General features: G+C 33.7%; 3 protein-coding genes, 1 long non-coding RNA gene and 1 pseudogene across 5 annotated transcripts in view; 4 read left to right on the forward strand and 1 right to left on the reverse strand.

Moving 5' to 3' along the window:
* Nucleotides 1-18,180: 18,180 nt before the first annotated feature.
* On the reverse strand, nt 18,181-20,710 carry LOC145030416 (uncharacterized). The gene is made up of 2 exons (XM_078978789.1): nt 19,423-20,710; nt 18,181-19,292 (listed from the first exon to the last, which is right to left on the reverse strand). Exons 1-2 carry the CDS (start codon nt 20,708-20,710, stop codon nt 18,181-18,183), a joined length of 2,400 nt encoding a protein of 799 aa, XP_078834915.1.
* Nucleotides 20,711-25,057: 4,347 nt separating this feature from the next.
* Nucleotides 25,058-26,835, forward strand: LOC145032921 (glycerol-3-phosphate acyltransferase 5-like). 2 transcript variants are annotated; one of them, XM_078981883.1, is made up of 2 exons: nt 25,058-25,656; nt 25,864-26,835. In XM_078981883.1, exons 1-2 carry the CDS (start codon nt 25,219-25,221, stop codon nt 26,770-26,772), a joined length of 1,347 nt encoding a protein of 448 aa, XP_078838009.1. In that variant the 5' UTR covers nt 25,058-25,218; the 3' UTR covers nt 26,773-26,835. The 2 variants fall into 2 exon arrangements, with proteins under 2 accessions (XP_078838009.1, XP_078838008.1); XM_078981882.1 differs by having other exon boundaries at nt 25,059-25,773.
* Nucleotides 26,836-35,459: 8,624 nt separating this feature from the next.
* On the forward strand, nt 35,460-37,360 carry LOC145029365 (uncharacterized). Its single transcript, XR_013676494.1, has 3 exons — nt 35,460-36,449; nt 36,547-36,643; nt 37,014-37,360. It is a non-coding gene; the product is annotated as an uncharacterized LOC145029365 (long non-coding RNA).
* Nucleotides 37,361-49,516: 12,156 nt separating this feature from the next.
* LOC145032922 (putative E3 ubiquitin-protein ligase RHC2A pseudogene) lies at nt 49,517-51,307 on the forward strand (annotated as a pseudogene).
* Nucleotides 51,308-70,897: 19,590 nt separating this feature from the next.
* Nucleotides 70,898-72,089, forward strand: part of LOC145030417 (uncharacterized) — a 1,655-nt gene continuing 463 nt past the window's right edge. Inside the window, exons 1-3 of the mRNA XM_078978790.1 lie at nt 70,898-71,080; nt 71,251-71,728; nt 71,927-72,089. The exon at nt 71,927-72,089 is cut by the window's right edge and continues 463 nt beyond it. Coding sequence (XP_078834916.1) covers nt 70,898-71,080; nt 71,251-71,728; nt 71,927-72,089 — 824 coding nt within the window. The remainder of the gene's footprint in view (nt 71,081-71,250; nt 71,729-71,926) is intronic.

The raw sequence follows: 72,089 nt of genomic DNA on the forward strand, positions 1-72,089 counted from the left end.
AGCACAAACCCCGAAATAGGGTCAAGCCTTTCAGATGACCTCTATCTCGTGACTATAAGCTTATCACGTCATGGTGCACAAGGCTAATGCATGCTTATATAACTATTGTCAGGTTGTGGCAACTCATGTCCCACGTTGTGGCACAAATTTTTGTAGTGTTTATGATTATGATGGCTTGCGCGGAATAAGAAAGATCTATTGAATCATCATAGAAATCATGAACACATGGAGTAAATAAATCTTTTTAAGCTCTCATTAGTTTGGTTAAAAAGAGTACAAATGGGTTTGCTAAATTCTCTCTCTAAAACTAATGTTCTCCAAATGTTTCTTACAAGATCTTACATAATGGGAGTCACTTACTTCCTATTTATAAGAAAGACTCAACCCATTTACACATACAAGAGGGTAAGCACTAACACTCCACATCCAAGCGTGACTTTGCACCCTAACATTCTCCCCTAAAAAGTTATGATTGAATGTCTCGACTTCAATATCCAACGAGCTCGCGCGATTAAGACCAAACTCCCCCTTGAAATGATACAGGTCTTCAAATCCGTAAATCAATACTTGAAGCTCTGAATACCCACTTTTCATTCTCCCCTTTTTTATAATAAATAAATGATTATGAAACCCATTAAGGGTGAGAAGCACCCGAGGATTAATCTTCACATAACTCCCACTTGATGTGTGCCAAAAACGAAATACCGAAAAACTTGCATGAAAAAACAATCACGAAAAATCCTTGAAAATTTTCCAATTTGTGAAATTTTTTGACTTTTGGGTGAGAGTTGCAAGATTTTCCAAAATCCGTGTAAAAACTGTCACTTTCTGAATTCTGCAGGGAACGTTGCGCCAAAAACAACTTAAGATGCGAAACACTCCCCTGTTTGCAAAACTGGGCATAAAGTGTAACTTCGGATTAACTGTAGGGATTGAACTTGTAAATTATTCAATTTCTGTTAGCCCAATTTTGAAGTTGGGTGATTTCTGCAAACATTTCGAAACTGCAGGGGCTAAAGAGAAATTCTGCCTTCTTCACAAATTTTTACTCAAAATTCGAAGTTGGACCATTTGTGCCACTTCGTTAAAAGTGTACGGACCAAATTCGAAATTGTGTTTTCTTCCCCAATTCGTTACATAGGCAATGAAATCCAACACGCTTCGCTTTTAGTTTCAAGAATTCGTCAACGAAGTGCATACCACCTTACGACGATCGACAACGAATCCTGACTCCAATCTATCAACAACCCTTTGTTAATGAACCATGGCTTTACACATTGACTTCAAATCACCAGTCGACATCAAATATTCAACTGTAAAACCATGGCTTCGCTTTTTGCAAAAAACTCGTCGATACCAAAATCAACAATCGAAGTCAAGCATACTTCCATTGGTATCGATCCAAAATCAACAATCCTTCGATCCTTGACATCACATAGCAACTCTAAATCAACATACCAATATCGAATTCCATCCAACATACTAGTCAAATGATCAATTTGTGACTTATACAACCTCTTCGCTTGTAATTATCGATATCAAAAACTCTAAATAAAAAATCAACACCACACTTCGTTTATCACATCTTCCCAATCGATTGTAATCCCATTCATTATCAAACACTCAACCTCGACCATCGACTTCCAAAAACATCATCAACCCAAGTCTTCGAACATCGACTCCCAATATTCGTTCGCCATTAACTGATCACTTTTCCAAGTCAATTAACAACATCAAAATCAACCATTCGATTTCAACATATCCTTCGAAATCAATCCATTAACCAAAACCAGTCTTTGATTTCCAAATCAACTCACAAGTGTCGAACATCACAACCTTCGTCATTAAGTACACATCACCTCCAAGTTCGAAATTATACTCAAATTAGACTAGATTTCGACTCTCACAACCCATGTTCAACTCGTATCAAACGATTGCAACCTCCAATTCATCAAATCATTACTTAAAGATCAAGTTTGATTTTTGTTTAGTTTGACTTTTTCGATCTCAAAGTTCAACAAACATCAAATTGAATATTAAAATAACAAATTTCAGATCAAAACCACATTTAGCCAACTGTTTTTCACATGTTCTTCACAAAAAATTCAAAGTTTTTGATCAATTTCATTAAAATCAAAACATTGATCGACAATCACTTGATCATCACCGGCTTGTTAATAGAAGAAATCATACACAATCGATTTACAAGCCGAGATTTAAGAACAAACTCCAATCGAATAACATGATTATTGAATCGAAAACGAAACTCAAGAATTCAGAAACAAAAAATGATTTGCGAACATCAGGAATGTATAATCTTGAACTGTGTATGACGAATCAGTGACGAACCAAATAAGATACCGAGTCAAAAGGTGATTTTAATGAATTTTCGTTTCAACCTTTTAAGACATTGAATCAAATCGACATATGGGATCAATTCATGAACAATAAACAATTCAAAAACTGGGTCAAGAAGAACTATGGGCTTAGATGAACAATATCTGAATTGTTAAAATGGGCTTATTGAACAAATCACATTTCGAATAATTGGACTTAATGTGAAGTGAGGATGAACAAAAAAATTGATTTAAAAAAATTGTTAGAATAATATTTTGATTTTAAGTTTGATCTAAACAAAAAATAATTGGATCAATCAATGTGGTTGAAACAGATTTGATCCAATGAGGCAAATCGATCAAAAATTGAAAAACATAAAGCACAAATCGAAATCATGGACGTTTTGGAATCCATTTGAGAACCCGTGATACCTTTTTGACGATCCGAGTTCCATTTTAAACAAACGAATCAAATTTAGAAGATCTTGGTTTTCTCAAATTTGAATATTATACCACCCACGATGCGTGTTGTATAACTCGTTCTTCGTGTTCTTCAACGATCCAAGAACATCTTCATAAGAACCATCAACACTTTTGGGGTTTGACTTCAAATTCAATGTAACAATTGGAGATTTTTGCTTTGGAACCCAAATTTGCTTCATGGATTTCGAATTCACAACAACTTTTGACGATTTTTGTGAATAAACCCGCTTATTTTTGCGTTTAATCTTCTTCTTTCTCATCTTTTTACATCTTGCAGATTTGATTTCAAGAACCACTTCATTCTTCACAACTTCAACTTTACAAGTTTGAATCAAATCTTTTGGAGTTAGATACCTGTGAATTTCTTGGATTACCGACTTTCGATAAGGGATCATTCCTTCCAGTGAATCACAAGAACACAAAAGATCATCGGTTTGAACTCCAATCGAGCAAAAAACTTTTGCATCTTCATGAGAATCAACTTGAATCTTCTAATCATGAACTTCAAGAACATCAAGAGCATCAAGAACACTTTCAACAAACTTAAGAGCAAGAAGAGCACTTGGGTTTTCAACAGGAGAATTGTATCTTTTTTTAAACAAATCTCTTTCTTCTCCTTCCTTTTGAACAAAGCATTCAATCTTTGAAAGTAGTTGGAAAATCAATCTTCCATGATCATCCTTCAAACCTCCGTAAGAAACCATAATACTCCATGAAATCAACCCGCTTAACAATAACCCATAAAATTGATTTTTGTTGACTATGTATTTCACACCTTCAATGATTACAACCCAAGAATCATAATCCAAAAACACCATCTTTGATCAATCAATAAGATCTTGAGTTTTTGTAGAGAGAGAAAGTGATTTGAAATAGGTTTTCTAGAAAAAGAAAGCAAAAATCACTTGAATTCTAGTGAAGAAAATCGATTCATGAGTATAATCAATGAGGAATTCAATTTCTAGAATCCAATCTCTCTATAAGACGAAGATCAAAGATCGAAAATGAAGAGTCACCAAATCTAGAAAGCCATCATGGATCAATTCTTGATCAAATCAAGATCACCCTCTTTGATACTAATTGTAGTGTTGATGATTATGATGGCATGTGCGGAATAAGAAAGATCTAGTGAATCATCATACAAATCATGAACACATGGAGTAAATAAATATTTTAAGCTCTCATTAGTTTGGTTAGAAAGAGTAAAAATGGGTTTGCTAAATTCTCTCTCTAAAACTAATGCTCTCCAAATGTTCCTTACAAGATTTTACAGAATGGGAGTCACTCACTTCCTATTTATAGGAACGACTCAACCTATTTACACATACAAAAGGGTAAGCACTAACACTCCACATCCAAGCGTGAATTTGCACCCTAACAATTTTTTTCTTCCAAAAACCTCATTTTTGATCCCATTAAGTCTTTAATTTATCCGCACTAAAAAAACAGGTGTTAAAACTCTCCCTCACTTAAATTAGATTTTGTCCTCAATCCCTTATGGGATCTTTCAAGTCCATTTACTTATTACATGAGCCAAAGCTCCTCCGAATGCCTGAAACTATAAGTATAATCACAAGGATTTCCAAAACCAAGAACAATGCCAAAACTGAACGGACACTCCTAAATGCCAAAATGACGTCCGTTGCAGCACCAAGACAATGCTCTAAACAGAAACTTCCTTGAAACCCAAAAACTGATTCGATCATTAGCGAGAAATATACAACATGACGAAGAATGAGCCCTAACAAATCACGAGTAATTGATATCAAGAAGACCTGAATCCCTCGTCCATAACTTGAAAACTCCAAGATCGTATTTGTCTTCCAGCCAGACAAGGTCACTCTCATACCTCAACCATGCTGACCAAGAACTCATAGATCTGACTCAAACAACACCTCCTTGACTTTAATTCATGCTACTGGAAGATGAAAGAATGAAATCCACTACCAATTGTTGAACCTGAAAACCTTGCATACTTATTTAAGGGAGAAATATGAACAAGCAAGCGATTAACTAGCTCAAACATCCAGTCGGATCTAAAATTCATTCTTTTAAACATGAAAATAATTGGCTTCTTGATAAGTCGTAACTAACCAACTGCTCATACGAGTGAAACCATGGTCAATACAAAATCTTGCAGGACCTTCAAGTTTCCTAAAACAGTTCAGGTGCATAACCACGTGCCAAGTCATACAAAGAATTACAACAAATTGCTTCACTGATAACTTAACTCGCATGAGACATTTCTTATAAGACAAGCATGGATCCAAAAGGAAGAAAACCAACTATGAACTACTAATATGTAACCATGACTTTTCCAACAAGTCAACCTCCTACAATTGCCCGACTCAACTTGTTGCTCACTAAGCCACCATTGAGAACACTATACTGATCAGGCACCTGTCTAAGCCACACGACTAACAAACCAACACGCAAGTCTCCACAATACAACTACCGGCCCCACTCCCGTAAGTGAAATCCACGATGGCTCACGATACATCATGATGCTATCCAACCATTGGAATGAGAAGCTCACGGTTTCTCACCATTCTTGCCATCACCCAACCACAAACGTGAAGACACTCGACCAAAACCCAATGGGCCTATAGGCACCTAGTCAACATCCTACTCAACACTTACCAAAACCATAGAAGCTAATATCATTATGCAACACGAAACTCTTCCATAGTCCAACTCTCACCGACACATCATCAGATGAAACATGATTGCATAAAACCAGAAAATAGGATAGACAGTTGAAAGCTTGCTCTAACTTAAAAGCACTAAATTTCACACTTCTCAGGAAAACCTACAATGCTCCTTAGGTTGATCATGTTCCTCCTTTAACATAACTTTACCCAAAGAGTGAAGTATCAGTGAATAGAAGGAAATGACGAATGTAACATCCCAAAATACGACCCAAAAATTTTGTTTAATAATTACTAGAAACATCATGTTAATATCATAAAATAAAACTCGTATGTCAATATCTCAAAACCATAGCAAAGTATCACGAGAAAACTGTATCAAGACTGTATCAATCACATCTATGAAAAACTAAAAGAACTCCCAGGACAAACTGAAGCTGTGGTATGTGCGATGCCATCAACCCGAGCTCTTCCCTTTACTTGCGGAAGTACCTGAAACCAAAACTGAAACTGTAAGCACAAAGCTTAGTGAGCTCCCCCAAGCTACCACATACCATACAATAACATATTAACACATATTGGGCCTTGCCCACTGCATCGAACCGAAATCCAGAAACTGCATCGGACCGAGGTACGGAACTAACTGGGACCTTGTCCCCTGCATTGGACCGAAGTACGGAACTAACTGCATCGGACCGAGGTCCGGAACTAACTGGAACCTTGTCCCTTGCATCAGACCGATGTCCGGAACTAACTGCATCAGACTGAAGTCCAAAAACTAACCGAGCATAACATAGCATAGCATAAACATATCAACTAGCATGAACACATAAACTGCATAATGCATCTGGCTGTAGCCCGGAACACATAACACATAAATCCGCTCTGAGCCACAAAGGCATCAAACATACTAAAAACTGCATCGAAACTGCATCGGACCGAAGTCCGGCAACTACTACTAGCTAAACGGGCCAACATTGTGGCCTTAGACCCGTTCCTACTGGAAGGAAACTCACCTCGTACACTGGCTGCTAAATGAACTGCTCTGGAAACCGTTTGCTGCTGCTCCGGTATCTCCCCGGCTACAATTTCCATAAATACACTCAATCAATCACTGATAACTGTACTGAGGGTAAAATAACTATTTTACCCCTGGTCAAATTCAACCTCCTGGTCAAAGTCAACCTCCAGTTGACCGGACTCGCCGAGTCTGAGGAACTAATCGCCGAGTCTGAGGAATTACTCGCCGAGTTCTTTCATGCAGACTCCATACAACTACATTCGAATCCGCTCTATGGTTCCTAACTCATAGATATGAAATCTTGGAACCATCTGAACACGTCAAGTTGCTAACTTTACGTGTAATTACGAAGGAATGAAGCCATCCTACTCAAACACAACTTTACTCAGGAAAACTCGTCCGACTCACCGAGTTGCTCATACAACTCGTCGATTTCTAAGGCAAACTTCATCCGACTCTCCGAGTTGTTCTTCCAACTCGTCGAGTCGACGACTAACTTCATATAACTCGCCGAGTTCATTAAGCCCTTTTTCCATACAAGACCGATCTGAGCCATGCAACTGCTACAAATGATGGATCTAGACTTCTAGGGCATGTTTTTAACGTAAAGTTGCTAACTTTACGTGCATGCATGGCTTTAAAGGCTTCATATGACCAAAATAAGCTCTTAATGAGGTTCAAGGATCAATGGGGACTTTAATCACAACCACAACCAAAACTTTATACTTCTAGCATGCCATGAGTGTCCAAATCTGAGGTATAACCCGACCACAAGGCCTAATCACAAAGGATTTGGGGTTTTAGGGCTTAGAAACCACAATTTAGGGACAACATAGATCTATATGATTAATAAGAAAAGTATAGAATTTAATACCAGAAAAGATGACCAATAGAGTGTGTATTCTAGATCTACTTCCTCTTCCTTGAACTCTCCAACTTTCTCCTTCTCCTTCTTACTCCAAAGATGCCTTCACAAGCAATAAACACACACACACACACACACACTCACTAAGAAAACGGCTAGGGTTTGTTAGTTGATGCTCTGGAGGTGAAAGAGACGAGTTTGGACGCATAAGAGGGTTTAAATAGGTGCAAAACCCTAAAATTAGGGTTTCCTCCAGACAGGCAAACTCGTCGAGTCCAGCGTGTGGACTTGCCGAGTAACCAGCTAAATACGCGTGCTCATCCCGTCTCTATTCGATGAGTCGGGCAACGGACTAGTCGAGTTCCTCACAAAGGAATAAACTTATTTAAATACATACCATGAATGGGGCGCTACAACGAAACTCAACCGTTGATAGACATATTATTCTATCAACCAAAACGAGATCCTACACCTTAATAAAACTGAAAAGATCCCAATAATGCGAAATAGACCAATAAAACTTCCAATTTCGGAGAGGAATTCCAAAAATTTCTAGAAATGTTTCCAAAACCCTAATCGAATCAATCCGAATAACAACCCAGTTGACGTGATCTACCGAAACCGAACTTTGCATAACAACGATTATACCTAAAAATTTGAACAACGTCGCTCCGATATCCGAACTTCAAATAACCAAGGACTACTGTCAATTGAAACCTACTAGGAACAACAATTCCATAATGAAGAAATTGAGAGAACACCTACATAGAAACCAATATATACACTTTACAGAACTTGACTAAGGGTAGACACATCAATTGCACCTTCAATTGATAAAGCTTGAATCCTTCGAATAAGACCAGTTGATGATGAAGAACGAAATAACCAACGATCTGAATCGGGTCGAAAAATAAACTCGTCAATCCCATACACATTGAACAAAGCCCACATGAAAATACTCTTATTGAACTCTGAGACCGATCAACAATTTCCCCATCTCCAACAAAGATGACTAACTCACATCATGTGCTAACCAATTTTCCTATAACCAATGTACAATTTGAGCGACTCAATGCTCCTCTATCAAGATCCCTGGAGTGTCCAAAAGGATTTACTGAGCACATCAAGTTCCTTACCCATCCTGCTGCAAGGACAACATATGCGTCCTTGAAGACATAAACCTAACGGTAACTTGGTATGCACCCACGATCTAACCAAACGTCAAATTTTCCGTATCCATGGAAGAATCTGACAGATCCTTGTGAAATGTAATGAGAAACTTCCTACCCATGAACACTCTGATGGTAGCTACTTCCTTCCCCTATGCAGCAGTAAACCTGAACCAAAATCTGGATTATCTGAACTACAGATTCCTCTGACCCATTCTACTAAAACCATGAAAATTGGATAGACCGATGATCCCCCAAGCAGAATACCCATTTATCCCCCACTTAGGGTTCAGTCCATCACCAAATAACATCTATAACATCAAAACCTCGGTCCGGCTTAACCAAATACATACCAAACTTGACTCTTGTAATGTAACATAGCATAAGATGATTCCTTCGGATAATGAACCATGAATCATAAAGAAAGTTTGAATCTCAGATGAAGACCTTAGAAAATTTACCCAACATCATTGCCTTAAGCTTAGCAAAGTCAATCAGGACACCATTTTATTGATGAGGCTCCTTACTAACTGAACTTACGCATATAAAACCTTGAATTTGGAGAATTAATCCACAACATCGTCCTCCTATGAGTTTCAAGAATCCCTTGAATATACTCAAATAATAGCTTCGATAAACCCAACATATCTAAAGAATTCTCCTACCCTAAAACAGGAACATCTCAATGCCTCCTCGGATACATCTGATCTTCTCAAATCTGTGTAACCTATCCCACTTATGACATAGAATTCACCTTGAACATCGAAACCAAAAGAACATTTGAGTCATGAAAATTTCCTTGTTGCAAACTAGACACGATTTACAGCGAACTAGACTTTACCTTCTTACAATAGAAACAGATGAGGAGAACACTATCTCTTTCGATTGAAACACATCCGATATCTTCCCCCTCCAGCACAGGAGAATGGAAAACACAACCACATCATAGAAAATAAGATCCCGAGCCATCGGCTGACCACCCAACCTCGGGCTGAAATCCTTAAACCGATCATTACAATTGCTACCTTCTTGAGTCTTGCGACTCAAATTGTCACTAGTTCAAGCAAGGCACATGAGATCTTAGAGTCAACAAGCTTAGACAAGTTTGTACCATTCATACACAAACTGCCACGACCACAAGGGCACGAATAAAGACCCATATTATTAGAATGAACAACCATAACCAAAAGACTGATAACTATGTGAACACACTGCAATGAGTCATGGTGGCTACCATGCTATTTATCCCTGAACTAACTCCTTAAAACATTTTCCACTCCTTATGACCCCCTTAAAGATCATGTGCTTTCAATATTACAGGCCCATACTACCGTGCACACCTATCTATACTTGTTCCAAGAATTGTCTCAAATATCCTAAGTCACTACAAGCGTCTACTACAAACCTAAGATACTCGTGCTCCCACAAGTACATACTACCGATCTCCGTAGAATGTCCCTCTAGGATTCTTCTCACACGTATGCATGCACTAAAACACCTTAAAACTTCTCTTAGGTTACTAGGAACTCCACCACTTTTAGGTGCACCAACACACCTATGTGCTTAGAAAAGTGATATGTGCATATTTAATTATATAATTCATGCATATTTCTAATACTTTTAGCTACAAATATGTTTATTCTGGGATAAAAGGTACTTATTTTGTTTAAAATATGTTTTGTAGTGGCAAAGACTTACTTGAGACAAAAAGGAAGCATATGAGGAACAAGAAGCAGAAAACAGGAGCTAAAACAAAAGAAAAAGAAAAGAAGACTGAAGACCATGTCGTGGTGATCTCCAACACGTCATGGTGATTGGAATACTTGCGACCGGTGAGATGACTCGACATATACATGATTAACTCAAATACCACATCGTGGGGGTGATCAACTACGACGTGGTGTACCAATTTTGACAATTATAGAATCCCGAACATTTGGTTGAATTAAGAGAATCGCAATCGGCTTTCTAAGGTGAATTTCTACCAACAAACAATAGAAACCCAAAAAAAGATCGAAATTCAAGTGAAGCTTAAGGATCGAAGAAGATTTAGAAGATTTCAACATTGATCTAGTTGGTTTGCTTTTCATACCTATGTATAGCTTATTTTACATGGATACATTGTGTTTTTCTGCTACAATGAGGGGTTAAATACCTTTTACATATATTTGGTGAGATGATCTTGATCCTTATATGTTGATTTCGTTTATTGGATGATTATATTTGATTTTACTTGTGTTCGATATGTAAACCCTAACACGTTTAGTTCTGGTTTATATTGCTTATAAATTAAATTTTGTGTAATAATTGATAATATTAATTGCATGAATAATTGGATATATCTCCTACTTGTTTATGATCATTAAATAATTAGAGCTAAGATTAATCACATCTTAGATTAAGTAATTAAAGCTAGTAACTTTAACTATGTTAATGAGTATAATTAATCTTAATTAGTGCTTGGTTACTTAACTTGATCATAGGAAGTAACTACTATCATTCATTAGTCTAATTGAGCTTAATATCAATTTTGTGTTTAAGTTAAGCACGATCATTGCTTGTTAATTCATAAATTAGTATGGCTAGATATTTGATCATAATATCTTGAAAATTGGTAATTAATATAATCCATCAATTAGAAATCAACCATAGGAGAAAGTGAAATCAGATCCAAACAGAAGTATTCTTTCAATTCTTGAAGCTAACTTGTTTTCTTTGCTTAATTGATAGTTGATAATTTAAGTTCTTTTGATCTTGAAAAATCAATCCCCCCCCCCCCCCCCACATAGTTTGTTTGTTGGTTTAATTAGAAGTAATTAATGTAATTAGTTGAATTCCGTTCACTGCGATCGACACCCGACTTACCTGACCTACACTATAATCTGACTAGGTACACTACCTATAGGTGCATAGTTAGTAAGAGTTTGTTAGGTTATTAGTTTAAGACTAGTAGGCACTTTTGTGCACATCAAAGTTTTTGGCGTCATTGCCGGAGATCAAAAACTTGGGTCACTCGCATGACATGCGAAAATACTTACCATTACACTAAAACGACGTTTTGAGGGACAAAAGATACTTATTATTTTTAGAATATGTTTTGAAGCGGCAAAGATTTTCTCGGGACGAAAAGGAAGCATACAAGAAAAGGAAGCACGTTGCGGTGATCTCCAACATGATGTGATGATTGGAATATACATGACCAATCAGATGACTCAGCAGATACGGGGTAAACTCAAAGACCACGTAGTGGTGGTGGCCAACCACGACGTGGTGTACCGATTTTGACAATTATAAAATCTCGAACATTATGTTGAATTGGGAGAAATGCAATTGGTTTTCCAAGGTGAATTTCGACCAACAAACTTTAGAAACCCAAAAGAAGATCGAAAGTCAAGTGAAGCTTAAGTATTAAAGAAGATCTGGAAGATTTCAACATTGATCTAGTTGGTTTGCTTTTCATACCTATGTCTAGCTTATTTTACATAGATCTATTGTGTTTTTCTGCTAGAATGAGAGGCTAAATACCTTTTACTACTATTTAGTGAAGATGAACTTGATCCTTATGTGTTGATTTCATTTATTAGCTTATTATATTTGATTTTACTTGTGTTTGATATATAAACCCTAGCATGTTTAGTTTTAGTTTATATTTATTATAAATTAGATTTTGTGTAATAATTGATCATATTAATTGCATGAATCTATCTCCTAATTACTTGCAATCATTAAACAATTAAAGCTAGGAATAATCACATATTAGATTAAGTAATTAAAGCTAGTAACTTTAACTATGTTAGAGAGCATAATTAATCTTAATTAGTGTATGGTTGCTTGACTTGATCATATGAAAGTAAGTATTATCAGTCGAATTGAGCTTAACATCAATTTGGTGTTTAACTTATGCATCATCATTTGTTGTTAATTCATAAATTGATAGGCCTAGGTATATTATCATAATAGCTAGAAAATTGGTAATCAATATAACCCATCACTTAGAAATCAACCATAGGAGAAAGTGAAATCGGACCCAAACAAAAGTATTCTTTCAATTCTTGAAGTTAACTTGTTTTCTTTGCTTAGTTGTTAGTTGATACTTTAAGTTCTTCTGGGCCTAAAAAATTAGTAAATCCCCCCCCCCCCCCAACCATAGTTTGTTTCTTGGTTAAATTAGAAGTAATTAACTTAATTAACTGAATTCTATTCCATGTGGTCGACACCGACTCACCTGAACTACACTATAATCTGACTAAGTACACTGCCTATAGGTGCATAGTTAGTAAGAGTTTGCTATGTTATAAATTTAAGACTAGCAGATACTTTTGTGCACATCAAAGTTTTTACCGTCGTTGTCGGGGATCGAACCCGGGTCAATACTTTCCACTATACTACAACTACGTTTTGAAGCACAAAAGATACTTATTATGTTTAAAATATGTTTTGTAGCGGCAAAGACGTGCTCGAGACGAAAATAAAGCATACAAGAAGTTGGAAGTAGGAAATGGGAGATAAAACAAAAGAAGACTGAAGACCACGTTGTAGTGATCTCCAACACGACATGGTGATTGGAATATTCATGACCAATCAGATGACTCGGTAGATACGGGGTAAACTCGAAGACCACGTAATGGTGGCGGCCAACCATGGCGTGGTGCACCGATTTTGACAATTATAAAAGCCTGAACATTAGGTTAAATTAAGAGAAATGTAATCGGATTTTTTGAGGTGAATTTGGACCAACAACCTCGACGACGACAACGAAGAAAGGGTCCAAGAAACTCAATCACCACCTAGAAGAAGACAAAAAAATGAAATCGTAAAAAAAAACTCGGGGTTGGAGCAAATAAGTGGAAGAAGCTTTAGCGAAAGCTTGGATTTTCATATCAGAAGACAAGCAAATAGACAACATGCAATCGTCACAAAGTTTTTGGAATCGTTTTTTAGACCACTTTCCTGCGCAATTAAAAAAGCACCCATATCAGACATATGACACGGTCAACAAAAAATGGCATAAACTACAAGCGACTTGCACTGAATTTAATAACATATTTGAACATATTAAAAATATGCAGAAAAGTGGTAGCAACTATTTCAATATTTTATCAACAACATGCTACCAATATAAGCTTGGCAACGACGGTAAACCATTCGGCTACCAAAAAGTGTGACATGTTTGTCGTGAGGATCCAAAATGGGTCCTTAATCTGGATGTGTATTCAAAATCGGCCACCAACTCCAACAAAAGGCTGTGAACTTTCAATTCAGATGTGAGTTTTGGGTTCAACCTCAAAGATGACTTCGATGACACCAATGAAGAGGGTCCACCAGAAATCCACATTCGTCAGCCACCAGGAATGGACAAAGGGAAACATGCAACATCTTCATCCAAAAAAGCGAGTACCTTTAAGAAAAAATAGACAAACATCTACTTTTTTTTTCCGACAAAAGTATGAAAAACCGAGAAATATCTTAACCAAAAAATAGCATTAACGTTCTAAATTTTTTGAACACACAACCCCAACCTAGTATTGTGCCAAACAACATTTTAAAAATTCAACGCAATGTCATGGAGAATTATGGCAATTAGGATTTATATTTTAATATCTATGTGTTTTTTGTTTGTGATGAAGGTTTAAATTTGAAACTTTCAATATTTATGTTTATTCAATTTGTAATGTTTAATGCAATTTTTTATTGGTAAAATGTTTATTTATCTTCAATAATTACATTTTTTATTTAATCTAATGTAAAAAAATTATAAATAATATGAAGTGGTAACCATTTTCATGAGCTAGTGATATGGTAATAAAGATATAATAACAATAATGTGATACTAAGATGACATCATTTTTCTACAAAGAATGTATTGATCATACTCCTTAGCGTTATTTACAAAGATTGTCAAACGGTTTCCTACATATTGTCTGTGGCTTTTCATAGTCTAGCATATGTGACTCACTTGAGGTCGTTTATGGTGTGTTGTTGAATATTTGTAGTGTGTGTATATATATATCCGGTAAGAAATTTTTTTAGTAAGAATATAAGAAGTTTTTTTTTTCGGCATAGCTTTTAGGCGAATAAAATAAAATAAATCACTAAGTGAATCATAAATAATATTATTCACTAAAAAAATTCTCAAAGAAACCTTTCGATGATTCATTTTACGATGATATTGTTGATATTTACTAAAAGTGTTATAAAAATGAATTCTTTTCTTGATTTATTTAAAAATCAATATTGAAAGTGTTTTTTTTTTGAGATTTTTTTTCTTATGAATCATCTAATGATTCATATCATTTGTTTGCTAAAAAAGTACGTATATAAAAATTTTACTGCTTATTTGATTTTGGTTATATATATATATATACATATACATATACACACACACGACGTTCATTTAATGGAGATGGTGTGCATGCATTGTGGGGTTTTTTTTGGTAGATTTTTGGGTCTTGATAATATTAATATATTTGGATAATTTATCGGATCGTGATTGTAATCACTTTTCAAATTTGTGATTTCGATCTTGTTTGGGTGTCAAACCAACAAATGATGGGATAAAATAATATTAATATAACTTAAATCACTGCTTTTTCTAATACTAAAGATAGTATAAAGTAAGCAGGGTTGGTCCACAGAGATACGAGACTTTTTATCTTGCCATATTTTCACACATAATACAAGTAATATTGAAATGGGGGTTTGTATTTAAACTTGAATTAAACTTCATAAATAAGAAAGATTGAAAATAAACGCAGTAGAATAAGTACATTTCCGATTCTGACTCTTATATATGTATTATGTTGAAAGATGTAATATGATTATAACTCATGTTCAATCTAGGTTGGTAAGTTGGATATTAATAAACTCTAATATCCAAATTGGCAAATGTATTTTATTCAAAATAAGCTCTTTAAATAAAATTTTCATTTAATTGATTTAACCCAAATAAGCTCTTGCATTAAATCATTAAATGACATTATGTTCTTGCATTAATTACCAACAATGTTTAACATTCCTCTTAAGCTTGGGAATATAAACATTTAATCTTTGATTGCACTAATTTTGATCTAATTACAACCAAGTAAGTGAGTGTTACTAACATCAAATCATAAAACATATACGAATTTCATGATTTGATTAACTGGATTGAATGGAACCCTAGTTCATTGATCAAGTGAAAAAGAGAACTAACCAAACACATGATTAAGATCAAATCAAAGATTACTAGATGTTAAACATAAGTTGAATTCAAGTTACAGCCTAACAACACATACTTAAGAATTCAGATTCAGTAATGATAATAAAATCAACCACACATATCTAGGTTGGACTACAAATCAAACAGGTTTAAACTTCAAATTGACTTACAAAAAGAAATTAAAGTGTTTTCCAAGTGTTAATCTACTTGCAAAAGCTCTGAAAATCGTCTCTTCTCCTCCCAAAATCCGACCTAACCCCCCATCCAAACTGATTGTCTCAATTATAAGAAGACAAAAACCACTTTAAAACTGTCGAGACGTTTACACGGCCCGTGTAAATCAAAGGTGAGGGTTTACACGGCCGTGTAAACAAGAAAAGTAGAATGCTTAATTCTTCCAGGTCTTCGAAGTAGAATGTCCTTGCATATACGTTTACACGACCCGTGTAAATCAAAGGCATAAATTTACACGGCCGTGTAAACTCCTGTGAAACCAAATTCTTCATTTCTTCATTCTCTCTCTTCAAAGCTCCAAAACTTCTACAACTTTGTCTCCAACTCTTGATAACTTCCTCCAACAAGATCCAACCTTCATAAGTCCCTGAAATATCCTAAAAGCGTGTGAATGGAATTGCATCATGAAAAATCCCGAAATTATACAAAATGCATGAGTCTAAACCTAAATGTAATGCACTTTTATGAACTAAAACTATAAAAAATGAATGCATGAAATGCACCTAACAGACCTTGTAGCCTAGGGTATCATGAAATTAAATTTGAGATAATTTAAGAATACCAATTAGAAGTCATGTCACTTCTAAATTTGAAAAACAAAAAGTATCTTATTATTTTGTGTTTGATGGGATAGATAATTGTTTATGAACAATTTTGACTATAACCTAGGGAATAAAGAAATCAAATTTGGGATAATCCAAGAATAATAATTTAGAAGTCAGATCCCTTCTAAATCTGAAACACAAATAATGTCTGATTGTTTTGAGTTTGATGGGATATATAATTGTTTTTGAACAATTTCGTGTCTACATGAGAGTTCAACCATTTTCTTGGAACATTTACATTCTATTTATACAAGGAAGAAAGTGGTTGAAAACCAGTAACATCAAAATCTACGCCAAAGATGATAATTTTTGGACATAACTTACGCCTACATCATCATGATGTCATCTGTATGTTTTGATGGGAAAAATGCATGATGTCATCCGTATGTTTTGGCGGGAATAATGCATGGTTGGAATCATTTCTGATATAGATATTCGTTTAGGTTTCGGAGTGTTGCCCCTTGACCCCGTTCGTTGACCGGTCAATGAAACCATAACCAGGGGCTCTACCCCTTGGAACCCCGTACCTAGGGGCAACGCTCCTGGACCTCCATATTCCCGAGTTCACATTTATCACTCCGAATATACACAACACACCTCCAGTCTTGTTGAATAAATAAAACTGAGTCTATCTTGATATTTATAGTAAGTACATATATATGGGAAAGTGAATATACCCTTAAGGGTATATAAGCTTAGGTACCTAAACTCACCATACTACATTGTTTTGTATCATATAATACATTCTAATTGTCCAATGTTCTTATAATTTAACTACTAACTTGATTTACTTCTAATATTTCTATAATTTACACATTTCTCTTTAAATCTAGCACACTAAGGTCATTTGATTTGGATGTGTTGGTTGAAAGCCTGTTACACGGATTTCAAAGAAAGTCATGAGCTTTATTTATCCAATGCTTCCCCAAGCTATCCCCAAGCTTATCCTACAAGAAATTTGAAACATTAGGTTGAGATTTGAAGTGCAAAAATTCTAGGGTTTTGTTAAAAAAAACCCAAAATCGGCCATGGGAGAAGGATATAGATGTGGAAGATAAAGAAGATGAAGAAAAGGGAAGAATTTCATACCTTAGAGCTTGATTTTTGATGCAAAATTGAGGAAGATTGAATATTTGGAAGGGTTTTTTCGAAAGGGGGCAGTAGGGAGAGAGGGAATCGCAGGTATTGAGTGAAGAATGAGTTAGAAAAATCGAGATTTGACCTTAAAATCGTTCAGCCCTGTTTTTGCGTTTACATGGCCCGTGTAAATCAAAGGGGAGGGTTTACACGGCCGTGTAAATCCCTGAATCATAAAAACCGTGTTCAATCGTTTACACGGCCCGTGTAAATGCAAGGCATAAGTTTACACGGCCGTGAAAACTTCTGAGAAAGCCAAAAAACTTGATTTTTTTTCACTTTTTGAAATTGCAACCCGCTAAACCTCTACTGCCCGAAAAATGATTTTTAACCCTTTTTTAGCATGAAAAACAACTTGGAAGTTTGAAAACAAAGAAAATACAATGAAAATATACTAAATGACAAAAATACCCCCGGGTTGCCTCCCTGTTAGCCGCCCCTTTTTAATGTCGTTGGCTCGACTTAGACCCCAACTATTTGTGCTTCAGTCTCGATACGTGGGCCTCTCTAACATATCATCACTCCTCACATGCTTCTTGTCATCAATAAACTCTAAAATCTCCAACACTTCATTATCCATATCAAACTTCTTTGCAAGCTCTTTGGCTTTGTCCCTGTCTAGTTTTCGTGACAAAACTAACTCCAGAAATTCATTGTTAGACAAGTTCAAACCCTTTTTTGTTGAAGGATGGATGAAATTGACAAAATTAACAGATTGAACATCAAAAGGAGTCTTTTGTGCTTCATGCACATTGAAGTTGATAACTTCACCATCAAATTCCATACTCAAGGTTCCATTGTAGACATCGATTTTTGTTTTAGAAGTTTTAAGAAAAGGTCTACCCAAAAGAATGGAACTTGAACTTGGAGAGTCATCGTCTCCCATATCTAAGACATAAAAATCAGCCGGGAAGACAAATTCATCGACTTGCACTAACACGTCCTCTAATACTCCCTTTGGGTGTACCAAAGACCGATCAGCAAGTTGGATGATCACACCGGTTTTGCTCAATGTTCCTACACCAATTGATTTGAAAAGAGAATATGGTAGGACATTTACAGATGCACCTAGATCAAGCATAGCTCGAGGTACATAAAGATTTCCCAACTTGCAAGGTACGGTAAAGACACCGGGATCCTTGCACTTTGGGGGCATCCTCTTTTGCAAAACCGTGGATACATGCTCCCCAACCGCTACGACTTGATTTCCTTTTAATTTCTTTTTAGATACACAAAGATCCTTAAGGAACCTTGCGTATCTAGGTACTTGCTTGATGACCTCGAGGAGTGGAATGTTGATTTGAACTCTCTTGAACATTTGCATGATGTCATTCTCCTCCCGTTCTTTCTTCGTGCTCTTTAATCTTTCGGGAAATGGAGCAAGTGTGACTTTGGACTCGGCGATGAAGGGCTTCCTTTCGCTTGTTTTCTCTTCCTCCTTCTCTTCTTTGGTTGCCTCTTCAACCACTATTTCATCTTCTTTTTGATCAACCGAAAATTTTGGACCATCATAGCTTTTCCCGCCTCTCAATGTGATGGCACACACATTGTGCCTTGGGTTTGCTTCAGTTTGGGCAGACAACTTTCCTTGAGATTCTAGTTTGCTTACGGAAATAGCAAGCTGTGAAACTTGTTTCTCTAAGTTCTTTTATGCTTGCTCTTGTCTCTTGTTGGAAAGCTTGTGTACTAGTTGCCAAACTTTTTACTATGTCCTCTAAATACATACTTGATGAACCCGCTTGTTGAGGAGGGTGTTGTGGTTGCCTTGGCTGAAAGTTTTGTGGTGGAAAAGGCGGTCTTTGTTGGTATTGATGTGGTTGACTTGGTTGATAGTTCCCTTGTTGATTTCCTCCCCAACCTTGATTGTTGTTCCATCTTTGATCACCTCGTGGCTGCTCATATCCCCTTTGACTAGACCCAAGAAAACCTCCCATGGCTTTTGCTTCTTCATAATCTTCCTCTTGAAGTTGAGGACACATGTCGGTTGGATGCCCCACTTGAGTACAAATACCGCATGGACGGGGTGTGGGTTGCACACCTTTGTCTTTGGCTAGCATCATAACCACTTTTGTAAGTTCGGACAATTGAGCTTCAATTTGAGGAGTCTGGACCTCCTTTACACCTCGGGGTGCATCTATGTACCATTCTTCTTCTTGAACTGTATGCTTGGACTCTTCTGCCATATTTTTGATAAGAACTCTAATTTCTGTTGGAGTCTTATCAGCTATAGATCCACCACTTGATGCATTGAGTAATCTCCTATCCCAAGATGACATTCCTTCACAAAAATACTGCAGCAACTGATATTCTGTAATCCCATGTTGTGGACATCTTGAGCACAATTTCTTGAACCATTCCCAATAAGTATGCAAGGCTTCTCTCTTTTGTTGCTTAATGCCAATTATCTCTCTACGTAAAGCTGAAGCTCTCATTTCGGGAAAATATTTATCCAGAAACATCCTTGCAAGTTCATTCCATGTTGTGACTGACCCCGGTGGTAAGTCATACAACCACTCCTTGGCTGAATCTTGTAAAGCAAAGGGGAATGCCCTTAACTTGATTTGATCTTCTGTGACTTCATGTGGCTTCATACCCACACAAACAACATGAAATTCCTTAAGGAATTTATGTGGGTCTTCATTCTCGAGACCACGGAATGAGGGTAACAAATGGATGAGTCCAGACTTGAGTTCAAAGTTGATTGCTGCAGGGTAATTTATGCATAAAGGTTGTTGGGTGACATCTTGAGTAGCCCATTGTCTAAAGGTTTGTTCAGGTAGTGGATGTGGAGGATTTTGATGTCCTCCATGGTTGTCTGCCATGGTAGGAGTAGGTGAAGATGGTGGGGTGATACTTTTGGATGTTGGAGAGGATGTGGTTGATGGATTTGATGAAGAAGCTCTGGATTGTTGTTGTTTCTTTAAAAGTCTGGCTTGCTTCCTTCTCTGTTTAGCAGATTTCTCTATTTCCAAATCAACTGGTAAAGGTGTACCTGTGCGAAAAGATCTTGGCATAAACAATTAGTACTACCATATCCCCGGCAACGGCGCCAATTTGTTTGGGTGTCAAACCAACAAATGATGGGATAAAATAATATTAATATAACTTAAATCACTGCTTTTTCTAATACTAAAGATAGTATAAAGTAAGCAGGGTCGGTCCACAGAGATACGGGACTTTTTATCTTGCCATATTTTCACACATAATACAAGTAATATTGAAATGGGGGTTTGTATTTAAACTTGAATTAAACTTCATAAATAAGAAAGATTGAAAATAAACGCAGTAGAAGAAGTACATTTCCGATTCTGACTCTTATATATGTATTATGTTGAAAGATGTAATATGATTATAACTCATGTTCAATCTAGGTTGGTAAGTTGGATATTAATAAACTCTAATATCCAAATTGGCAAATGTATTTTATTCAAAATAAGCTCTTTAAATAAAATTTTCATTTAATTGATTTAACCCAAATAAGCTCTTGCATTAAATCATTAAATGACATTATGTTCTTGCATTAATTACCAACAATGTTTAACATTCCTCTTAAGCTTGGGAATATAAACATTTAATCTTTGATTGCACTAATTTTGATCTAATTACAACCAAGTAAGTGAGTGTTACTAACATCAAATCATAAAACATATACGAATTTCATGATTTGATTAACTAGATTGAATGGAACCCTAGTTCATTGATCAAGTGAAAAAGAGAACTAACCAAACACATGATTAAGATCAAATCAAAGATTACTAGATGTTAAACATAAGTTGAATTCAAGTTACAGCCTAACAACACATACTTAAGAATTCAGATTCAGTAATGATAATAAAATCAACCACACATATCTAGGTTGGACTACAAATCAAACAGGTTTAAACTTCAAATTGACTTACAAAAAGAAATTAAAGTGTTTTCCAAGTGTTAATCTACTTGCAAAAGCTCTGAAAATCGTCTCTTCTCCTCCCAAAATCCGACCTAACCCCCCATCCAAACTGATTGTCTCAATTATAAGAAGACAAAAACCACTTTAAAACTGTCGAGAGGTTTACACAGCCCGTGTAAATCAAAGGTGAGGGTTTACACGGCCGTGTAAACAAGAAAAGTAGAATGCTTAGTTCTTCCAGGTCTTCGAAGTAGAATGTCCTTGCATATACGTTTACACGGCCCGTGTAAATCAAAGGCATAAATTTACACGGCCGTGTAAACTCCTGTGAAACCAAATTCTTCATTTCTTCATTCTCTCTCTTCAAAGCTCCAAAACTTCTACAACTTTGTCTCCAACTCTTGATAACTTCCTCCAACAAGATCCAGTCATAAGTCCCTGAAATATCCTAAAAGCGTGTGAATGGAATTGCATCATGAAAAATCCCGAAATTATACAAAATGCATGAGTCTAAACCTAAATGTAATGCACTTTTATGAACTAAAACTATAAAAAAATGAATGCATGAAATGCACCTAACAGACCTTGTAGCCTAGGGTATCATGAAATTAAATTTGAGATAATTTAAGAATACCAATTAGAAGTCATGTCACTTCTAAATTTGAAAAACAAAAAGTATCTTATTATTTTGTGTTTGATGGGATAGATAATTGTTTATGAACAATTTTGACTATAACCTAGGGAATAAAGAAATCAAATTTGGGATAATCCAAGAATAATAATTTAGAAGTCAGATCCCTTCTAAATCTGAAACACAAATAATGTCTGATTGTTTTGAGTTTGATGGGATATATAATTGTTTTTGAACAATTTCGTGTCTACATGAGAGTTCAACCATTTTCTTGGAACATTTACATTCTATTTATACAAGGAAGAAAGTGGTTGAAAACCAGTAACATCAAAATCTACGCCAAAGATGATAATTTTTGGACATAACTTACGCCTACATCATCATGATGTCATCTGTATGTTTTGATGGGAAAAATGCATGATGTCATCCGTATGTTTTGGCGGGAATAATGCATGGTTGGAATCATTTCTGATATAGATATTTGTTTAGGTTTCGGAGTGTTGCCCCTTGACCCCGTTCGTTGACCGGTCAATGAAACCATAACCAGGGGCTCTACCCCTTGGAACCCCGTACCTAGGGGCAACGCTCCTGGACCTCCATATTCCCGAGTTCACATTTATCACTCCGAATATACACAACACACCTCCAGTCTCGTTGAATAAATAAAACTGAGTCTATCTTGATATTTATAGTAAGTACATATATATATGGGAAAAGTGAATATACCCTTAAGGGTATATAAGCTTAGGTACCTAAACTCACCATACTACATTGTTTTGTATCATATAATACATTCTAATTGTCCAATGTTCTTATAATTTAACTACTAACTTGATTTACTTCTAATATTTCTATAATTTACACATTTATCTTCCTCTTATATAATTTTCATTTACAACTACAATATATATAGCCTAGTAGGTGTTCGACAAAAACATGTGATGTAAGAGAATGATAATAGTGAAATTTCGAATATCTTGAAAGAAAATGAAGTTAGGGTTGAAGTTTAACAATATTATAATGAATATATCAAACAAAACGATATATTATGGTGTGTTTGGGTACGTAAGTTTATATACCCTTAAGAGTATATTCACTTTTCCATATATATATATATATATATATATATATATATATATATATATATATATATATATATATATATCATTAAAATCACAACCATTTTTAATGCTTTTCGATTAATTTGTTGTTTCTCAAAGGAGTACTTGAGATTTGCGGGTTTTTTATTTCAGTTTTCAAGGGTTATATAGAGTATAGACCAGCCGTGGTATTTTATTGATAATCATAGCATTCATTAATATTGTACAATTGTTACTGTTGATATTTTTATGATGCATGTACCAGAACTTGAGCTCCAACACAGATCAAGAGATGCTCTTTAAGTGATTGACAATTTGAAAGGATGGACCACCTCAACATTTTCTACCCCGCAGTGGACACGGAGTCTATCACATGTGGCATGGTGACTTGCCATTGCATGGGTATTCAATACCATGGTGGTTTAACATTTTGTAGTCCCCACTTTATGAAAAAAACAAAGGGATTGTACTTGTTTTCTGTTTTTTTAATCTACAATTTAAAAGCATGACATAAGTTATATCATCAGATAAACTATTGTCGATATGTTTAAAATGAGAATACATGTTATTAAATATGATATGGTGTTTAACAATTTGATTTACATTAGACAAATAAATAAAGTGATGAAATCATTTATAGAGGTTTATGCTTATAAAATTTACAAGGTTATTAGGTTATATTTATGGTGTTGATGTGACATACGTGAGTTGTATAGACTAGACTTTAAATGAGAGTGAGGCTTCTCACAATCAATCAATAAATATAATACAATATAATAAAGATAATAAAAAGGGTAGGTATCTAGGTACTACAAAATTACAATGAGAAATTTCCATTTATATGGGTTATTTAACAATGATAATCGAAGTTAATAACCATAAGATCAGTAGATGATGTTCTGCAGATTGACTAAAACCTCTGAGGAGTCTTGCACACCTCTACAGAAATGAGGTGACAACACAAAAAAACAAAAAAATTCGGATTTTTAACAGTTCAGCAGAGGTGTCTCTCTGGACTCCATGTTAAGCTCTGCAGATTGATGTTCAGGAATATTTTTTTTATTTTGATTTTATATGCAAAAATGATTATTAAGTAATAAAAATTATTAGAGATGATCATTAAACAAAAATGATTAACAAGTCTATTTTAATAATTTTTGTTTAATGATCATTTTTACTAATTTTTGTTGCTTAATAATCCTTTTTTGCTTATAAAATCAAAATCAAAATAAAAAAAATAAAAAATACTAATTCCTCATAATATTCATGCGATCCATAGAGCCCAACATAGGATCCGCAGAGACACCTCTGCGGAACCGTTAAAACCCCAAAAAAATTTATCTTTTTGTGTTGTCGCATCATTTTTCGTAGAGGTGTGCAAGGCTCCTCAAAGACTTTAGTTGATCCGCAGAGCACCCTCTGCGGATCTTATGATCATTCTACAAAACTTTGATTTTTATGGTTAAATAGTTAAAACAACCCCTATAAAATGGTTATATGAAGAAATTTGTCAATTACAATAGATCAAAGAACATGAGTAAAATATGGCAACGATTTCTAGCTCTGGGATGAGGTCATGAGTGTTTTACCACACACTCACCTGCCCCGAGTTCGAGTCGTCGGGTTTCACTTTCTGCTGGTGTTTAACAAGGTGAGGTGGATTTGGGCTTGAGTCAATGGAACGTCAAATATGTGGTGGCCAACAGGCCCACGGTGGAAACCTTATTAATTTGCTTCCATTAACGGTGGGTGTAGACTTATGATAAGCCTAATTAGCCATCAACCAATCTACCTTTCACCTCCATCTACGAAATGCGATAAAATCCATTCTCATCTCCACCGCTATATCATCGTCACTATTTCTTTTTCAAACATTCGTCAAGAACTCCAAATTAAATATTCATGGAGTCTGTGGTATCTGGTCTAGAAGGATCACTCTTGAAGAACAACGATCCTTTCTCCTACTTCATGCTACTAGCTTTCGAAGCCTCCGGTTTAACCCGCTTCACATTTCTACTACTAATTTGGCCGGTAATCCGACTACTAGATATTTGTGGGAAGGGCGACACCGGTGTAAAGCTGGCCATTTTTGTTGCCACCGCCGGCGTTTCCATGTCGGAGATTGAATCTGTGGCGAGAGCAGTTCTGCCCAAGTTTTATTTTGATGACCTTGACAAAGATGCTTGGAGGGTGTTTAGCTCCGGTGAAAGAAGGGTGGTCGTGACCAAGATGCCGAGGGTTATGGTGGAGCGGTTTGCCAGGGAGCATCTCGGAGCAGATGATGTTGTTGGGAGTGAACTTGGGGTTAGCCGGTTTGGGTTAGCTACAGGGTTAGTCCAGGTGGGTGATTTTGGTGGCTCAATTTGTGATCGTATTGCAGCCATGTTTGAAGATAAACAACCTAGCTTAGGGATAGGAAGATGTCATTCTGATTCTTCATTTTTATCTCTATGCAAGGCAATAAATTAATTAAATCCTTTTTAATTCATATATATATAATCTTGTGTGCATGAAATAAAAGCTTACTAATTCATATATATGCAACAGGAACAAGTTAATACACATTACCCGATGACCAAAAACCAGAAGCATATCGCCGATCAAGAAATCCAGCCGGTGCCGGTGATCTTCCATGATGGGCGCCTCGTAAAGAGGCCGACTCCCTTCACAGCTCTTTTGATCCTCCTTTGGATCCCGTTCGGAATCATACTCTCAATCACTCGTATAATTATCGCCCACATTTTGCCAATGTGTATGGTTCCTTACGTGATGGCATTCTTCGGCGGGAGGGTCATTGTGAGAGGAATTCCACCATCGCCGCCTTCCCGCCGGTCAAACTCCGGCGTGCTATTCGTCTGTACCCACCGAAGCCTAATGGACCCCCTTGCGTTATCGGCAGTTCTCCAACGCAAGATCCCGGCGGTCACCTACTCACTATCAAGATTATCCGAGCTCCTGTCTCCGATCCAAACCGTCCGTTTGACCCGAAACCGACACGTGGATGCGGAACGGATAAAAAAAGGATTATCCGAAGGTGATTTGGTGATTTGCCCGGAAGGTACAACTTGCAGAGAACCCTTTCTGCTCCGATTTAGTGCGCTTTTTGCAGAACTAACCGATCGAATTGTACCCGTTGCAATGAATTATCGACTCGAGTTTTTCCATGCAACCACTGCTAGGGGTTGGAAAGGTTTAGACCCTATTTTTTTCTTGATGAACCCGACACCCATGTACGAGGTGATATTCTTGAACCAGTTGCCGGCAGAGGCAACATGTTCGTCGGGAAAGAGCCCTCAAGACGTCGCGAATTATGTTCAGAGAATCTTGGCGGCAAGTTTAGGGTTTGAGTGCACTAATTTTACGAGGAAGGACAAGTATAGAGTTCTTGCAGGGAATGACGGAACAATGGAGCAGCCTAAGAAAAATGGTCGGACCGTGAACAAAGTGGTGATGTAATTATTTACATATTTCACTCAAATAAATATTTTATTTATTATAATATTTTCATTTTGATCGGTTTTTCTTAGTTTTTTAGCTGTTATATTTTTCTTGGCCAATTCAATTGTCTATGAAAAATTATGGGCCTATATTATTATGTGTATATATAAGATACGAAAGTGTAAGACTATTATACACTTTAATTTAAATAAAAAAATTAAACATTAAAACGTAAGTATTAAATATTCTTTAATATAAAACTTTAAAATAAGAAAGAAAGACATTATTGCAATTTAATTTCATATATATTATATTTAATACTTTACATATATAATTATGATTTTAATTTTAAAATCGAAATAAACCAGAAATTAACACATGAATAATATTTATTTCAAAAATACCACAAAATAACAACTCTTAAAACTCATAAGAGATTTATAAGTGGTAAAATTATTTTTATTTACCAGGAAGATATATATGTATAGTTTAATGTATAAATAAAATGGAGTTAAAAGTCTAAGTTTTGATTGACGATAAATTTAACTAAAGTTAGATATTAGGTTGTCAACTCTTCTATATTTTAGAAAAAAAGAGGGTGGATTTGTATGAAAAGTAATATGATTATGCCGAAAATCATTAAAATTTAGTGTTCAATTAATTATGGATTGTTTAATTATATAAATACCAGACGAATTCTCATTCATTGTATAATAATATAATTATATAGTTAAAATTAGACCCACTTATGAGAATGGGCAAGTGAAGCAAGCATGTTTACAAGGCTTAGGCCCCATTTGATACACATATTTCTAGATCCAAACAGATCTTTCAGGCTGAATGGATCGGAAAAACTATTTGACTTGTATAAAAGACTGAGTCTTTCCCGGTAAGATATGTCTTTCCTAGAAAGCCCTAAAATCATATCTTTCTGGCTGAATGGGCTGGAAAGACAATTATACACAAAACCCCGCCTTTTTCTTTTCTTTATTGGATTATTAATTTTTTAAAATAACTTTTTTTAAATAACTTTTTTTATTGAGTTATTATTTTTTTTTTCATCATTCAGCACAGTCAATCAGATCAATTAAACAACATGATTTCTTTCCCAGTCAGAAAACTTTCCCATACAACACTTTACCAGACAACACTTTCCCAGACAAAACCTATCAAACGGGACCTTACTTTTTTAGAGGGACGGAATTTTTTTTATACTATATTCAATCATCAACAATTGGGCACAAATGCAAATGAATGAAAGATAGCTTAGTCGTCTAGAATATAGTCCAACTCTTCGATCAGTTGTAGACTCGTAGTCCACACACGAATGCAAATGCAAAAGGCAGATTGGCAGAAGCAAATATTAGCGATCATTCAAGATCAAACAAGGGGTAGAAGGGGATTAATCGATTACGAAAAATCACTCCTGACTCATGCAGTCATGTTATTGCTAATCAGGTAAATAGGTAATCATCGATATTAAGTAAAGGATTGTATTAGTTCCTTTAGAAACAATTGAAATTGACGACCACAAAAGATAGAGATATTTTTTGTTGGTTTCATTCCTTAATTTGGTGATTTTAAAGAGACCTTCCAAATGTTTGATATAATGTTAAAAGGAAATTGTTATGGTGCAAAATGTGTGTGTATCATGTGTTTGGTCAGATGACTGAGTGAATATCTTCTTTTGACTTGTTATTAAAACACCAGTTGAATGATCAAAAGCATTTCATGCCTTTTAAGTTGTCATTCCTGAACCAAATCGAAAAATTATTCTTGTCTACCAAGCATATGGGAAACGAGCCCATTATTACTATTTATATGGGCTTTGATTCTTGTTGAACATGTAATAGTGCTATTTAAATTATGTTTTTTTTTCTTTTCAGTTTTTTAGGTTTATTATATTTATAATTTTTTTATTGCTTAAAAGCATGGTTGTAGAACTCGTTACTCGGTACCTGCTCGGCCGACTACCAAGTAGCGAGTACTCAGGAGTACTCGGGGAGTACTCGGATTCGATAATTCATGTAGAAATATTTTTAGGTAACTTATATATGTCAAAATCATAAGTTAAAATCTTAAGTTGATTGAAATATATAACAAAGTTAGATACATATGAATACACAAAAACTGAAAAACACATAATCGTCTCACTTCGTGAATAATTACAGAAAATTTAAGATATATATATATATATACATATATATATATATATATATATATATATATATATATATATATATATATGTAGTAATAATCACATATGTCTGTTAAATAATAACTCATTAAGTATATTATACATATTAATCACTGAGTTGACCGGGTTTAACAACGCTGCTTAGTTCGGTAAGGAGCCAATCAGGGAGTACTCGAGATTCTGTAACTCGCCTCGATAAGGGGCCGAGTAGTGAGTACTCGGAGGAGTAATCGGCCAACTCAGTGAGTTTTACAACACTACTTAAAAGTCATTATTACATGAGTTGATTATAGAAATAACTTGTAATCTCATGTTTTTAATGAGTATCATTACATCATGGCCATATTCTGGTTCTCTATTTACAAGCATGTGAGGATTTCATCGTTGTTAGTCATGAAATCAACATACCATATATATATATATATATATATATATATATATATATATATATATATATATATATATATATATATATATATATAATAACCCAACTACTCTATATTATATTCAAATATGATTTGAATGACAATTGGTTCATAACTAAAACATACTGAAAATAGTTGTTATTTATGCTTTAAGATTCCATCTTGACGACTTTTAACCTCCTTTTGCTTTTTTTTTTCAAAATTTGCATGGATGGGACCCGTCAATCTTTACACCGGGCAATACTGGATTGGAAAGTTGCTTAGGTATGACCTATAATTGAAATTTAGTATGATTCCATTACGGTGTTTGGTATGCACCTGAATCCAATTTACATAAGCCAAGGAGATAGAACTCAAGCTTAACTAGGACATACTTGGAATGAAAGAGTATATATAAAGATAAACTGAATACAAGAAATAGCAACATACATTTCATTTCTTTGAATTCAATATTATACCTTTGATATAGTTGTTCTTAATAGCAATGTACTTTCATTTTATTACTCAAAGTACCAACGCACTTTTATTTCTTTATTTAAATTACTCTTTGTGGGCCATGCATAAGGGAATTTTTCTTCTGGTTTGTCATGGACATTTGAATCCTCAAGACCGGCCTTGGTTAAAATAAATCATTTTTTTAACGAATTATGGTTTCATATTTATAAATGAAAAACAAATGTTGTAACACTCGTTTCCTGGCATTTCCATTTTCAACCCTTAAATTCCAAATTTCTGCATAATAAGCCCTTACACTCAACGTACATGAACTGTATGTCAAGCATAAGTCTTTAAAAAGGATCGAGGCGAAGGTTGAGTATGTTGGGCGTACTCGTGCTACTCCTAAACCCTAAATTTTTAGGGTTGTGTCCCATATTTAAACATCTCATTCCCATTTGAACCTTCTTAAGACCAACCTTCATCCCTTTTAGCCCAAATATCAAAACCCTAGCTCTTGAGTGAGTGTTTTAAAGCCTTTGTGTGATTCTTGAGTGTTTTTGGTGGTGAAGGAAGATCATTGAAGAAGTTGTAGTGCACTCATGTCCTTGGATCCAGAATCTACACCTTGTTGTTCATCTTAAGAAGGTATAAAGTTCATACCTTGAGGTTTGCTTTGCTAGATCTTGTTTAAGCTTGAGTTTATGTCCATTTTATTCCAAAATCTTGGTCTTTGTGAGTACGGACTACTCCAGACCATTTGAGTTGTCCTTTCAAAAGTTTTAGAGTGCATAGTGTCATAAAAATGCAAGCTTGGTCCTTTCCTTTCATCCATGCTTGAGTTATGGAGTTTTTGGTGATGTTAGAAGTTAGGGTTTTGGGATTAAGATTTCTTTAGCCATGCAAAGGCATAAAATTTAGAGACTTTATGGATTAGAATGCCATATAGGGTCAGATCTAAAGTTGGGGTAAAGTGTCTTAATGATTAAGAGCTTAAAAGATAAGTTTGGTTTTGGGTCGTGTATGTTGGGCATAAATCTAAATACGCCCAACATAGTTGGTTGAGAACCCGTTTTCTACCTTTGTGCTCTACGCCCAGTGTAGAGCTTGAGTATCCGCGCGTAAGGTCAAATGTGTTGGTTTTGGTTTTGGAAGGGGCAAAATGGTGTTTTGCCTAAATTGTGGATTAGACATGGCTTGGGACTAGTTATGTATGGAAAATTACCTTAATTGTTAATTAGGGTTATTTGGTGTAATTAATAGGTGAAGTCTATTTCCTACAGTTTGGGTGTGAGTACTATCAGGCATATGTGCGAGATGAGTCTCCTCACTATACTCACCTATGTGGTAAACCATATGTGTTAACTGTGACATCCCTAATTTCACGGACAGACTAGACCGATTTGTTTATGCTTTGTTTTATAAAATCAGAGTAATCCTTTGATTAGAAGAGTTGCGGAATTTGTTCCCAAAATAAAATATGATAAAATAAAATTTATCAAAGCATTTTTTAAAGAAATGTATTTTCATTAAATAACAAAATCTTGGGATATCATGTTCCGATATAGACCAAAAGCATAAACAATATAAAATAGACCTTACAACAGTTATTTATAACTACTGATCTATAATCCAAAATCTCTCTTCAAGTCCATCAACTTATAGTCTTGTGCCATTACCTGTAATGCAAAGAAAACTGAGTGGGTCAGGCTTGGGAGCCTGGTGAGCATATAGGTTTTCAACCCACAATAATATAATTATTATATTTAATCATCAAACAATCAACCCAATTACCCATCCCCATTATCTTCTTTATTTCTTAAGGTTTCACCCTAAGAATTAGCTATCCTTTATTCATTCGTTCCTAAGGGTTTACCTAAGGAATTGGCACGATGTGCATGTGTACGAATCATGCCGGCGCCTTCCCGCGATCATCACTGGTATCTGAAACACATAACACATAACACATAACACTGTAAGCATAAATGCTTAGTGAGTTCCCCAAAATACCAATCTAACACATAATAGCCACTCAAGGATGTAACTCTGTTGACCCTTAGGTCTATGTGTCTCAGTGGGGCCCTCCAGCCCCAACTCTCTATGGGCCCTCTGGCCCTAACTCTGTGGACCCAAAAGTCCTAACTCTGTGGATCCGAAGGTCCTAACTCTGTAACTCTGAATCATACATAGCACATATCACAATAAATCATAGCACATAAATAACATGCAATTACACTGGCATATAACTCTAAAATACTCTATCACATAACTCTGTTACCACACTAGGTAAAGTATAGTGAGAAGACTCACCTCGGGTATCTCGGTAATCTCTGACTCGGTAACGCTGGTCTAACCTCCGCTTAATCAAAATAAATACCCTAATTATTATAACTCTCAAAGGTTAGACTATGTCCTCTTATGACACTCTCAGAAGGGTAAAAGACCATTTTACCCCTCTCATATCTCAAAGGCCCCACAATAGACCATACACTAAAAGTCAACTCAAAAGTCAACTTTTTGGGTTACGCTGCGCGTACCAGATGTGTACGATAGGCGTACCCGGCTGCCTCTTAGGATCGGGGGATGCTACCCAGTACGCGACGCGTACTGGGATTACGCCCGGCGTACTGCCAGCTTCAGCACCTTAACTCTTTTAGGTCTTAAACGGTTAAGACCCACGTCTAACTTTTAGATCTGACCATTTCTAAGTCTCTTAAACCATAAAGTCGATAACTTTAAGCCTTTGCATGGCTGAATAAGTCACTAGCACCCAAAACATTTCATTCTCTAACCCTAGAAAGCATAGAGCTCAAGCATGACCTCCTATCAACGACCAAGATGGGAACTTTATGGATCTAGACCTCAAATACCACTGAAAAGGGACAGATCTCGGACCATGGAGCACCTTACACTCATAAAGTCTCCACCTTTAGGGTTTTTAACCCTAGGAATGGCACATGCAACATCAAACCAAAATGAAGAGGAAAGTTTTGAACTTTATACCTCTAGATGCAGCTCCTTTCTCTGTAGATCTCAGATCTAAACTTGCACTTCAAGCTTTTAGTCTCCACAAGCTCATTTCTTCCTTCTTCACTAACACACCAAGGAACTATTAGCTCCAAGAACACACACACTCATTAAGGACGATGGAAGGCTCTCTCTTAGGGTTTTACTCACTGATATGGAGGCTGAGAAATGAGCCTTATCATCCTTTAAATAGTGCACAACACAAAATTAGGGTTTTGCTCCTGGGCCGGGTACGCCCGACGTAACTCTTGGTACGCCCAACGTACCTTGGCGATAACGCGTTATTTTTAAGCGCTTGAGTACGCGCAGCGTACCCCTATGGTACGCCCAGCGTACTCACTTGCTAAACAAAAGTTCATCCAAGGGCTAAAAATGGCCAAACACAAAGAGCAAGGATGAAAGAAGAATACCTGAATTTCGGGGTGTTACAATAGTAAATTAAACAATTTTTTTTTAGATAAGTAACAACCTATATCGCCAGATTCAATGCACAAACGTAATGAAGAAATGTAGCTTTTGATTAATTAACCGTCGAAGATGATGACAGAAAATGTAAACCATATTTCTAAGAGGAAATTACACAAATGGTCCCTATAGTTTAGGGTAATTTGTGTGTTTAATCTCTAACTTATTTTTTTAACTCTGAAGGTCCCTACTGTTTGTTTTTGTTACGTGTTTGCTCCCTATCTTTCCCAAAAAGACTATTTTTCCCTTGATTTTTTTTAATTTATTTAAACAAACACTCCCCCAACCCCACCCCTCTAATCTTATCTTGTCTACTCCACCATTTTTCTATATTTAAATAATAGTTTTTTTAGGTAAGACAATGACCAAGAGTGTAACAAAAATAAACAGTGGTAACCAAACGCGTAACAAAAACAACGGTATGGACCTTTCAAGTTAAAAAAAAAAATAAGTTAAGGACCAAACATACAAATTAACCCAAACCATAGGGACCATTCGTGTAATTTACTCTTTTTAATAAGTTAACTTACTCTAATATGGAGGCTTGTGTGTAGGTTAGAGGGAAAGAATTTGCGAAAATTTTTGGAGCTCCACTAATGAAAAATTCAAACTGTATAAATTTACGCTAAATATTTAGTAATTCAAAGTAGTTCAGTGATATAGAAATGGTAACGTCAAGAAAGAACAATCGGTAATGAGGTGTTCATACCGTATTTTTAATTTAAAATTATAAACCAGAATTCAACAATAATAAAATATATATCTTGATGTTGTTATGTTTGAAATAAAATTTATATACAAAAAACGTATGGGTCAAATCTTAGCAAAAATAATCAGCTTTTTTACCCTTAGTCATCCTCATCATTTCTAGTTGTGTTCATTTTTCTTTGGAGAAACACACAACCATGTATTTCTTTCCGTCGTGATAATCATTTTTCTGGGAAGAACCACACATAAATACACAAACATATACCTAGCTATTCAGTTGTGTTTATCATAAAATTAAATGAATTTAAATTGATTTCAATTTAAAAAAAACATAGATTTGAATAGTTCAAACTAAATTTATATCCGAACCACTTAAAATTTCGTTTTTTAAGAGTCATAATATTAGGCTATCCGTTATACCTACTAAATATCATATATATGGTGGATGTCACATCAACATCACATTCCTCTATCACTAACATGAGATACCTACCACTAAACATAACACTCCACCTCATTTTTTTAATTAAATTTAATTCAAAAATACATAAAAATTCATATAATTGTTTTTTTAAATACTAATTTTCATTAATTTAAAATACTAAATTACATTAATTAAAAACTACATTAAGTAAAACGAAAAAAAATAAAATAACTTTAAAACTAAAAATTACATTAACTACAATAAAAATAACATTAAGAATTAAAAGGCTAAAAATACCAAACTTCTAATTTGTGTTTTTTTAAGTAAGGTTATTCCATTTTGGAGAATTCTTCAATTTTTGTCAAGCTTTGACATGTCTAAAATGTTGATGATTTGTGTTTTCATATTGCTCCATAGCCACATTAACCGGATCGATACCAGCTTCGTGTATGTTGTTTACAACAAAATTGTAAATTCCATTGAACTCAGAACATTTAGGCCTCATATCGCACCACCTCAAGCATATTTCATCAACATTTCAAATTGCACAACTCATTAAACCATGAAAAACACTTTCAACATTTATCCAAAAAGAACCGGAAGTTTTATCAGCATTGTCTTCCAAAACTGTCACCCATGCTTGTGCTAATTTCTCTTCTTCCTCTTCCGATCATTTTTTTTTTTGGGAGGCATAGTTTTTGAAGGATCAAACAACAAAAAATGTATCTAAAGCGGAGAAGAATTGTATGAAAATAAGAAGATTGAGTAGTGGTATTTATAAATGAATGTTGAAGAAATAGAAAATATGCAGTTAGGGAGGAGAAGAAAGTGGTCAATCGAGATTTAATGCAAGAAATCAAACTATTGGCCGTTTGGGTTTGTTGTCCGGAGCACGGAGGGCTACGACCACGAACCAACGGGGTGGTGTGTACGGTCGTGACCTAGACCACGAACACTCTCGTGTTATGCATATACCAAAAGGTCTTATACTATTAACATTTGTCAAAATGTTGTGCATTGTTCGTAAGGTGCCATCGAAAACCAATGTTTGCGGTATGGGTTGAAGAGTTATTGGTGAAAACACAACACTTGGTGGTATGGGTGATAAGGCCGTACTCGGTGGTATGAGGGTGAAGAGCACACCTCAATGAATCCTTGAACTCTTATCCCTTTATGGAGCATTTCGAATTCCATCCACAAATTTAAATTTCTCTCCCTAAAGGCTAAATCTCTTCCCTTCCTTCTTCTTAAAAACCCTAACCTATGATCATTTTGGAAGCATTATTAAATGTTTTCTGGGAGCAAAACAAACATACACACTCATGTTGTCTGGTGGGTGTGTGCGATCAAGGCAGCAAGAAAAACCGATAGAGATTGAAGGATCGATTGAGGAGAGGAATAAGAGAATTGCGAGAGAGACATGGTGGATAGAAGAAACGGTCAAGATGGAGGACAACAATAAAGTGGTTGTTGTCGGTGGCGACTATAATGGCCAACGATGGCAGAAATCACATGCTATTGGTAATATCAGATTTGCAATGTTTCTGGGTATTTATTTCCCTTCTTTTCCTCGTTATATATTCATATAATATTATAGAAAAGTACATTTGAGGTAAAAACAACTTACATGTTCTCATGTTTCATTTGATCAGTACTTGGAAAGAAATGAAAACCCAAATTGGTAAAAGTACATTTCCTATTAATCATTTGCCGTTTCCAAAAAAAAAATCTAGGTTTATTTGGTTTGTAGATCTGGACAAAAGTATCACATTCTTCATTCTTATCCAGGTTTAAATACGAAAATCCATCAACATATATTGTTTTAATAGAAAGGTAACAGATTTTACCATATTTACCTTTTGATTCGTAATGCTTCAATGAAGAGTGTATGAGGGAAGATTGTTTTTTATTTGCTGATTCATGAGTTTAATGACATGTTCACTCTTTTGTCTACCTGACATTTTTGGATCACCAAATGAGGAGGATATTTTAGTTTAATCGACAAATTATTTAGGTAACAGTTCTTACTATTCTGATTATTTTCATTTTGTTTCATTTTCATTAATTTTCACAGTTTTGTTCATATAATTTTACCTATTATCTTGCCCTAGGATGTTTTTAACTGGAGACAATGATTTCCATGAAGCTGTTGTGAAAAATATACAAGATCAAGTAAAATCATTATTAGTGTACGATGTTGGAATGATGGTAATATAATCACTTACACATGGACATGGTTGACTCTTATCTATGTTTTGGTTGTGTTATAATAGAAATAAATATTTGGTTTTCATTTTTTTTGCTATTTTAGTTAGAATTGCACATGATAAATCATGTTATATTAATGATATGATCCATACCTCCACTGAATACTGATAGAAGCATTACCATCACCACGAGACCTCATTATCGAGTTACATAATCTTAGAAGTAAACATCTATATTACAATTAATATGAAATACGAGTATCTTTTTTCCTTTTATTTTTCTCTTATTCCAAATGCATGACCACTTTTCTAGAACATAGCTTTTCTGGACATTGAGATTTTCCAATTTCATGATGAAATTGTTGTTGTAGGGGTTTTGATGATGGAATATTGCGAGAATATGAGGTAAAATTGAATCAGGAAGGAGCAAAACATGGTCGAGGTTGCTCACTTGTTCATCCCAAATTTCAACGTGAATTTACACACCAAGTTTCGATCAAAGTTTAAAGCTCGGTTTATAAATGATGGATTTAATCATATATTTTTTGGAATGGATAAGTGAAGATAAGTATTGCAATATGTATAAAACTATTAACGGTAAATTAGAAGCAAAAATAGAAGCTTGAAAAAAATAAAAACAAAACAATGCGTGTTGTGAGTTGTAACTGGTTTAGTTCTTGCATTTGGGGTTCTTTAATTTAGTCCAAGTCAAAGCATATTTAGTGGAATTTACATATTTAGTCCTTGCACTTGGGTTTCTTTATTTTTGTCTATTTTAAATTATATAAGAGAATTAAGAAGTTTTATGAATTAACTTATGGCCCTTGAGGTTTATATGGTTTTACCATAAAAAAAATTCATTTGTTGTTGGAAAGCTCTGTTATAATCCTTACTTGGATAGACTATTATATCATATCATTAAGTTGCGATTTTCTTTTTGAGCTACTGTTTTTATCAAATTGGGGGATTTTGATGGAATTTACATGCTTAGAATCTTTAAGTTCTCTACAGTCACAAGTCTTTTATTGTTAATAAAAAAAAACATTCCAAAAAGTTAAAAGTTATTATAATTAGTAAATTAAAGTACATGGCTATTACTTGCATTTAGCCTATTGTACTTCAATTTATTTGTTTGTAATTACTTTTTTTTTTCTATTAAACCTTTATATTTTCATTTTTTTTCTTATTAAGGCAGTCTTTTTAAAACAATATTGCCTTAGTTGGTAATAGGAAGCTATTGTGTTTGGCTAAGTATGATGTTGCAAAAAAAGAGTCTATTTCTTAACCTTTTTCCATTACAACTAGCATTAAAAGTTTTAAGGCTTCAATGTAGACATATAGAAGCTCTTTGATGCAATAAAATATAATTTATGAATAAAAGTTTGAAGGGTTGAAGGTTGACTTACTATATTAGTGATATGTATTTCATATAATAAAACGTTGATGGCTTAAAGATAGAATTAATGTAATATTGATATGCATGTTATATAGTAAAAAAAGGTTATATATTGAATGTTTCAAAATTGTAATGTGTTAGGGTCTTCGCTAATTTATTTATTTATTTATTTATTTATTTATTTATTTATTTATTTATTTATTTATTTATTTATTATTATTATTATTATTATTATTATTATTATTATTATTATTATTATTATTTTGCAATAAGATTAAGTTGATTTTGGAATTGTGTACTTGGCTTAGCAAATCTATGTATTATAAGTTCAACTCTATATTAGAAAATTAATTGCTTAAACTTGGCTTAGCAAACTTTATAAATGAATAAAAGCAATTTGTTTTATGTTGTGAATTAAAATATACAAACAACTATTAAGTAAAATATATTATTGTTTAGAATTCTACATATATATATATATATATATATATATATATATATATATATATATATATATATATATATATATATATATATATATATAACTTTTAAGAAGTATATAATAATGTTTTTATTAGATGAGATTTAGTAATTTATTGTAAGAAAACAATATAGGAAAATAATAATATTAAAAACATAATAGAAATAAATAAATAATAAATTTTATTTGTTTTTTTTTAATATTTTATAATCCAAAATCAATTCGAAATCCAAATTATTAATTTGGTTTTACTCAAAATCAATCCAAATATCAAAATCCAAATAATCTTTGTAAGAGATGTGCATACATTTCATATCATCCGACCATAATAATACCTTAATCTTTAACACAAAAGAGAACAATGCACACTTGTTTTAAGTTTACAACAACATTAGTAGGTTTGCGATTTCCTCAACCAAACAAACAAGAAGAAAAAAACTTATATATTCAGATCAACTGGATGAGAAAATGAATTTCACCCTTCAACTCATCCCTCACAGACTTATCTACAATTTACATTTGTCTAGTTGGATGAAACACACCCACGTGGTAATGAAACAACTTATGTTAAGTAAAATGACCAATTCAATCGGTAAAATTGGACTTTAAACTCTTATACTACCAAAAAATTATAAATAATTTTTTAAAAAAATACCAAAAGTTTGAAGCGGATGTTATCCTTTAAAAAAGAAAACATCAAAGTTTCAATGCTCAAATAACTGAACAGTAAAATATATAGAAGCAAATGAAATAGTAAATATCATTTATTTAATATGAAAATCGATTTGGTTTAATCGAAATTGTTTTATTGGTTGTAATATAGGCTATATGGTGAACCAATTTTTGACTTCAATCGTTCATTTAAAGTTTTTGGTTGTTTGACCAACATAGAAAAAGCAGGGTATCGCAACTTGTTTAATTCTATAAAGAAATTTATATTTATATGTTTTTGCAGTCAAAATTACATTAACTACTTTATAATATTATATATTAAGTTACAAAACCCCTGTTAAGTTATGGATTAAGTCTAATAGTTTGTATACTTGCTGCATCGATGGACACTAAATCACAAAATATTACACTTTTAGTAACATGACAATTTAAAATATTTCACTTACGTTGTAACCATCGACATGAAAAAACACTTAAACGCGCATTTAAAGCCTACTTGTCGTAATAACTCATTTTTCTAGATATATGGGTATAAATAATTATGATAATAAGATCGTAAAATAAAGAGTTGTTCATTGATATATGAAGAAACGTTTGACTTTCCATTTTCCCTATAAATAACTCCATGTAGGGATTGCAACGGCCGGGTTTAGGACAAGTTTTTTGGTAATCCCTCCCCCATTCTCGAATTTGAAAATCGATCTCATTACCGATCTGATTCCCAACGGGTACTTATTTACCAAACACTATCGGGTCTGCGAGTATCCCAAAATTTTAACAGGGATCACCACTTAACATTTAGATTAAGAATACTTTTGATGCAATGAGAATACAAAACCATTACACTTAGTGATGCAAACATAAATTCATATCCAAAATAATTTTGATAATTTACAAAACCATTAAGAGCAAACATATTTGTTTTGATACATAAGTGGTTACTAGTGGCAAAAAAAAAAAAAAAAAAAAAAAAAAAAAAAAAAAAAAAAAAAACACACTAGCATTTATAAACCATAATATCACTATTACTCTAAGTATTATGAATAAAAAAAATATATATCAAAACATTACCACTACATATAAACAGGAAGCTATCTCAAGAAATTATCTTTAAATCGTTCACAACAAAGAATATAACTCAAGGAAATATATATATATATATATATATATATATATATATATATATATATATATATATATATATATAGGGTAAATGTCACAAAAAAAACTCTTTTTACACAGAAATTCGATTTTGACGCTGTGTTTTTTTTGGGTCAATTTTGACACTGTGTTTTCCAATTTATTATAATTCTGATCACTTGACCGGTTAACTGTGTTACATGCTGACGTGTCAGTTTTGATGACGTGGCATGCTGACATGATATGCTGACGTGTCAAAATTGATTTTTTTTTTCCATAAAAAACATTAAGTTTTCACTTTTTTTTCGATTTTGACACTAAGTTTAACTTTTTATTTCAATTTTGACATTATGTTTTTTTTGTTCCAATCGAACATCTTTTATCAAATTTTGTTCAATTTTATCTATTTTCTATTTGAAACCGTATAAATATATTTTTTATTACATTTTAAAGCATATAAACATATTTTTTCGTTTAAAAACCACATTTTTATTTAAATACAATGTGTTTTCTTTTCATACATTCAAAGCATTAGTTATATCATGAGAATCACACTAACCATAAGCTTCTAATAAGATATAAAAATTTGATACATTGCAAACTTGATATCTGAGTTTTGATCGACTAGACGCTTCCAAACTTCCAAACACATTTGAAAGTTGCATATTTAATATAAAATATAATTTTTATATAACCAACACATATTTATATATAAAAATATGGTTTGAGTGTAAAAAAAATGTATTTATACAAAACTATGGTTTTTAAATGAAAAAAAACATATTTATACGGTTTTAATGTATTAAAAAAATATTTATACGGTTTTAAATAGAAAATTATTAACATTGAACAAAATTGAAAAAAATGATGTTCGATTTGGAACAAAAAAAACAAAGTATCAAAGTTGAAAGAAAAAATTAAACTTAGTATCAAAATAAAAAAAAAATTAAAAACTTAGTGTTTTTTGTGAGAAAAAAAAATTCAATTTTGACACGTCAGCATATAATGTTAGCATGCCACATCATCAAAACTGACACGTCATCATGCCACGTCAGCATGTAACCTGGTTAACCGGTCAAGTGGTCAGAATTGTAACAAATTGAAAAACACAGTGTCAAAATCGAATTTCTGTGTAAAAAGAGTTTTTTGTGTCATATATATATATATATATATATATATATATATATATATATATATATATATATATATATATATATATATATATATATATATATATATATATATATATATATATATATATATATATGAATGGTTTCAAGTAACGGGTTTCGGTTTTGGTTTTGGGTAATCGGGACGATTATTTTGTTTACCATCCCCGTAATCAAACCCGCGAAATTTTTTTAAAAGCATATCAAACCCGATCCTAGCCCCGATTAATCGATCCTAATATGTCGGTTTTCGGTTTTCACCATTGTGTTCGGTTTCTTTTGTCATCCCTAACTTTAAGTTTCCAACATAAACCCATCAAAACTAATATATATATATATATATATATATATATATATATATATATATATACACACACACACACTACGTTATAACCCTTGGAAATCACGGTCAGTATATTTAAAAATTTTATATAGATAAAAAAATAATAAATGTCAAAAAGAACCCAAGATATCGTCGATTTTAACTAATTATGAATTAATTTGTTTAGTAAAATAAACATAATAATGTTATTAGGATATGATTTTGTATTTTCAAATTTTAAATTTAATTTGATTTGTTAACAAAAAAAAAAAAAAGAGGAAATAATAAAAATCATAGAAAAACGCCACGTGTCAAATAAAGCTGTGTGTGTGTGTGTGTGTGTATATATATATATATATATATATATATATATATATATATATATATATATATATATATATATATATATGAGTAAAGTGAATATATCTAACAACCTTATATAAGCTTAGGTACCTAACCACATTATATTACATTGTTTTGCATTATATTTCATTGCAATCGTCTAATGTTCTTAAACTTCAATCCTTAACTTGATTTACTTCCAAGATTTTCAGACATTCACCATTATACTCCTCCTACACCATTTGATTTGTAACGGTGGTATTTGAAGCCCACCAGTCGGTTTCCGATAGAAAGACGTCATTTGAAGGAAGATAATGGTGAAAATCCAAAGATTTTGGAAGCAATCAAGTTATGAGGTTGAATTTTAAGAACTTTGTGTGATTACAATGCAAATATGATTGTGGTTAGGTATTTAAGCTTATATAAGGTTGTTAGGTATATTCACTTTACCATATATATATATATATATATATATATATATATATATATATATATATATATATATATATATATATATATATATATATATATATATATATATATATATATATATATATACACACACACTGCTTTTCCACCAATTATTGGAAATTATAGTATATTGAAAACTATAACCTGCGAAAAATTCCAACACGTCTTAAATAAGTATTTTGTAAACAAAGAGTAATACTAATAAGTTTGGTTGGTAGTGTTTATTTAAATTAAATCAGTAACATCACTTTATGAGGTTATATCGACCACATGTTCACCCACTAATCCCACCAATTATGCCGATTGTTATCTCAAATAATTTATAAGTACTTATTGAAAGTTCCAACTTTTATTTGATCATAGTACTTTATTTGCTGGAAAAAAAACATGCCCTAAAATAAATAATATTGAGAGAGATATGGTATTGCAGGTAGTTCCATACTTGGTGAAAACGTCAATGACCAATATTAGGGGACCCGTACATAAGATTGGACTACATTTTTGGTATTAAGGGACTAAGCCCGTTAAGATTGACATTTTAGCACAAACAAACACAAGTTCCAACGGAAAACCACTCACATAGGCAAAAACTGGCAATGGTGATGTTGCTAGCGATGGGGGGCTCCTCACGATGTGAATTTATTGAAGTTTTAACCATAGTTAAGGCATCTTTGATCCAATACCCAAATCCGTTTTTTATATTTATATTAGAAAACTAGTTGTAAGGTGATGCATTACACCCGTAAATTGAAAAATGTTTAATAGAAATGTGTAAATATTAAACATTTTTAAAGTAAAAGTGTGAAATAAATATAATCGAAATGATAAATAAATAAGTACTTCAATTTATACTAATATAACTCGTGCATTACACGGTTGTGCAATTTAAAATAACATACATATTGTTAACGTATCCTTCCAAGAATATGTTAAAGATAACGGACTGGTTATCTAAAGGACGGCCTAGCTAATGGTCGTTGCCCAACATAAGTGCTAAACTCGAGCTCTCATGGCCTCACGCTTAGTCCCCGACACTCAAGGTCAATACCTAAACTGAAACGATCAAAATACGACCCAAAATTTTTTATTTTAATAATACTAAAAATCACATCATATATAATAAAACCACGGAATGAGCAACTCAAATGTCATAGTACTGTGTCAAACAAATCTGTATCAATCATAGTAACATCCAAAATAAACTCACATGATAAATAGAAGTTGTGGTGTGTGCAATGTCATCAACCAGAACTCTTCCCTTTGCTTGCGGAAGTACCTGAAACCAAAACTGAAACTGTAAGCACAAAGTTTAGTGAGCTCCCCCAAACTACCACATACCATACAATAACACATAACAACTATTGGGTCTAGCCCACTGCATCGGACTGGAGTCCGAAAACTGCATCGGACCGAAGTCTGGAACTAACCAGGGCCTTGCCCTCTGCATCGGACCGAAGTCTGGAACTAACTACATCAGACCGAAGTCCGGAACTGACTGGGCATAACATAACATAACATAGACATATCAACTGGCATAAACACATATACTGCATGCTGCATCGGACCGAAGTTCGGAACACATAACATAAAGATATGCTTTAATCACAGTGACATCAAGCACACTGAACTACTGCATCAGACCGAAGTCCATAACTACTGCTAACTAAATAGGCCAGCATTGTGGCCGTAGACCCGTTCCTACTGGAAGGAAAACTCACCTCGTAACGCTGGCTGCTGAGATGCTAACTCTAACAATGGTTGGTTGCTGCTTCGGAACTGTCCGGCTACAATTTTCAAAAACACTAGATCAGTTACTGATAAATGCTCTCGGGGTCAAATGACTATTTTACCCCTAGTCAAAGTCAACTCCCTGGTCAAAGTCAACTTCCAGTTGACTGGACTCGCCGAGTTGGGCCGTCAACTCGCCAAGTCCGTATCATCCATTCTAGACCTCTACCCTCTTCTACTCGTCGAGTTTGGCAAAGACTCGACGGGTTCTTCTTCGATGTAAACATCATGTCTAACTTCATCCGACTCGCCGAGTTGAATGAACAACTCGTCGAGTTCTCCTTCAACATATGAACACGTCCAGACTGTGACTCGCCGAGTTGAAGAACAACTCGTAGAGTTCCAAGCATGCTATTACTACACAGTCAATTCTAATCGGTTCCAGCGCTTCCAAAACATAGATCTGAGCTTCTAAGACTGGTTTTGCACGTAAAGTTTCCAACTTTACGTGCATGCACAAGAGTATGAGGCTAAAATACCCAAAATCAACAAATAATAAGCACTTAGGGTTTAGAACAAGGCCAAGATCGCATAAAGATGTTTCCAATGAGTTCTTGGGGTTCAATAACGTTTAGATCTAAGGTTTCCATTCCAAAAGAGAGTCTGTATCTTAAGTTTTGAATCATAAAAGGTTCCAAAGAAGACATGACAAGCATAAAAGGGGTTTTAAATGGAGGAATACACAAGGTCATAACTTCATTACTTGAATGAGAAACTGATGGAAGCTAACTCATAGATCTCCTTTCTCTTCTATGCACCTTCTCTCCTTCCTTCTTTTCCAAAACTTCCAAGCTAACATAATCACACTCAAACTCAACAATGGGGCTAAGGTTTATAGGGGAAATGCTTTAAAGGTGTTGGAGGTTGGGATGGGAGGCTATAAGGACATTTAAATAGGGTACAAACCCTTGAAATTAGGGCTTTATTCAGACAAGCGAACTGGCCGAGTCCAAGCGTATGGACTCGTTGAGTAATCAACCCCAAATGCGTGATTATCCTATCTCAACTTGATGAGTCGGGCTACAGACTCGTCGAGTACCCCCTTAAAAATTGAAAGATACTTTATTTAAATTACATACCAGAAATGGGACGTTACAAAAACCTGCATGCCACTCAAGCTTCCAAGACAACTCAGGTGTACATTCATCTGCTGAAACACCCAGTAGACTTATAACCACCCACATCACCGTTAACTTAACTCACACGAAACCTTGTCATAAAAACGAATTCATTAAGAATGATCTCAATAATGAGATGCTAATATACCACTATAACTATTTCAGCAAGCCAACACCCTACAACTACCTAACTCAACCTGTCGGTCATTGAACCACTAGTGTCTAGTGTTAACACTATATTGCTCAAACACCCAACTATGCCACATGATAAGCAAACAACACACATGTCTGTACTACATAACTATCGTCCCCACTCATAAAAGTGAAATCCAAGATGGCTCACGACACGCCGTGACGCCATCTAACCAGTGGGATAAGAAGCTCACAATTCCTCACCGTTCTTGATATCACCTAATCATAAATACGCATACTCCAAAACAACATTTAATTGGCCTAAAGGCACACTGCCATCATCCTACTGACTGGTAGGAACGCAGATAACATCTTACTCAATACTTTTACCAAAACACAGGAGCCATACCATTTTGTAACACATAACACTTCTACAAATCCACTATCACTCGTGCATCATCAAACGAAACATAATCGTGCACAACCAGAAACAAGTTAGACAATTGAACACTCGTTCCAACTTGAAAGCACGTCATTTCACACTCCCTAAGAGGAAACACAACACTCCTCAGCCATTTGTGTTCCTTCTTAATCACGACCTTACCCAAAAGGTGACATATTAGCGAATCGAATGGAACAACAAACCTCAACCGCTATTAGCCACATTCTTCTAACAACCACAACAAGATCCCATTGTATGAAAAAAGACCAATAAAACTTTCGATTTTGAAAGGGATTTCAAAATTAACCAGAAAGGTTGCCAAAACACTCATAAACTCAATCCCATTACCAACCCAGTCAACACGATTTGCAAAAAACTGAACTTTGCGTAACCACGATTCTACCTGGAAAAAATTAAACATCGCTCCAATATCCGAACTTCAAATAACCAAGGACAACTGCTAACTCAACTTTCTAGGAACAACAATACCACAACCAAGCAATCGAGAGAACACCTACATAGAGACCAATATATAAACTTCAAAATTTTTGAAGAATGGTTGATGTATCACCTGCACCTTCAACTAATACAACTTGAGGCCTTTAAATATCCTTGGTTGATGATAAAGAACGAAATAACCAACGACCAAAATGATAAAGAACGAAATAACCAACGACCAAAATTGGATCGACAAGTAAGCCCATCGATTCCACACATATCGAATAAAGCCCACACGAAAATACTCTTACCAAACTTTGAGGTCGATCAACAATTTCCCCATCTCAACAAAAGATAACTATCTCATATCATAGGCTAACCATGATCCCTAAATCTGATGCACAGATCGAACTCAATGCTCTTCTATCAAGATCCATGACACTTCTGAAAGAAACTACTAAGCACAACAAGTTCCTTACCCATCAGCTTCCTGTTGCATGGACAACACATGCGTCCTTAAAAGTATAAACCTAACGACAACTTTCTCTTTACCCATAATCTGACCAATCCTTAAATTCTCAGCAACCATGGAGGATTCTGACAGATCTTTTAAAACACTAGTCTAAGTAGTTTTTTAAAACACTAGCTTATAAGTTACATTTTGACTTATCAAACATGACAACTTAAAAAAGACCGATAAATAAAGTACATTATTAGCTAGCTGTGACACGACAAATATAACCTTAACCATTATATTTTTTTTTTATTTTTTTTTTGTAAAAATGACAAAAATTTGTTATGTAACATTTCAATTGAAACTGTGATTGTAGTGAATGAGCGATTAAAATGAGAAGATGAAATGATGAAACCATATAAATTGTAAAAGAGTTCGATAGAATAATAAAAATATTAAAAATAAGGACCTAATATGGAAAAAATTAAAACATTATTACCTCTCTTTAGACGGTTATAACTTATAACAACTATATTCGTGTAATATGTACAAAAAAAAGATATTGGAGACCTAACGTAGACAAAAATTAAAACCTTATTATATTTTTTAATCGGTTATAACAACTATATTGATATAATACGTACAAAAAAAACCCTTAGAAACCTAATATAAACAAAGTTCAAATTTTATTATCTAGATCATTAACCCCATGGAATACCCTTCCTTATACGTGTAATAAAATCTTAACATAAGGTTTATATATAAATCTTATTAAACTTGTATAACCATGCACTTTGATATAAACTGCTATTCAATTTAAATAGATAAATATAAAAAGTATGCATTGTGCTTCCGACTTCCGAGCATAAGTAGGAACGGGAGTTTGGAACAGAAAAGAACTGAAAGGAAGAAATGAATACAAACAATGCTCGACCGTTCAAAAGTTAGATTAGGAGAATAATACTCGGCTATAGACGCGAAGAGGGAATTACAAAAACGATCCCCTTATTATTGTTTGATACACATGTTTTGCCATTGTTATTTACCAGTTGTTAAAAGTTTCTAATTTAATAATTTTTTAACAATAGTAATCCTAAAAGAATGTTGATGAAGGAAAAAAAACAAATAAATAATATATTATGTTATTATTTGGGTCCTACAATCTTTTAGTTAAATGTAGAACTAACTCCGAGCTAAAATAATCACCCTTTTTAATACTATTATTTAACATATAACTGAAATTTTCTTTTAAGTATTAAAATATCACAAGTTATAATTCATTCTAAATAATTGATATAATATTCAATATTTAGTTTAATTTATCCCGTTTTATAAAAAATATACCTTTAGATTTTTTTTCACCATATAAGTAGGAGAACATCAAATAATAAAGCTTGTATTCGCTGAAATAATATGGATTTATACCTTTGATATTAGGCAAATAAGTTAGTTAGGATAATATAAAAAACCATCAAATTAAAAAGTATCTATTAGTAGGAGGGATATTTTAAGTATTTTATAGTATCTAGCTGTTTTGTCAGATAGTATAAGAAGATGATAGTGGGCAGAAAGTGAGATATCTATCTTTTGTATGAAAATTGAAAATCATTCCTATTAGGAGATTGACTATCTCGAATCGGCTAAACTATCTTCATTCTTGTAATCATTTGGTATTATTGAGTGCTTTCAATTAATATTAGAATCGTTGATTATTTATGTGTTATTGAATCGGTTCTTAAAATCCAGTTCATAACATTTGCCTTCGATATGAAGATAACACTTGAGATACAAGATTACATAAAAAAAAAAAAAGATTTAATGTTCAAATTGTGTAGTTATAGTGCTCCGTGTTCACTTGACATGAGAACTTTATAATGGACTCAACATGTCCCATCTTAAAGATATGATTACCTTGTCATATTTGGTTTTAAACGATGCCAACATTATGATAACCAAAATCATTAATTGACAAATTTGACACTATTGTGTTTAGATTGGAAATTAACTACAAATTCGTTAACCTAAAACATACAAAAATAGTTAAAAGCCTTCGACATTATTGATACCATTATATTTTTATTTATGAACATAATGAAATGATTATAGTAAACTGAGTTAGGTTTTGTACAAGAGGTGATGCTTTAAAATATATTTAAAACTTAATTAAAAGTTTGATTTTTAATTCAAATGAAAAGTTATAAAAAGACAAACCAAAAAAATAACGTAACTTATTGAACTATACTTATTTAAAACGAGAATGGCAACAACAATCACATTAATAAATAAAGTGTGTTTTTCAATTCCATTAAGTTTGCAATATCTTAAAGTTGGAGGGGAGAACTTAAAACTCACATAATAAATGAAGGCAGCAAAATGTAAATAAAAATTTGAAATCATAGCTTTGACTGATTCCACTAAAAGTCGTCTGACGTGTCTGGTCATTGCAAGCGTTAATGTCACGCCAATCTCTCTCACGCGTTCCCTTCTCCTTCATATAATTTTTAGTTTTTTACGAATCGCTTATTCTTCTTCTCTTTCATCACACCCACTCTCTCTATCATCTCTCTCCCTGCCGGAGAGATTCCCCTTTTCCACCGATTATACTCCTGTTTCGTCGTTAACCCATTTTTAAATTTCCATTTCAAGCTTCATGTCTATGGTTTATTCCATCAATTTCTTGATTGAAGATTCTTTTTCTCAGTTTATACAGTTTGGGGGTTTTGTTATGTGTATTTAGGGCTCATTTCTTATAAAGATTCATTATTTGAAGAAGAGGATTCGATCTTTGTGGTGTTCTTGAAGAAAAGTAAAGGCGAGTTATCGAATTCCTGGTAAAATCGATTTGGGGTTTGTAATTTTTCGTCATATCAGATTTTTAGACTCATAGATGTCAACGGCTGGGTCTTCATCATCATCGTACTGGTGCTACAGATGCAACCGATCTATTAGGGCTCGAATAGATTCATCTTTATCTTGTCCTGATTGCAACGGAGGTTTCATAGAGGAGATTGATAGCCCGAATAGATTAAATGGGTCTGTGATTTCGGAGTATCACCGGAGTCGGTTTCCTGCTGCGGCCATGTACATGGTTGGAAACGGGCAACACAGCCCGGCGCCGAGTCCTAGCCCGCCTTTACTCCGACGAGCTAGAAGAAATGCTGGTGAACGTTCACCATTTAACCCGGTTATTGTTCTCCGTGGAGCAACAAGCACACCGGAAGAACCGGGTAGCGGTACGGAGGAATCCGGCACCGGCGGTGGGTTTGAGCTGTATTACGACGATGGAGCCGGATCGGGTCTAAGACCATTGCCGGCAAGTATGTCAGAGTTTCTATTGGGTTCTGGTTTTGATCGGTTATTGGACCAATTGGCACAAATAGAAGGGAATGGATTGGGGAGAATCGACAACAATCCACCTGCATCAAAAGCGGCCATTGAAGCAATGCCAACTATTGAAATTCAAGAAAATCACGTGTCAATCGAATCATATTGTGCAGTTTGTAAGGAACCATTCGATTTAGGATCAGAAGCTAAAGAAATGCCATGTCAACATCTATACCATTCCGATTGCATTCTCCCCTGGCTCGCTTTACGCAACTCCTGCCCTGTATGCCGCCATGAATTACCAACAGAAAACACAGATTCAGGGGATCAACCCAGAGAAGCAAATAACCAATCCGGGAACGAAGAAGAAGCCGTGGGCTTAACCATATGGCGGCTTCCCGGAGGCGGATTTGCCGTGGGGAGATTTTCCGGTGGAAGAAGAGGCGGCGAGAGAGAATTGCCAGTCGTTTTCACTGAAATGGATGGTGGGTTCAACCAGAATGGAGCTCCGAGGAGGATTTCATGGGCTTCAAGGGGTAGTGTCACTAGAGAACGCCATGGATTAAGAAGTGTTTTCCGCAATTTGTTCTCCTGTTTAGGAGGTGGATGTGTAAGAACAGGAAGAAGAGCTCTGGCTTCGAGTTCTAGTTCAAGTTCTGATGATCGAGCAAGCCATCGAAGTAGATCTTTGTCGTCTACATTGAGCGGGTCGTCACGTAGACGCAGGGGGGCTGTCACGTTCGACGGACATACCGAGCCTCCGAGGAGATGAAGCTTCAGGCTGAATGTAAATACCAAAACACTGAGATTACAGCATATGAATCCTTCATGAATGAGAGAGTAACTGCAGTTTTTTTGTTCTTTTTTTCTTTTTTTAGTTTAGCTTAATCTGCTTGTGTTATATCAATGTCAAGATATTGTTTCGTTTTTTGGGAAATTTTATTGAATTCAACAGATGAAAGCTTTGTTAGTGTCTTGATTTGCGTGCACAAAAGATGAGAATCACAAATCTTTTTAGGCACAGTTAGCGTTGTTCGTCGGATAAAGAAGTATTCGCCTGGGTTTGAACTTTGAATATCTGATCACATGTCGGCAATTTAAGATTGTGTGGTGGTATGGTTGCCGGCGGCGGCGGCGGCGGCATAAAAGAACAAAAAGAGGATATGCTTGCTGGCCGTTGCTGGGACTGAGGCATAATTTTTCGGACTTTTTAATTCCTGGATACAGCCTGTCACCTTGATATAAAACGTGGACTGCTCTGTTCACCTTAAAGCAAATTGAAGTTAAAAGATCATATTATCATAACCAATTATTTTGTGAAGTAGACTTTGGGAAATTGTTTTATTAATTTACGAAATGATTATCATAACCAATTATTTTGTGAAGTAGACTTTGGGAAATTGTTTTATTGATTTACGAAATGATTATCATAACCAATTATTTTGTGAAGTAGACTTTGGGAAATTGTTTTATTGATTTACGAAATGATTATCATAACCAATTATTTTGTGAAGTAGACTTTGGGAAATTGTTTTATTAATTTACGAAATGATTTTGTTGATTATTCCAACTAACTTTTTAATCTTGAGAATTGGTTTTATTTTGAAAATCTTTTTCTTAATTTGCGAGTCAGTTACACTGCAAATGAGGAAAAAAAAAATATATTAAATTAATAGAGCAGGGACCATGTATTTTGCAAATCGAAATGTATATTGTGAAAATCAAATGATTATTTTTTGATCATTTACATTGAAAGAATCATACCATCATTTTGACTCAAAATAAATCTTTCGTTTTGTAATCTAAAAAAGGTTATCAGCGTAACTTGTTCTTTTGTCTCCCATCCATACGCATGAATTATTTTATGTTTATCATCACATATATGATAAAAATAATTAAAAAAAAAGTTTAGTAACTTGATGTGATAGTTTTAGGGACTGTTTGGCAGGATCTGAATTCTTAAGATATAAATTTTTAAGAGGTCTGAATTTCTAAGAGGGTCTGAATTTTTAAGATCTGAACTGTTAATATGTTGTTTGGTTGGAACCTCTGAATTGTTATGCTGAATGATGAAAATAACTATTTTACCCTTCTATTTAAAAATAATAATAAATACCAAATAAAACTATCCAAATTTTGAGAAATCCACATTTACATATAATCATTTTACCAACGTTTAGTACATATAATCATTTTATCAACATTTAAACCACTTTATATTATCACAACTTTAAAATACAAATTCAACAAACATGTCAACAATAAAAACATCATATTACAACAAGAAACAAAAAAGCAAATTCATATTATTAAAATTAATTCCCAAGTTATACAAATGGAGTTATTTCAGCCACATCTTCACCATTAACACTCAACCACCATCCTTGCCTCACACATTCGTTATCATACACCATCACCGAGCACATGCTCCATACCTTCATCATTAATAAATGAAAAAATATTATATGGATATTAATCTGGGATACATGTAGACAATACAAAATATTAGTAGGTTTAAATAATAAAAATAGTTAATATATCATTTGAGAGTTAACCAATTTGCATTCAATATTATACAATGTTATGCCATTGTTGGATTTTTTGGAAACATTTGCCAATTTTCATAATTCATATGCATAACTCATGAAAAAATTCCTTTCAAATATTACTCACAGTGATAAAGTCTGATAAGCTCAAACCTGTGTAATCTTATCTAAACTGAAATATGAATTCAAAGAACATAAGTTTTTGCTATTTCTTCATTCCAACAGCTAACAAAAACATAATGGCAAATTTATCCCAATTGATAGCTACAACCAAATTAACTCAAACTGAAGTAGTCCTAGGTTATCCGAACAAAACAAATGAAGAGATCAAAGAAAAGAGTTTTTGAAAAAGAATTGTGGGTATTTCTCAGCAAGACCAAAGAAACATTGTAAAATATTAAGCATGTCTATAACAGGTTTCAATAAATAGAAAAATTAACAAACATCATTCACGTCTTCACATAAAAAATTACAGTTGCTCACAATCAAAGAATTAGGGTTCTAATTTGATAACAATTCCGAATAACCGGTTTTTAGGGCAAGAATGAAAAACAAACGTTACCTAGAACCATTTCAAAATGATCGGATTTCATAACCCTATCGATGCCTGCGGATGCGCACTGAGGTCGTAACTTGGCAAGGTGACAATGAGGGTGGCAGTGTTGTTGTGCGAGGTCGACGATAGGAGGAAACAGGAGGCGCTGAAGTTGGTCAGGGGTGGGAGGAGACCGGAAAGGTGGGTGTGGTTTGAAGGAAGCGAGCATACAAGGGAAAAATAGGGAACCCGTGTCTCTTATTTTTATTCAGATACTAGTTCAGGTCTGAAAGTTTAAGAGGCTTTTACAATATTAAGAGACTTTTATTCATAGGTAACCAAACACACTGAATCTGAAAAATTAAGAGGTTGCCTCTTAATTGTACAATTAAGAGGCTACCAAACAGCCCCTTAGTTACTTGAAGTTAGTTAGAAACTATAATTTTTATTTGTCATGAATGTGTGAGAAATATAATTAAAAGTTTTAAAATACATACGTAAATCTAAAATAAGGATCATGTTTGAAACAATTCTAAAAATTGATTAAAAAATATCAATAACTTATATTAAAAGTTAGAGTAAATTACACGGATGGTCCCTATGGTTTAGGTAATTTACGTGTTTGGTCCCTAATTTATTTTTTTAACTCGGAAGGTCCCTACTGTTTGTTTTTGTTACACGCTTGGTCCCTGTCTCACCTAAAAATACTATTTTTCCCTTAATACTTTAATTTATTTAAGTAAACACACCCCCAACCCCACCCCACTCACCTTACCTTACCTACCCCACCATTTTTTCTTATTTAAATAATAGTCATTTTAGGTAAGACAGGGACCAAGTGCGTAACAAAAACAAACTGTAGGGACCAAGCACGTAACAAAAACAAACCGTAAGGACCTTTCGAGTTAAAAAAAATATGTTAGGGATCAAACGTGCAAATTACCCCAAACCATAGGAACCATTCGTGTAATTTACTCTAAAAGTTATATGAAACTAGCTTTTAGATTTATTTATTTATTTTAAACTAAAAGCTTAAAGTTTAACACTCTAAAATGAAAATTTTTGGTTAAATCCAACTTTTTGTTAAAGCTAAAAACTAAAACTTTTAAATGCTTGTTGCCGTACAAGTTTATAACATATTGTTTAGAGAACATTAAAGAAAAAGAAGACATGTATGTGAAAATACAAAAGATTAAAGAAAAAGAAGACATGTATGTGAAAATACAAAAGAGAAGCAAATGTATAAAAAATAACAAGAAAACAAAATGACTAAATAAAGGTACTCTTAAAAAATTGTATGAAGATATAGGAATGGATAATGACTTAAAAGGGTAATATATTTTTTGATTTGTACACATTTAGTCATTGAATTTTTTTCGTTCATATTTACCCCTTAAACAAGTTAAACTGTACATATTCAGTATTTATGATGGGTTACTTCAGGTTAGCCGAAAAAAATTAGTTAATAATGTAATATATTTCTCATTTTGTACACATTTCGTCCTTATTATTTTTATACATATTTAGTCCTTAATATATATATTTTTTTGTTTCAAAATAAGTCATTTTTTGTATTTATTTGGTACTTATGAATGATTTTTTTAGGTTTTTCTCACGACATCTTATGTGGCACAATTATTAATGAGGTGTTTGGAGCTGTTGATGTATATGTTCATCGCAATCTCGACTGCTTGATTGTGTAGGTCTTGTGTTCTGAACATTGTAACTTGTTCATATGATATTTGATTTTAAGGATCTATATATCCACGTGTTCGTTTTTTTAGTCTACTACAACTTTCGTTAAGATTAATCCCGTCAAAATGTAATATATTTTTACTTATGATTGTATAAAAAAAAACATCTATACATGCATTCATAAAAAATGCATGAATATAAAGATCGTAAGTAAAAATACATTACCTTTTAATGGGAATCATCTAAATGAAAGTTGTAGTAGACTAAAATACGAATGCATGGATATAAAGATCGTTAAAATCCGAGATCATATGAATAAGTTATGACATTAAGAACACATGACCTAAATAATCAAGTAGTCGAGATCACGATGAACATATGAATCAAAAGCCGAAACACCTCATTAATGATTATCCAATGTAAGATGTCGTAAGAAAAAACCTTAAGAAATCATTCATAAATACTGAATGAGTACGAAAACAAAAATGACTTATTTTGAAAAAAAAATTAATGACTAAATGTATATAAAGTGAGAAATATGTTGTCTTATTAAGTTATTTTACCGGTTAATCTGGAGTAACCGGTCATAATGACTGAATGTGTACAGTTTAACAAGTTGAAGGGGTAAATATAGATGAAAAAAACTCAATGAACAAATATGTAAAAATCAAAATATATATTACCTTTTTAAGTCATTATACTAAGTAGGAATCACATTTTAAGAAAAAAAAAAAAAAAAAAATATATATATATATATATATATATATATATATATATATATATATATATATATATATATATATATATATATATATATATATATATATATATATATATATATATATATATATATATATATATATATATATATACTGTGAATCGAGGTGAAGGGTAGACGTGGAAGTAGGGAAACTTGTTATGGTGTTTTAAAAATTTTAATCATTTACAATAGAGAGTCAATGTTTGGCCCAAAGTTGAGTCGATGGTCCATATTTTTGGCCCGAACAATAATTAATAATTTAAGATTTCGGCCTTTGTAAACTTAAAATATATTAATATTATATCAAATTTAGTCAAACAATAATAATAATAATAATAATAATAATAATAATAATAATAATAATAATAAGAAAGTACATCCGTTATATTCACCATTAAATTATAGTGGTGGTGCGACATCATAATCAGAATACCTACTACTAATCTTAATGTTAGTAAGATACCTACAATCAAACACACAATTACACTTTAATTTTTAATTAAGTTTAATTCGAAATTACATTGAAAATACAATAAATACATATTTTTCAAACTAGTTTTTTATTCAATAAAAAACATTGCATTAATTTAAAAAACAACTTAAAATAAAATAGAAAAACAAAACCATAAAAATACAAACACAAACAACTTAAACTAGTTTTTTAAATCCCATTTTCTAAGCAATATATTTTTAAATATTATTCAATCTTTGAGGTGTGTAAATGGTCTGCAATTTATGTCCTCATATTGATGCATGACCACAACAAGTGGATCGATATTGCCTTCATGTCAATTGTTTGTAATAGAATTATAGATTCAACGAACTCGTGACATTTTACACTCATATTGTGATACTTGGAACATATTTCATCAAGATTACGACTTTCACAACCTTTTAAATCATGGAAAACATTTCAAACTCATCCTAAAAAATCTCTAGACACACCACTACTTACGTCTTTCGAAACCGACACCCATGCTATTGCTAACTTCTCTTCTTCCTCTTCCGACAAATTCCCTATTTTGGGAGCCATGATTTTTGAAAGATCTAAGAAACATAAATGTGTGATTGTGAGAGAAGAATGTGTCAGATAGAAGAAGGTGTATTGCGGTATTTATATAATAGGTCTATAATGATTTTTTATTTTAAAATAAAAACACTAAACCAACTGTTAGAAGCAGTATATTGCAAATCAAATTCAATTGGCCGTTGCTCTTCGATGTATACACCACGAATGACCACAAACACGGAGGACTACGAATCCTCAAGGTAGTGTGCATGGTGGTTTTCCATGGCCACGTGTATCACGGAGTCATTCGTGCTTGATATACCGTTTGGTCTAAAAAAAACAAGTATTTGTTACCCCTCTTGCCTTGTTTTCTTTTGTTTTCAGTTTGAAACATATAAATCTAGAGTAAACTACTGAAACCTTCCTTATGATTTGATCAAAGTTGCAATTTTGGTCCCTAACTTTTTTTTTTTTTTTTTTTACTTTTTGATCGTCCCTGTGGTTTGATTTTGTTGCATTTTTTGTCCCTTATATACATAAAGTTAGGAACCAAACGTGCAATTTTGACCAAACCGTAGGGACAAAAAACGCAACAAAATCAAACCATAAGGACCCGAGTGCTAAAAAAAAGTTAGGGACCAAACATATAATTTTGACCAAACCATAAGGACGATTTCAGTAATTTACTCATAAATCTATTTGAATAAGCATGTAAAGGTACTTTACTACTCATAAAATCAATTCTTTACCGAATGATATGGTAATATCCATATATATATATATATATATATATATATATATATATATATATATATATATATATATATATATATATATATATATATATATATATAAAAGGAAGGGTTATATGAAAAAACTAAAAAATTTGAAAAATCGTAAAAATGCTTAAAAAATACTTAGACATCACAAATCTTTTTTTAGAATTTATATACCAAAAAATCGTAGGTTTTTCTATAAATTCACTAAAAAATCAACTTTTAAAAAAAAAAAAAAAAATTCAGTCAAAATACTTAAAAAGCTGTGAAAATTCATAATATAAAATAAAATAAAAAGATTTATGATGTCTAAATATGTTTTTTATATATTTGTATGATTTTTAGGGTTTTTTAGGGTTTCTTATTTTTCATAAAACCTATATATATATATATATATATATATATATATATATATATATATATATATATATATATATATATATAGAGAGAGAGAGAGAGAGAGAGAGGTGGGTTCAATTGAGAAAATAAAAAAGGTTGACAATGGGGGAATCATTCTCAGCCACTCATTTAATCTAAGCATAAAAGACACGGTGACAAACTTGTAAATATCGTAATAACCTTCAATCTCATATACGTAACTATAGAGAATTCGATAAATATTCGTTCATCATAAAATTTTTCCTCCAACCTTCAATAATCATCCAGATTTCTTCAACTAAACCGGAATTTCTTCGATGTTCATGAAATTGGAATCGGAGTTCTGGACTCGCAATCACAGTCAACATTGAGGGACTTAGAATCGGTACTCACAAGTTCCCAATCGGATTTTCGGAAATCAAAATCAAATTGAGAAATCGATCAGAGATAGGATGTCGTATCTGAAGTCGAAATCAGAAGTATATGATGATTTGGAATTGATAACTTTATGTTTTTAACATTTTTAAAATAGTTAACTTGTTTGCACTCCAACTGTTTGATGAAATGCATAAACTAAATTACCACGTTATATTCACATATGAATATGTTTTTCACATGAATCAGTATATGATTATTAAAAACACAAAACAAATATGCAAGTCTGTATGTTATTCATATGTGAATAACATATAATAGTTATATATATTTGTCAAAATACCTTCAATATTCATAAGTGAATATACATTGTAATATTCATATGTGAATATACTGTGTAGTATTCATAAGTGAATATATTATCTAATATTTACAAGTGAATATACTCTGTAATATTCAAATATGATATACCATGTAATACTATGTAATATTCACATATGAAATATCATTTAATACTCATAAGTGAATATACCATCTAAAATCACAAGTGAATATACTATGTTAATATTCACAAGTGAATTCATCGTCCAATATTAAAATATGAATATACTATGTTTATTATATGTTATATTCATATATGAATGATACTTAAATTGTAAAAAAAAAAATCATACTTTTTATTCATAAGTGAATAACGAATGTACTGTAATAAAACATGATGAATTGTTATTCATTTATGAATAACGATAGCTGAAAATATATATATTTTTTATTTTATCTTAAACCTATATCAATATAGATGTCTATTTGTAGAGAATAAAAAATCATGAATTTTGGTATATTTAAAATCATTTTTTTTGATAAAAATAGCTTATAAAAATAAAAAATAAAAAAACGAAAAAAACTATGTTTTTGTATATATATTAAGGTAATGATTAGCGTAGTTTAAGGAAATATGTTATGTTGGAAAACACATGTGCATTCGTTTCCCATTTCCGTCGGTACGTTGGAGCCTTTTGAGGTAGGTTCAATTGAGAAAATAAAAAAGATTGACAATGGGGGAATCATTCTCAGCCACTCATTTAATTTAAGCATAAAAGACACGATGACAAACTTGTAAATATCGTAATAACCTTCAATCTCAAATACGTAACTATGGAGAATTCGATAACTATTCGTTCATCATCAAAAAAATTTCCTCCAACCTTCAATAATCATCCAGATTTCTTCAACTAAACCGGAATTTCTTCGATGTTTATGAAATTGGAATCGGAGTTTTGGACTCGCAATCACAGTCAACATTGAGGGACTTAGAATCGGTACTCACAGGTTCCCAATCGGATTTTCGGAAATCAAAATCAAATTGAGAAATCGATCAGAGATAGGATGTCGCATCTGAAGTCGAAATCGGACTAACAAACAATTTTGCAAATAATTCTTATGATCTACCAAAACTCATAAGTGTATGAACAGTCCTATCAACAATTTCAAGAATTACATAAACACACATAAAACTTGAAATTTTGATAATAACTTTGAAATTGGTTTACCATAATCATTACCACATCAAAATTAGGTTTTATAAGTCCAAAACAGTTTAAGGTAATGATTTTAGACCAATTCCATCCTTAAAACTCGAAGATATGCTATTTGGGGGTCCAACTCATCAAGTGCATGAAACAACTCGACGATTTGGATGAATTTAGGCAATATCTATGATTTGATTTGATTTTTATATATCCGAGTGGCAAAAGATGTTTGGTAAATATATTTTAAAAGTGACTTTTGGATTTGAGATAGAAGGAAAAATGACTTTTTGGAAAAGTTAGGAAAACCCGACTTTTTGTAACTTTTCCAAAAAGTTCTTTTGCCTCTCAAAAAGACAAGCCAAACACCCCCTGAGTATTAAGATTTGTAAAACATATAATACCCGTCGACAAAGGATCACCCTAAGATGACTCATGTGTATAAATACTTTTATGATTTTGGGGAAGATTTTGGTTGTATAATAATTTTTTTAATTTGTATAAATATAGAAAATTGTTAACAATTTCCTTATTACATAATATTAATATGCCTTTATTTTTATAATAATAGTAAATCTTTTTTTATTAATTTTCATCCAATTTAAGTTTTTATCTTCCATTATAACATTGGACTCATCGAGTCCCTTACTGGACTCGTCGATTCAGCTGTGCAGACAGCATACAAACTTCGATTTTCAACCATTTTCATCAAGTATAAATGAAAACAAGCCTAGGCTTCGATACCACTAAAGGGTTTTGAGCATTCTAACACTCTTATGGTGTACATGCAACCCTATAAACCTTGGATCTATGTTTTCTCTATTACACATGCAAATATATGATATTCCCAGGTATTGTTCTAACTAGCATAATATAAAGTACATATAATATAAATTCTAGTAGAATTACATACCTCTTTGTCGTAGCTTGACTCCATGGAGCTTAAAGCCTAGTGCCTCAAACTTGACACCTCAAATGGTTCACACAACATCACCAACATCTTGGAATAACTTGAGAGAAAAGGTTCCTATGCTCAAATCGGCTAGCCCTCATGTGTACACACACTAGTTTCAATTTCTTGAGCCATGGGGACCTTATATATTGTGGCTATTAGGGTTACACCATGTAAGTCATGTCTTTCCATATCTTCATGCTCCATGGGTTAAAACGTCCATGGAGTATCCATGGGTTTAGCCTAACATGAAGAACTATGGATCATAAGCCCACATATATAAGAATGAATGATTTACACAATCAATCCCCATATATTTAATTAGTCTCCTTTTGATCACAAAGTTAATTCCAAATTAATTCTTGATCAATACTAATTAAATAATATGATTCATATTAATATATTAGTACTTATAATATATTAACAAATCATTAATATCCTTTTTCTCACAAAAGTCTATCCAAATTGTTCTGATGCCATGCAACCCAAATGGACCATGCCAAGTCGGGTCGAATATATACCAATAATAATTTAGGCTTAGACATCTAATCCAACAATTAGGTCTAGGTATAAAGAGTGTTATTTATTCTGTGTATAGTGAGTTGGACGTTCTAGGGAGCTGCTATATGCTTGGGATGAGATCTTGAGAGAAAACAGTGTGTAATCGGAATCTTATGTACCGGACGATTGATGAATACATCGTGTGCATTGAAGATCAAGTATCTTGTTCTTATTCATCTTATATCTTTCATTATTCACTTGATTGGGATTCCGCACCATCAAGTGAATTCGATTGATACATCAAAGTATTTTTGGGACTTACAAGTGGTATCAGAGCTAGGATTTGTAGCAACCGGGTCATTGCAAGATATTTTTAAGAGTTTTACTTGGAAATTCTTGGTGTTTTAATTTATTTTTGACGATTTTTTGGCCATTGTTCTTCGTATTCTTCATATTTTTTGGAGTTTAGATCGATTTTGGCTTTCAAGATTTGAAAATCTCGTGTTTTTGGCAAGTTTTGGGCATTTTAGGTCAACATTTGTGAGATCTAGGCGGAAACCCTCACATCCGGTCAAACCCTAGGTGGCCAGTAGCGTTCTTGGAGCCAACAGTGTTTGCGGTCGGATTCGCGAGATCTCGTTACGAAGTCCTCGACCTTGCTGGTTTACGGCCCGCTGTTTCCGATCTACATGGTTCACGATGCAAAGAGAGGTTCATGGTGCGAAGAACTCAGAACGAAGGATTACAGTCAGCGTCTTCATTCTCAGATCGCATGATTTCGGTCAAACTATTCTCGACTTCGGATTTCAGCACTGTTCTCGGACTTGGATCTTCAGCCTTCACATTCTCGGCTGAAATTTCGGATTTTTCATTTTTGACTAATTTTTGGTCCAAAAGCCATATTTTCGATCCAATAACTTCGTTTTCGGTCATAAAGCGTCGTATTTGGTTAAAAGGCCACGTATTTGGTCAAATACCCTCATTTTTGGTTAAATTTTCTCGTTTTTTTTGGTCTGTAAATTTCGTTTTCGGTTTAGAAACTTTTTTTTTTCGGTCAAGGTTATTCTTTTTGGACAAAGAATTTTGACTTTCACCTTTGGTTTTCAAAATTGACTTTTGACTTTAAAATTTGACCTTTGACTTTCAAATTTTCATGTTTGACCTTCAAATTTAACTTTCAATTTTGACTTTTAGATTTGACTTTTCAAGTTTGACTTTCAAGTTTGACTTTCGAGGTTTCAAATCAAAGGGTATTTTTCTTGGTTTCATAATAAGATCTTTTTTTGGTATTTTTTTTGTGAATAATGAGTTCATCGATCACAAAAGAGGTTAATGAAGCAACCTGTTCTAAATTTCTTCGTGATCAAATTGAAATATTACGTAGAGACAATAAGGACCTTACATATGAAGACTATACTCTCAGAAAGGCACAAAAATCCTTAAAAAATCAATTAGAAAACTTCAAGCAGAATATAGCAATAAATGTGAACATTATCATTATGCTAAAGTAAAAATTGATGAATTAACTGCCGAACTTGATGCATTAAAAGCTAAATATAAAGATACTGAATTTAACTTTAAGAAATTTGATGTGTCCAGTGAGGTAGTTGTGTTCATGATTGAAAAAACAACTAAAATTTAAAGATAATCAAAACAAGGGTCTAGGGTATCACTTTGTTCCACCTCCCTTCAATGACAACTATACCCCACCCCTTGAAATCAATGAGGAAGAGACACCTGATCAGCTTGGTCTGCCCCCTACACCAGCTTCAGTTGAGACTGAATAATGAGGCCAAACTGAGGGTGTTGAGGTGAAGGATACTAATTATTCTACTTCATGTGCAGGTAAAGTAGTGGAAGATGAGAACAAGGAGAACGGAAACAATTCTGTTGATTATGTTGATTGTCAAACAAATGTATCCTTGAAATATGAATCTGTTGCTTCTAATTCAGTTACTTCTAATAAACCTTATGTTAGTAAATACAGGCCACTAAAACAAGCGAAACAAACTGGTTATTGTAAGTGTGCTTGTGGGAACAATCAGAAACAAGGCATGTCAATGCCACCAGAGGCAGGCAGAAACAACTCCTACCTGAGGAAATAGACATTTTTTCACTGTGACACCTGGACACATTAACATAAATTGTCTTAATCGTGCGTATGGTCCCTACTATGCACAAGGTTGGCAGAATGCGCGAAGAGGGAGATTTTTCAAAAGAAACCCTTCGAGGTCATAATCGCGAAATGGTGATTGGAATGCCAAAAAGGGCAAGAATGAAACTCCCAAGGACAAGAAGGGAATGTTAGACAAGAAGCCATATTCAAGAGATGGTTCAGTTAAACAAAGTTCAGATAATTTAAAGTCATCTCAGCGTTCAGTTTCAAGTTCTAAAGCAAGTGATAATGCATCCATCCGATTTAACAAGAAATGGGTTAAACCCGACTACAGATGGGTACCAAAGGTCCATACTCCCAAATCATCTAATGATTCTAACATTTCTTCATCTTATGTGTCTGATAAATAGGATATGTCATGGGAGAGAGTAACTTGTGTAGATGATAATGGTCAACCTAACTTCAAAATGGATTAGGTACAAAAGACCAACTAATCCCGCACTACGTGTTAGAGTAGCTATGGAAGAATATCATCTAACTTCGGTTTGTTGATAGTGGTTGTTCCAGGCACATGATAGAAGACATCTCTCAACTACACAACATTCAAAACTTTAAGTGAGGGTATGTGTCTTTTGTGAGAAAAGAAGAAAGAAGTGTATCACAAATGGGGATTGTACTTAACAATGTGAAGAATTTTTGGATCTGTTCTGGAATTGAAGCACAACTAAGGTTGAATGTGTTGTTGCATCTGCATGTTGTTCGCAGATCATCTGGATGCAACTTCAATTGCTGAATTACGGTTTGAGTTTTTCTTCTCGATACTTCTAAGTTTTATTTTAAATGATTCATTTTGAAGACAATTTGTTTAAATTTGTGCATTTATTTTCTTTCTTCCCCGTGAACAAATTTAAGGGGGAGAAATCAAACCTAAAAAAAATAGAAAATCAAAACTTCCAAAAGATGTTTTTCTTTTAAAGTATTTTTGGGAAGTGATATGAAGTTTAGTGTTAAATGGCAATATGAAATATGTATAATGCACTAAAACTAAATTAGTTAGACTATGTGTTCAATGTGCTGGTAGGCACAAAGGATTTAAATTAAAGGACTAGACACAACTCACAATAAAAGGACTAGAATATGTTAACTCATCTGGACGTAGATAGTTTCATTTCGACTAACCATACGACACCTGGATAGATTAAGCAGTTAGATAAACAAGGAAGCCTGTAAGATACATTAAAGTTAATTATCTAGAATTGTGGTTCAACACTTCTTCGACGTACGAACTTATGTCCTTAATTCTGGTGTTGATAGGGTGACTGGGGGGTTCTGATAAAGTAGGTCGGTGTGAAATTATTTTTCTTTCTTTTCTTCTCTGTCAGTCATATGTTGCCCCTTTACGTGATCGGAAGATCCGACCTGGGACGTAACATATGTACCTCTATTTCTATACATCTCTATCTATGTTTCTTTCTATCTATCTATGTCAGTCATACACTATCCCCTCTGTGTGATCGGAAAATCCGACCTAGGACACAGCATATGCACCGTTCTATCTCTCTATCACTCTATTTGTGTTAGTCATATGCTATCCCCTCTGCGTGATTGGAAGAGATCCGACATGGGACACAGCATATGCATCTCTATATCTATCATCTCTCAAATAATTGAGCACTCACCTAAAGTAATGAACTCTTTGGAATTCCTTGATTGCTAGGGTATGTCGTGAACTGGGAAACACGTTCTAGTGAATTTAAAATTTGAATTAACTAAAGGTTATCTATAGATCTCGATGATGAATTTAAGTGGACAACAATATTCTTGGTCATTGTCAGTAAAATGGTGTATTTCGGAATAATATCACAATGACATGTAAATTATGATCTGTCCAACATGTCAATATCCTTTGTGTTTATGTGGATCACAATATTGGTGATTGATCAGAGCTAAATATGCAGGTGTGTGTTGATAAACGATATTGAATTGCTCGACAACTTTGATCCCAAAACGTTTTAAATTTAGTTATTAGTTTTGTTTTTGTTAAATTTGTTCATATTTTTCCTCTATGCACAAATTTAGGGGGAGAATTAAAAAAAAATAAAAAAATAATCATAAAATAAAAAAATCCAAAAATATAATTATTTTATTTTATTTTTTTTGAAAAATCAAAAATCCAAAAACATATTTTTTTGAGTGTATTTTATTTTATTTTTATTTCTTAGTTATTTATATTATGTGCTAAGTTTATTTTTACTTTTGTTTATATCTCAAAATTTTGTTTGTCTTAAAAAAAAATTCAAAAAGGAGAAGAGACTTAAGGAGACTGTATTGAAATTGACAGTCATTACACTTCACACTATATTCCCAAGGAATTAAAAGAATGAAACCGTTCAATTTATCAGTTAGGCAGTCACTTTATGTTAATTGTCGTATTCAATAAATTAAAAGTCTGAAACTGTACAAATTGTCAGTTAGACAGTTTCTTTCTAAGAGTTGTCGTATTTAAGGAATTAAAAGTTTGAAATTGTACAAAGGTCATGGCACCAAGGCGATGCACCTTGCAAGGCATGATTATCGCTGAACGTATCACTAAGGTCCAAGTTAAATTGTTTAACTTGAAAAATTGGATTGAGGTGTTTGATCTAGGATATACAGGGGTTAACATCAAAAGGCCATGAGTAGTTCTCCGATACTCAAAAAATCATAGTGCGTTCCTCTGTGTTCACATAGATACTGCGAGAAGTCTCTTTCTAAGGCAAGGTTACATCCTCAAACAATTGTGGCACAACGGTGATCATTAAAGAACTTTCATTCGAATGAATAAGAAGTGAAGATTATTTTTCAACATTCACTTTTTCAACCCCAAATGCAAGGTGAAGCTGTTTTTGAAGATTATGTGACAGATTGCATTGAATCCTGCTCAATCAGTTTAATACTATTTGTGAACTTGCTGAAGTGATCCAGAAGAATTAGTCTTTCTGTTATTTTCTCTATAGATTCTTAAAACTACAAGTGTTGATTTTCAAGAATCCTTACTAGAAGCCTCTACACCCAATGTGCGTTCAAAGTCAAATTTTGAAGAAAAGCCCAACTACTAAAGATGAAGTTATTCATGAAGATTCATATGTTTATCTTGAAGTTGTGAAGAAATCGAAGACAAAAGTTGAAGCTAAGAACAAAGTGAAGATTGACAAGAAAAGAAAGCTACAATCTAAGGGGTGTTTGTTAGTTCATAAGAAAACAAAGCTATAAACCAAGGGGGAGATTGTTAGGTCATAAATTGTGGTTTATACTTATCTTTTCTTAATGTATTAGTGTTCTTGGTCTAGGATAGAAAACACCATGTTTTGGAATTGATTAGACCGAAATCACATGTGATTTCGGTTAAGCCTTATATTGTTTTGTTTGAGTTTTGGGCTTGGTCTTGGTTATTAGGTCTAGCTATAAATAGTCTTATTTGTGCCTTGTATAGTGAGTCAGACATTCTAGGGGGCTGCCATATGCTTGGGACAATATCTTGAGAGAAACTGAGAGAAAACAATGTGTATTCAGAATCTTATGTACCGGACGATTGATCAATACATTGTGTGCATTGAAGATTAATTATCTTGTTCTTATTCATCTTATATCTTGCATTTTTCACTTGATTGGGATTCCACACCATCAAGTGAATCCGATTAATACATCAAAGCGTTTTCGAGACTTAAATGTAATGGATTGTTGGTTATTTTGTATCATCAATGTGTATTTAAGTGTAATAGATTGAATTGTTGACCAAAAATCAATCTTGATGAATATTAAACAAGTAAGGAAGGTGTGGAGTGAACACTTGTTTAAGTTCATTCAATATTCAAAGTAGACTATCATTTAGGGGCGAAGCCCCTAAACGAACGGGGGTCCAGGGGCAGCGCCCTTGGGAGCGTGGTCCAAGGGGCGGAAACCCCTAGCGAGGTCCAAGGGGCAGAGTCCCTGGCTGGAGTTTATGACTGTTTTTTATAGTTGGAGTAGTTTTTGGACAAAGAAAACTACCTTGACAGTTTTCAGACAAATGAAGTACTTAATCATTTTGGTCATCATTTTCCTGGTACAACAATCACGAAAATCATACTTCATATTCTCTGTTCTTGAAACTCTTCTGAGTATTATCCGATTAAAGGTTGGGAGTACCACCCAGAGACTTTAATCTGAAAGTGTACACACGATTCTCAGAATTTCCAAGCCTTTTATTACCCCAAACTTCTAACATGATTTGGTCCCTTCGTTTGAAGCAGTAAGTGCTTAATAGCAAAAAGAGCTTAACATGGGAGTACGCTAGGCATATCACTTGGTACACGCATTGCACAAGTCTTAAACCTAGTACGCGCTGCATACATCTGAGTATGCCCCGCGTACTCAGTTAAGGTGGGTTTCACACCTATAGGCCTCGGTTTGGGCCATTCATTGGACTTTGCTACTTTAGGCCTTTGTGGGCCATCAGAAATCAGATATTTTGGGCTAAGAATATGTTTGGGCTTTAGGATAAGGCCCATTAGAGGGGTTGGGACCAATTTAGAAAATTAGGCCATTAGTGGGCTTAGGAATGCTAGCTAGCTGTAACGCCCATGTTTCTGGACTAAAGCATTAATAATAGGGTAATACTCTAGGTCAACCTTTGTAACTCAATTTGAAGTAATAAAGAGGAATTATGTGAATATTATGTGAATTATATGTTTATTTGCTTAATTATTATAATTTAATGAATTAAGAATAAAAATGAGCATCGAAAATAAATATTAGATAAAGCCGATATATATGTAGAAAGTTGTAGTGGTTGAAATAAGGATTCCGGTGATATAAATAATACCGAAATCCATGTTATGATGAAGAAGTTATGACCTGTCGAAGTTTCGCGACGCGACAGAACCGACACAACGTTATATGACGTAAAAAGGGAATTTACGATAAAGTGATTTTTAGCTTTAGAGATCTAAACGAAAGTCATAGAGTTCGTTAAACCGAGAGCGTGCATACGAAGAATGCTCAAATCAGACTTCGTATGACGAAGTTATGATTTTTCTAAATTTCAACTTAATAGTAGACAACTAAAAACTCGAAATTTAGATCGAGTGATTTTTAGCTGAAACAATCTAAAGGAGAATCGAAGATCTTGTTGATAGTAGTTCAACGGTAAAAGGGCAGATGAAAACGGACGTCGGATGCAGAAGTTATGAATTTTTAACAGACTTTTCCTATCCCGGCCCATTAAAAATATAATATTAAAAATAAAATCAAAATTAGCCGACGGAGTCTATACGAACGTTGTACAACATAATCTCACCTACGTGTGGATACAAAGAACGACAAAAACGAATTTCGTATGCAAATGATATGAATTTTTGAAGTTATGGGCACAAACTTCGAGACCTTTACGAGGTGAACATTGAAATTCACTAGGTGAATTCGTTGCATGGCACCTTTCGAGCCTAGAAGATACACGGCAAGCCTAGGATATGATCAGGATCGAATTCACGAGGTGAACCTCAATTTTCACCCTATAAATAGAAAACGATGGCTTACAAGTTTTTGTTTAAAAACTCAATTCTCTTTCACTCTGTACTCTATTTTAACCTACTTTTAACCTCTCAAAGCCCCGGTATCATTCCAAAACCCAAAGCAAGTTTCGAAGCCTCGAAGATCCCGAGAAAAAAGTTTTCGAGCCGAAACTCTGCCTGTGTTGAGCCCGGTTTTTGGGAAAACATCCCAATTTTTATCAGAAACGATCATTTTAAGAGACGATGTGATGCCCGATTATCGTCTTATCAAGTGAGTGTGTAGTCACTTTCATCTTACATATAAATATGAAGTATTTTCTATAAAATACGTGCTATGTGTAATTATATTGTTTGTTTATTTGAAATGAATGTTTTATATGGATTTTAAAATGATTTAAACTGTATATGTATATTTATCTACAAATATGTTGGGTATAACATGGATAGATGAAATAGTTGGTGTTTGTTAAAATGAAGAGAGATCTCAATGTTATTGTGATCCAGTCATCTAGCGGAGTATGGATGACGACCACAAACTTTTCTAGACAGTCCAGTGGAATGCTAGCAGACTTGCAACTTGTAGGTGTTTGTGAACTTAGTGTTCAGTGGTATACTCCATCGCCTACATGGTTGCCTTGTTTGACATAAATTGCTGAGGAATCTCCTAAAGCAACGTTGTCACCCCGATGAAAATCCTTAGACTTACGGAAATGGGTAATCAGGGTTATTGTTGGTTGATAAAATTAATAAATTTATTTTGGATTGATAAATTTATTGTTGGATGATGAAATTAATAAATTTACTTTTGGTTGATGAAAATTAATAAATTTATTATTTGTGGGTTGAAAACCCTATATGCTCATCAGACTCTCAAGCCTGACCCACTCAGCTTTCTGTATTACAGGTGGTGGACCCCGAGCGTAGTTTGGAGGTTGAAGAGGAATTTTTTAATTATAATCTAGTAGTTGTAAATATCTGTTATAAGACTTATAATTTACTGTTTATGCTTTTGATCTGTTTCGGCCCGACTTCTAATTCCATTTCCCATGTACTTAAACCATTTGTATGATTGAGTCATGATGTTATCCATGGTTCTAGCTGGGGAAACCCTAATATTTTTGAAAATATTGTCACTTATCACTAGCCAAATTTTCCAGAGTGTTTAGTACAGAATCATGCATAAAGTCTTTCTTTTAGCCAAATCCCAAATAACGAGTGATACACAGTACATATCGTCTTTCTTTTAACCAAATCCCAAATATTCAAGAGAGTTGAGTATAGAGTCATGCATAAAGTCTTTCTTTTAACCAAATCCCAAATAACGAGTGATACACTTGTACATTTGAATAAGATATGTCATAGTATTGTATTCATATAAATTAAAATACATGAGTGGTAATATGACATGTAATTGTGATCATAAACTCATAGTGAGTGGTAATATGTTTCAACGATGAAAGTCTAGTGGTTGAGATGTGAAATTTCATACATGAGATTCAAGGTTCAAACATGCTTAAAATATCGTTAGTGTTCCACAATGACATTCTAGATAGGTTTTGGGACGGATTAACGAAAGCCTTTTCATACGGTATGATTTACCATTTTTTTAACTCATAACAAAATGGTAATTTATCTACATAATTAATTTTGACTAGCATTACAAAAGTTAGTATTTAAACGTGAAAAAGTGTGAGTGCCACTTATGTTCTTTTGTTTCGTTTACATGTTTTTTAATAATGATGTTGCCATGCTCCGGGTACGCTCCAAAACAATCCAGCATTGGAAAAAGAAGCCCAATCCAAGTCACCTCATGGCCCAGCCCAAGAAGGATCCACAACCTTAATTAGCCCAAGACAAAAATCGCCAATGATAACTAATCAGATTGTCTTAAACTCAGCTCCTGTAGCCTCCGATAATGCAGTCCCTCTTTTATCCCAAAATCAACATGACTCCCCAAACAACCAACAGATTGGGAGCTCAAATGAGAAATCAAACACCGAGGATGAGGTGTCACAGACAGTTGAAATCGGCAAAAGGATCGGTTTTCAAGTGCAAGGATACGAAGACCAGATCAAGGAAATTATCAAGACAAGGCGAATCACAATCATTGATCAATGAATATAGTATCTTTAAACTGCACAGGAGTCGGTTGTGAAGTAAAATGAGATTGGATCAAGAATATAAGGAGGGATAATAAAGTTTTTCTCTTAGGTCTACAGGAAACAAAATCAGTGGAGATTAAAGGGTCTCTTGATAGATCCATATGGGGTGACTCCAACTTTCAATGTGAAGTTTCTGACCCTGCTGGTCTCTCTGGTGGTATCGCAACAATTTGGAACCCCAATCAATTCAGATTATCCGAGGCTATCTCCGGAAATGGCTACCTGTTAACCAAAGGGGAGTGGATACCGTCCAAAGCAGAATACATTTTCGTAAACGTGTATGCTTCAAATGACCCAGGTCGTCGAAAACTCTTATGGGCTGAGTTAGAAATTATTTTGAACTCGCACAACAACTCTCGGTGGGTGATTTTTGGTGATTTCAACGAAGTCCGTTCAGAATGCGAAAGGCTAGGTTCAAGTTTCTGTGCTTCATCAGCTAACCATTTCAACAACTTTATCTCAAGTGTTGGTTTGATTGACCTCCAAATGGGTGGTAGACGCTTCACATATATGAGCTCCGACGGTGGTAAACACAGTAAATTGGACCGGTTTCTAGTCTCTTATAATACCACTTCCGATTGGCCCCAACTGCAAGTTACCATACTTCCCCGCCTCTATTCCGATCACTGCCCAATCCTACTCTCATCATCCATATGTGACTTTGGCCCGTCCCCATTCCGATTTTTCAACTCGTGGCTACAAGATTAATCTCTCGATAATGTTGTAATAGCAGGTTGGACCTATGACCCTACAACAAGGTTTTTCTTATCTCTCTCCCCTCTATCTATCGTTGCTGGAAAATTGAAGAACACAAAGGACAAAATCAAAGAATGGAGGAAAACAAAAAATGAAGAGGCCAATATGAAGCGAAAGGATCTCATAGAAAATATAGATAA

Source organism: Lactuca saligna, chromosome 2 (genome assembly GCF_052625555.1).
Source record: "Lactuca saligna cultivar CGN05327 chromosome 2, ASM5262555v1, whole genome shotgun sequence".
NCBI classification, from domain to species: Eukaryota; Viridiplantae; Streptophyta; class Magnoliopsida; order Asterales; family Asteraceae; genus Lactuca; species Lactuca saligna.

Excerpts from the sequence above, each read along its gene's own strand:
- LOC145030416 (XM_078978789.1), bottom strand. The coding sequence starts at position 20,710 with ATGCCAAGATCTTTTCGCACAGGTACACCTTTACCAGTTGATTTGGAA. Across the intron at positions 19,293-19,422 it reads TCAACAAGCGGGTTCATCAA|AATCTCAAGGAAAGTTGTCT; the intron begins GTATGTATTTAG and ends TAAGCAAACTAG.
- LOC145032921 (XM_078981882.1), top strand. The coding sequence starts at position 25,219 with ATGGAGTCTGTGGTATCTGGTCTAGAAGGATCACTCTTGAAGAACAAC. Across the intron at positions 25,774-25,863 it reads CATTTTTATCTCTATGCAAG|GAACAAGTTAATACACATTA; the intron begins GCAATAAATTAA and ends TATATGCAACAG.